We start from the raw sequence: 72,089 nt of genomic DNA, 5'->3' as shown, positions 1-72,089 counted from the left end.
AAAAATGTTTGTTTTTAGGCCTGGAGAGATGGGTTAGCAGTTAAGTTATTTGCCTACAAAACCTAAGGGCCCTGGTTCAATTCCCCAGGATCCACGTACAAGGGGGTGCATGTGTCTAGAGTTTGTTTGCAGTGGCTACAGGCCCTAGTACACCCACTCTCTCTCTCTCTCTATCTGCCTCTCTCTCTCAAATAAATAAATAAATAAAATATTTACCCCCAAAAGGCTGTTTTTTTTTTTTTAAAATACTCAACTGGAGGACTGGCTTAGCAGTTAAGGTGCTAGCCTGCAAAGCCAAAAAACCAAAGTTCAATTCCCCAGGACCCACATAAGCCATATATACATGTTGGTGCATGCTTCTGGAGTTTGTTTGAATGGCTGAAGGCCCTTGCACACCTATTCTCTCTGTGTGTCTGCCTCTCTCTCTCTCTAATAAATTAAAAATATTTATTTATTTATTTGCAAGCAAAGAGAGATTGATAGAAGAGAAAGAAGAATGGATGCACCAGGGCCATCTGCCACTGTACACCAATTCCAGATGCATATACCACCTTTGCATCAGACTTTACATGGGCACTAGGGAATCAAACTTGGGTCAGGTCATTAGGCTTTGCAAGTAAGCACCTTGACTGGCTAGCCATCTCTTCAGCCCCAAATGTTGTTGGTTTATTTTTTTCAATCATACATTTTATTTGCAAGCATAGAGAAACAGAGAGAAGAGAAACAGACTTAGAAAGAGAAAGAGAAAGATAAAGAGAAAGAGAAAGGACATACCAGGGCCTTTAGCCACTGCAAACAAACTCCAGATGTGTGTGCCACTTCATGCACCTGGATTTACATGGATACTCAGAAATTGAACACAGGTCATTAGGCTTTGCAGGCAAGTGTCTTAACTGCTGAGCCATCTCTCCAGCCCAACAACTAAAAATTGTTTTAATAAAGAACTTCCCATTCCTGTGAGGAGAATAAGCATAGTTGTTTGAATGCAAAATATCCTCCCACAACCTCAAGTGTTTGTGATTAAGCCTCCTATTTAGTTCTCAGCTGGTGGAGCCTTTGGAAGGTAAAGTGTGGTTTTGAAGGTATGTCACTGTGGGCAAGCCTTGACTTATAAACATAAGTCCAACCCTACTGAGGGTTGAGAGTTGGCTCCATCTTACTGCTTTTCTCCTGCTGCTGTGTATGAAGATGGGAGTCTGATATTTGCTCTGCATGCTTTCCCCCCCATGGAAGCCTCCCGTTGACACTGTAAGCCTCAACAAACCCTTTCCTTCCATAAACTGCTTCTTGTCTGCAGTTTTGTCCCATCAATGAGAAGGTGATTGCTACAGAAATTTGGCACTTAGAAGTGAGGTCACTGCTGTAGTAAGCCTCACTCTGTGGTTTTCAGTCCTCAGGTTTTGGTCCTGAGAGATGGGGGCAAGATACCTAGACCTGGGGCATTGTTAGGCAAGAAAGGGATGATGGCTCGGTGGTTCCTTGAAGAATGTGGATGACCCACTTCCTTGTGTCTCTGTTGCCCTCCTGCTGTCCTCAGGGGATGCCATTTTGTCCTAACCTAACACCTAGTACCTAGACACCTAAAGTGGCACATGCATCTGGAGTTCATCTGCAGTGGCAAGATGTCCTGGTGCACCTATTCTCTCAATTTCTTTAATATATAAATAAATAAAATATTTTTTCAAAAATAGAAGTCAGGGGCTGGAGAGATGGCATAGCGGTTAAGCGCTTGCCTGTGAAGCCTAAGGACCCCGGTTCGAGGCTCGGTTCTCCAGGTCCCACGTTAGCCAGATGCACAAGGGAGCGCACGTGTCTGGAGTTCGTTTGCAGAGGCTGGAAGCCCTGGCGCTCCCATTCTCTCTCTCTTCCTCTATCTGTCTTTCTCTCTGTGTCTGTCGCTCTCAAATAAATAAATAAAAAATAAAAAAAAAAAAAGAAGTCAGTAAGTATCTTTATGAAAAAGCCAGTCTTCCATCAGTTTTCTTTCACTTATATCTGAAGACAGCCAACCAATTTTGGGCAATGTGAAGGTGCCTTGTTTCTTGACAATCTTGGAGTGCTTCCTGTTTGGCCACAATGTAATCTAGGCATTATGCCTTTTATTGCAAAGAACAATAACTTTCCTAGAACACATAAGTAAAAGTTTCAAACCAAGGGGTCTGTGCTCTTGTAGATTCTATTGAGGGTCACATGCTGCCTCTCACCTCCCCCTGCCATCAAAAGACAACACCTAGCATTGCATGTCATCTTTAACCCAGTGCTATCTAGCCATCCCATCTCTCTAGGTGTTTTGAGAGATGTTTTTAGCCCTCCTACATTGCTGAGTCCTCACCTATGCATTTTCTGGAAGAATAAAGATTTCCATCTGAAGACTCTTGCCCTTGGTTTCCATTCTTCTTAACAGGAGTTCCTGACTTGGTGCAGGCCCCGCCCAGAGGCCTATGGACTCACCTCTGCTCATGCACCAAGCCTTACAACTCTTTCTAGGCCAGGCATCACACCATGGAGCTAAATGCACAAGAAGAAGCTGAGGCCTCATCGGCTGAGGTTTCCTTTCCTCTTTTCTCATTGACATCTACATAGTCCCCATTCTCTTCCCTTAAGCTGCTTCTGTCAAATAGTTGGTCAGGGACACACCCTCCTGTTGCTGTAGTCCACCTTATGTTGGCCAGGGGGTGATGTCCACCCTCTGCTCATGCCATCGTTTTCCCCTGCCATCGTGGGGCTTCCCCTCAAGCCTGTAAGCCAAAATAAATCTCTTTTTCCTAGAAAAAAAAAAAAATAGTTGGTCAGAGAAGTAAAACTAATACACAAGATTTCAGACCTGGTACACGACACCCCAAGCATAAAATATCTGATGCATAATTTTGATATCAATTACATGCTACTCAATATATTTTTATTTTTGTTTTTTTAAGGTAGGGTCTTGCTCTAGTCTAGGCTGACCCAGAATTCACTATTAGTCTCTGGGTGGTCTTCAGCTCACAGTGATGCTCCAACCTCTGCCTCTGAGTGTTGGGATTATAGGTGTGCACCACCACACTTGACTCAATCAATATTTTATTTTTAAGTTAAATATATTGATCTAACTTCACCCATCTCTCTTTTTAAAATATTTTTATTTATTTACTTGAGAGAGTGAGTATGGGTGTACCAGGGCCTCCTGCCACTACAAATGAACTCCAAATGTATGCCCTCTTGTGCATCTGGCTTTATGTGGGTACTGGTAAATTGACCTTAGGCTGTTATGCTTTGCAAGCAAGTGCCTTTAACCACTGAGCCATCTCTCTACTCCATCACCTATCTATTTTTTTTTTATTTGAGAGCGACAGACACAGAGAGAAAGACAGATAGAGAGAGAGAGAGAGAATGGGTGCGCCAGGGCTTCCAGCCACTGCAAACGAACTCCAGACGCGTGCGCCCCCTTGTGCATCTGGCTAACGTGGGACCTGGGGAACCGAGCCTCGAACCGGGGTCCTTAGGCTTCACAGGCAAGCGCTTAACCGCTAAGCCATCTCTCCAGCCCTCTATTTTTTTTTTTTTTTAACATGGTGAGTGGTACTAAAATTTTAAATTGCACCTGTGGCTCATATAATCCTGCTCCTTGGCTGTAGCGTTCTTGAATGTTAAGGGCTGACTATAAGCTCCATCTCTTTTAATTCATTTCTGAGGTCTTCATTTTCTAGAACTAAAAGACTAGCTCTCATAGTTGAACTCCAGGCCCCAGGTAGACTTTTCTAAAGTAATCATAGAAGTGGCCTGTGTCTTAAAGATTGTTTGCAAACCCACCTAAACATCTTTAAGCAATAAGAAGTGCTGTTTAGGGCTTGGTAGATTGCTCAGTGGTTAAAGGCACTTGCTTGCAAAGCTTTTAGGCCCAGGTTCAATACCTCAGTACTCACATAAAGCCACATTCATTTAGTTAGTGCATGTGTCTAGAGCTCATTTGTAGTAGCAAGAGGCTCGGGAATGCTCTGTCTGCTTCTTTCTCAAATAAATAAACAAAAATATTTAAAAGAAAGAACAAAGTAATATATATTAGACAGATACAAGTATCTCTCAAAGGTGACAACCCAGGCTCTTCTCAACATGTACCTGTGCAAAGGGGCTGATTACATTGTGTTTTGGTATGTGTTCATCCCATTCCATGCCCTGAACCCTAACATCTTTCTGCTTCATCTGAGTTGACCAACATCCAAACACTGAAGTCCCCAGGACAGAGAACAGAAGCAGGGTGACCTCCTCACCAGACAATTCATCATGTATTTTATCTCTAGTCCTGCCAGACATTGCTTCTTATAGTGGAGTCTCCTGGCTGTAGGCTATGATTTATTTATTAGGTTTGACACTGAGAACTGTCTGCCCTGAATAGGCAGAGGAAATTTCAGTCTGATTCTAAAAGTGGAAGGAGGTGCAGCCAAGTATATCTATTGATTTAATGGTGTTGGGGTGGGGGAAAGACTTGCCACTCATGGAACTTGTGCCTTAGCTTGCAAAATTAGGTCACAATTTGGAACATTGTTTTGCATGTGTATATGTGTGGGAGGTGTCTATGTACATGTGCGTAGAAATGCACCTGCCATGGCCCATGTATGGAGGTCAGAGGGCAACTTTTGGGCATCAGTCCTCACTGTCCACCTGGTTTGAGGCAGAGTCATCATTCATGTTCACTGCTGTGATCATCTAACTAGCTCACCTGTGGGCTTCTGAGAAATTTTCCTATTTCCACCTCAAAATTTCACTGTAGGTGTGCTGGGATTACAGATGTCCAGTCACACCATCCAGCCATGCATTGTGTGTGTGTGTGTGTGTGTGTGTGTGTGTGTGTGGTGTGTTATGTGTATAGTATGATGTGTAGTGTATGCATGTGGGGTGTATAGAGGTATACACCCATGCTCCATTCCTGTGAAGGCCAGAGGAGAACATTAGGTATCTTCTTATTGCTCATGTACATCTTTCTTTCCTTGAGATGGAATCTTTCCCTCAACCTGGAGCTGCTGTCCATCAGCGAATCCCAGAACTTCTCTAGTCTCTGCTCCATGAAGACTGAAGTTACAGATGTGCATCGCCATGCCCAGATTTTGCATGGGTTCTGGGGAGTCATGCATAAGTAAGTGGCTGAGACCTTTCCCCAGCCTAGCTTTTCACTTTATATAGGGTCCAGGAAGTACTCTCCCTCAAGTCTCAACCCCCTGCAACATTTTTATGATAACTCATAATAATGAAAAGCTGCATATTTCATCTTTTTTTTTGAGGTAGGGTTTCACTCTAGCCCAGGATGACCTGGAATACACTTGGGAGTATCAGTGTGGCCTCCAACTCATGGTGATCCTCCTACCTCTGCCTCCCAAGTGTTGGGATTAAAGGCATGTGCCACCACACCCAGAAAAAAATTCATCCTTTAAAGACCTAATGGTCTTGGTCACACAGCCTGGGCTACACTTCTGGTGAGAGTGGCAGATGTCCACCATATGCAGTGATCAAAGCTCTCTAAAGATCCCTTAAATACTCCTCCTACCGGAGTCTGTCTAGGGTACCAGCATCTCCTATCACACTGTTTTACTGAAATCACATATAATTACCTAAAAGGGACAACACGTTTCACTAGCATGAATTCTCTGCGCAGCTCAGCTAGATTCAGAGCAAGCTGGGAGAGAAAGAGAAAGTGTTCTTGGCAGGACATGTGGGAGCTTATAACAGCCCTCTAAGGAGTAGAAATGGTGACCTGGTCGAAAGATTGTTCAAGGAAGGAACCAGGAGTTGAACTGGTTTGAAAATGAAGGGTGAATTTCTGTAAGAAAATGCCTCTGGGAAGAGTTGTGTTTTTCCCCCAGGGCAGAGAATTGGTCATCTCTCCTGATGGAGGGAGAGCTAGGTTAGGCCAGAAACGAGCTGCCCTGGGGAGGCAGAATGTGCAAGAAGCTGAGCCTAAGGAGGGCTGCAGATGGGGAGGAAGAATCTGGCTGACTCATGCCTCAGCTGGACCATGACTAATGGAGAATGCTCACTTTCAAATTTTACCTCTCTAGGTTAGCCTGACTAATCAAAAGTTCTTTGTGGATCCGCATTGGTAGTAAAGCCTGAGTTGATTACTTTTCCTTTTCTTTAAATATATTTTATTTGTTTGAGAAGAGAAAAAGAGGATGGTAGAGAGAATGGACATGCCAGGGCCTTAGCCACTGCATACAAACTCCAGACATATGTACCACCTTGTGCATCTGGCTTTATGTGGGTACTAAGGAATCAAACCTGGGTCCTTTGACTTTGCAAACAAGTGCCTCAACCAGTGAGCCATCTCTCCAGCTTGATTATTTTTCCTTTTAAAAGCCATATTACTGTAGTTCCCAAGCCTACCAGACAGAGCAGGGCCCCGTGGGGTCCCACTAGCAATATGGGGCTGGAGAGATGGTTCAGTGGACAAAGCACTTGCTGGGCAAACCTGATGACCTGAACTTAATTCCCCAGAAGCCATGTAAGGCCACATGTGATAGCACAAACACCCATAATCCCCACCCACCTATAGTGAGACAGGCAGTAGAAACAGGAGTCCTATAGTGAATAACAAGAGAGATCCTGCCCCAAACAAGGTGAGAGACAAGGACTGACATCTAAGAATGGACATTTGTCCTCTGATCTCAACATGCACTCTGTGGCAAGCACATGCCCACACTCACACATGAATACATACGTATATAGATACATACATGAACACACACATGAACATATATACGCATGCACTCACATACACACACACATGGACACATATACACACATGAACACATACAGATAATCACATGTTAACACACACAGACAATGAAAGAAAGAACAATGGGGGTGGAGAGATGGCTTAGCAGTAAGCACTTGCCTGTGAAGCCTAAGGACCCCAGTTTGAGACTCGATTCCCCAGTACCCATATAAGCAAGATGCACAAGGTGGCACTTGCATCTGGAGGTCGTTTGCAGTGGCTGGAGGCCTTGGCATGCCCATTCTCTCTCTCTTGCTGCCTCCTTCTCTTTCTGACTATGTGTTGCTCTCAATAAATAAATAAAAATAAACAAAAATAATTTTTTAAAAAAGAGCAATGCAAATAGTATGTCTATGGCTGTTCTCAGTCTGAGTTAAATTGTTTTGTTTTTTTTCAATTGGAAAGCCATGAAGCTGAGTCACTTCCAGAACCTTAGGTTCCTTTACAAGCAAACTGAAGGCCAAAATAAATGGTAAAATGAAACATGAGCTTAAATTATAAAAAACTGTCAACTCAGGCTAGAGAGATGTCTTAACAGCTAAGGTGCTTGCCTGCAAAGCCAAAGGACCCAAGTTCAATTTCCCAGGACCCACATAAGACAGATACACAAAGTGGCACATGTGTCTGGAGTTCATTTGCAGTAGCTGCAGACCCTGATGTGACCCCTCAAAAAAAAAAAAAAAAAAAGACTGCCAACTCACACCTAACTGACTGGGAACTTTATATGGTATCACCCCCGCATGAGGCAAATGTCCAGCAGTAGCAACCAAATATTTCCTGGACTTTGCTTCTGTGTTCTGCCTATAAAAGCCCCATGCTGGGCTAGAGAGATGCCTTATCAGTTAAGGTGCTTGCCTGTGAAGCCTAAGAACCTATGTTCAACTATCCAGATCCCACGAAAACCAGACACAAAAAAAGTGAGGCAAGCACAAGGTCACACATGCCCACTATGTAGTGCAAGCATCTGGAATTCTATTTTAGTGACTGAGGCCCTAATTCTCTCTTTCTCTCTCTAAAATAAAATCAAATAAAAAAAAGTCCCCTCCTCATCCCTCTAAAGTTGACCTCTCAGAAGCTTGTTTGCGTCCAAGTGCTGCCCACTTCCTGAGCTGTCCTTTGTGCAATCAAACTCTACTGAGCGTACCTGTAGTGTTTCCTCTTGCTTTCTGCTAAAGCTTGGACCTTGTGCGTCCTACAGAGGCCATGGTGGTGAAGATTTCCCCAGAGTGGTGCTACCAGGATGGGGAGGAGCCTTGAGAAGGTGGGGCTTCCTGGAAGACTCTGTGGTCTTGAGGAAGTGAACTCTTAAAAGAGGATCTTAGGACCCCAGCCCTTTCCTCTCTCTCTCTCTCTTTCTCTCTCTCACACACAGAAACACACTTTTTTTTTCTGGCCTTGCAGAATGGTTTTGATTTTGCTCCAACTTGCATTCCTGCCATAGTATACCACCTTACCACAGGCCCCAAAATAATCTGGCCCAGTAATCATGGACTGACATCTCTATAACTATAAATTCATTACCTCAGATATTTGTTTCAGCACCAGAAATCTGATTGTGGTGGTTTATATTTATTGTCAATTTGACAGGACCTAGAATCACCTAGGAACAGAGCCTTTGAGAGTGTCTGTGGTGGATTATCTAGATTAGGTTAGCCTCTGGGCATACTTGTGAGGAATTATAGTTTAGTTAAGGTGTGAAGACTTGCTTAAATGTGGGAAGCACCATTCCCTGGGCTTGGGACCAAGACTAGACAGAAAGGAGGGAGCTGACTGAGCACCAGCATTCCAGCATTCATCACTCATGGTGTGACCAGCTGTGCTTCACACATCTGCCACCATGCCCTCCCCTATGGACTGTAACCTCAAGCTGTGAGCTGAGATAAACCTTTCCTCTCTTAAGCTAATTTTTTCTATGAGAGAGAGGGAGTGAGAATGAGAGAAAGCAAGAGCGTGTGCACCAGAGTCTCCAGCCACTGCAATCAAACTCCAGACACATGTGCTACCTTAAGCACATACACAATCTTGCACATGTGTCACCTTGTACACATGGCTTTCATGGGATCTGGGGAGTTGCACAGGGGTCCTTAGGTTTTGCAGGCAAGTGCCTTAACCACTAAGCCATTTTTCCAGCCCTCTTAAGTTAATTTATGTGAGGCATTTTGTTCTGGCAATGATAAAGGTAACCAAAATACCACCCTCATCTAGTGATTCTTGAAGTCACACAAGAGTACCTCACTGTGCCCCAAAGAAGCCATCTTGGCCATAATGTACCTTTCCCCTTTTTTGTGGGTCTTTTTTTTTTTTTTTTTTTTTGAGGCAGGGTCTCACTGTAGCCACAACTGACCTGGAATTCACTACATAGTCTCAGGCTGGCTTTGAAATCACAGTGATCCTGCTTCTGCCTCCCCAGTGCTGGGATTAAAGGCATGCGCCACCACACCTGGCTCTTCCCTCTTTTGCTAGGCTCTGAAAGGGCATGTTTGCTGAAGAGGCTATGGGGACCAGATGTCCAGGTAGAAAGGGCTGGGCTTCATGGCTACATTGGCTGCAGGGACTTGATGATGACACCCTGTCAAGCTCCTTCCTGTGGCTGCCCAAGGCCTCATAAATTATATAGCCATTTTTCTACTGCTTCGTCCTACAACTTCAAGGATTTCTTCCCTTAGACACAAGGTGGAGGGGTTCCATCTTTTCAGTCAAGTAGGTTCCCAATGGGGCATTTCTTTTAAAAAATATTTTTTGGTGTATTTTTATTTATTTATTTATTTGAAAGTGACAGACAGAGAAAGAAAGAGGCAGATAGATAGAGAGAGAGAGAGAGAGAATGGGTGTGTTAGGGCTTCCAGCCAATGCAAATGAACTCCAGAATCATGTGTCCCCTTGTACATCTGGTTAACGTGGGTATTGGGGAATTGAGCCTTGAACCAGGATCCTTAGGCTTCACAGCAAGCGCTTAACTGCTAAGCCATTTCTCCAGCCCAGATGGGCATTCCCTAGCAGGCCTGCAAGCAAGCTCGGGCCTCCTTCTCTATACCAGGATGCCTGCTGGGCAGGTAGGTTTCTCTTTGGCTTTTCAGAGAGAAAGTCTGTTGACTGAAGAGAGGAAGGCAGAGGCTTGCACAGGCTGGAGGGTTATGCTCTGTGAAGCCTCTGTGAACGTTTTGTGAAGGGAGCCTGGCTGTGAGGGTGCCTGCCTGCAACCCACCAGCTGTTCTGCCCACTTCGGCTGGCTTGAACACTGCTCAGCTTTCAAAAGTAACACATGGCCAGAGCAGAAGCTAGGTAGAGACACCCACTGTTCACACCTCTGGCCACTTGCTGGGAGGACTTCCATGTTGGTTTGTGTAATTTTTGTTTTCCCTTCTCTTTTTATATCCCTCTGTACTGGCCACTGGCTAAAAACAATCACCTCCCTGTCTTCCAAGGCAGGTTCTCTCACCTGCTTCAGCCCAGCCTGAGAGCAGACATTTTATTGGTGCAAAACAGCAGGATGACAGATCCAGCTATTAGTATTTGTGGCTTGAAACCCAGGAATTGACTTTTAGATAGGAGTGTGAGGGCTGTGATGATGTCAGATCAAAGCTCTGAATTCTCTACTCTTGGTACCGGCTCTGTCCCATTTTCTGTCAAATCAGTCTCAGCCATACCTGTGAATCTTGACTGGAGTGCAGATGCTTACCTGAGAGGCAAGACTTCACCCTCTGGTGTAAGGACAGTCTACTAACAAGATAAAGCACCAAGAAGGATTAGCATCAGCACAGTGGTGTGTGTCAAGATCCAGGTCAGAGCCCAGGACCATGCAGGGATTTCCATGGGAGGGCATTTGTTTGACAGGTAGCTAGCCATCCCTCCAGTGCTCTGAAATGACCCTGTGAGAAAGTCAACACCATTGCTCTGCCTCCTTTGCCCTGTGGAGAGTCTCATTTGGACATTTCCCCTCGCTCACCCTCTACACTAAAGGCAAGAGGGATGGCAACAGAGAGAAAAGATAGGAACCAGAGATACCCTCTGCTCCTGCCCATCACACTTCCCCCACATCACCACTGCTCCACACATGTGCAGCCAGCCTCTGACACCCCTGCAGTGTCTGATGCTTGGTTTTCACTGCCTGTTGACCTTGCTTGCAGTACGACAGGTTTAATGAGAACCAAACATGGTGAGTCAAAAACAGGTCAGATGCCTTGGTTTACATACCTGTCCTGTTTCCAGAGATCTAGGCCAGACTTTGTGGAGAACCAACAAGCCAGGTTCAGCCACTCACCCCTAAATCCAAACAGAAAAGAAAATAGTTAAAGCAGGAATGTATTCAGTATAGCATGCAGAGAAGACATGGAAAGACCTAGCTTCCTCTGCCCTGTCTTCAGGAATACTGACCAGGGCTCTGGGACTATACAGCTTTTTCTGTTTGGGGCAAACTGTGAGACACTTTGAGAACCCTCTATGTTCATTATCTTAGATCTGATTCTATGAGATCCTGCTGTCTCCAGAAAGGTCACTCTTGTGGGGGCAAGTCACTTCCCAACATGCAACGATTCCCTCTGCTTAGAAAGGCAGTCCTATCATGGAGTGACCTGTTGGCAAGCTTGCTGTTCCTGGAATCTTGGGAACGTCTGACTCTTTGTGGTGTCTTTAGCCCTTAAAGGGAGGATTAACAGCTTTAAATACTCCTTAAATAAGTAATATGTCTCCGATGTGACCCAAACTTTTAAGATACTAAAGGAGACAGATCAGACACAAAATGAACTGAGCATGTGCAGATCCAAGTGAAGAGTCCATGTTTTACCCAGCTTTGTCACACTTCCAGTTTGGAAAGACTTTAACAATGCTACTGAATGTGAAAGGCGTGTGTGAGCATTACAAAGCAGAAAGTTTCTTTGCATTGTATCTATACGTTCACCTCTATCTGCCAAACATCCTGGGGGCAGAGATAATGAGCAAGGGTGAGGTGGAGGTCCCTAGAGAGGGGGCCAGTTAGATAGCAAAACCAGGTAGACAGCAAGGGGCAGGGTCCTCAGTCCCCTGGTCCTGCCCCCCTCAGACCACCCCTCCTACTTCAGTTACAGGACTCAGCATCTGGTCATCTCACTCAACCTGATCTCTCTCTCCAGCGGGCACACCACCCAGGACTCCTTCTCTGAGCCCAAGCTAATAGGCTTTTCAGACATGACACAGGTGTGCCATCTCCTTCTGGAGCCTGGTCTCCAAATCTCTTTCCTAAGCTCAGGGAAGGAGAACTTCCTTTCTGGCTCTTTGGCCCCTCACACCTCCACGCCTGGATCTTCCAGCCAGAAAGACTATGTCCTTCACACTCTGGTAGTTTGACTGACAGCGTGCGAAGAGCTATTTACTTGTTACTGTTTTTATGGCCTCTTGATTTCTTTGAAAGCACACTCCTTTTTAGAAAAACCCCCTTTCTCCCATGTTCTCTCATAAGGGCTCTTACACCACATGGGTGGTACCTATTTTCCCTTCCTCCGTTAGCAGACCCTCTCTCTCCCTCATACATTCCTGAATAAAATGTAACATTTTATAAGTTATGCTTCTCAGTCTGCTTTATCTAGTTCTTTGGTTAAAAAAAAGACACAAACTCAAGGCTTAGAGTTTAAAAACTTGTCCTTAACCCCCCAAACCGTTACACCTCCAGGTAAGTGGAGGAGCTCTGGCAGCTATGGCCAGGATCCAGGCTGGTGTTGCCACTGCCCTGCATTACATCATGGCACAGAGCTGAGACAGTTTTCAGCCAGCCATCCCAGGGAGAAGCAGCCCCACAGAGACAGGACATGTCAGTACAAATTTCCACCCAAGCACCTTGTGCCTGTGCTTCAACGGTCCCAAATGGCCCTGGACTCTGTGTATCACCTCCCAGCTCCCAGCTTCCTATTGTTGGACAAGGGAAGAGAGAAAAAAGGATGAGAATTTTTGAAAGCACCTCTAGCCTCCTGGCAACATAAAGGTAACTACAATACAGTGGGAGGAGGTGCTTGGATCCCTCAAGAAACAGAGGCTGCTGGAAAATAGCCACGGAGCCACCACACAGAAGGTGTCATGGTTTGTTTTGATTGCCAACCTTACAGGATTTGGAATCGCCTAGGAAGGGAGTATGTGGATTAAGTTAGCCTCTGTGGACATCAGTGAGGCATGGCCATGGCTAGGTTAATTGAGGTAGAAAGGCCATCTTAACTGTGGACAGCACCATTCCACGCATCGGGGTTGTGAGCTGGAGAAGAAGAGCGCTGGCTGAGCAGCCACATTTGTCGCTCTGCCCTCTCGTTGTGCTCAGTGTGACAGCTGCCTGGAGCTCCTGCCACCAGGCCTTCCCTGCTATGATGGATTGTAACCCGGGACTGTGAGCAGAAGGAAACCCTCGCTTCCTTAAACTGATTTTTGTGAAGTATTTCATCCCAGCAACAAGAATCCAGGAGGTGAGGAGTACAGAAGGGGGCTGATGTTCTGGAGGAGACCAGGAAATGGCTTCTCCTCTGTCACAGAAAGGCAGACACTGAAACCAGCTAGGTTTCAAGGCTGACATCTAAAGGGTCCTGGCCAACCCCTGTGGGACCCAGAGCACTGGGAAAGCAAAGCAAGTGACTGGTGTCTGGTCTGAAGTTCAGGACTAGCCTGAAAAGCCCACTGTGGGATAAGAGAAAAGGAAAGGAGCAAGGATCCTCTCCCCTGGTTAGGTGACTATAAGGAAGAAGGTGGCTATGGCCTGAACGTCTGTGTCCTCAAAAACATGGGCTGGAGAGATGGCTTAGCGGTTAAGCGCTTGCCTGTGAAGCCTAAGGACCCCGGTTCGAGGCTCGGTTCCCCAGATCCCATGTTAGCCAGATGCACAAGGGGGCGCATGCGTCTGGAGTTCGTTTGCAGAGGCTGGAAGCCCTGGCGCGCCCATTCTCTCTCTCTCCCTCTATCTGTCTTTCTCTCTGTGTCTGTCGCTCTCAAATAAATAAATAAATAATTTTAAAAAAAGATTCACCTTACCCTCATGAATATTCCACCTACTACATAAATATTTATGAATACTTATTAGAACTCCACAACCCAGAATGCAATTCATTGCATCTCCCTCCCCTACTTCTCACCCTTTTCTGGTCAGTCTATTCTGGAATGTACTACTCCCTTTGCTTTGCTAAATATACATCAGTTTAAACTATGTCTCTTGGATGAATTCTTTGAGAAGATTCAGAACAATGGAGAGATCTTTACTCAGTAACAAAAGAAATCTTTCTTCCTGGGAAAGTTAGCTGAGTTATTAAGGGCAGGTATCCACATTTGCTACTTCTGGCTTTATTTTGTTTTAGCTGTAAGGTCTCCTAAAGCAGTAAGTGGAAATATTTCCCTGTGATAAGATTTCTAAGTGGTGGCTCATGCCTCTAATCCCAGCACTCAGGAGGCAGAGGTAGAAGGATTGCCTTAAATTCGAGGCTACGCTGAGGCTACATAGTAAATTGCAAGTCAGCCTGGACTAGAGTGAGACTGTGCCTCAAAAAAAAAAAAAATTTCCAAGCTGCCAGGTCTAGGCTCTGTCTGTGGACTTACCCCACCTGATGTCCTGGGAACCAGTATCCCGGGTAGTGATGGCCTGGCAGAAGTGGCTTTTGGAGTTTGGCTGGCTTCAGATCCTGGTTTTGCTGAGTTAGCCTCTTCTTCTTCTTCTGTTTTTTCTTTTTCTTTTTCAAGGTAAGGTCTCACTCTAGCCCAGGCTGGCCTGGAATTCACTCTGTAGTCTCAGGGTGTCCTTGAACTCACAGCAATCCTCCTACCTCTGCCTTCCCAGTGCTGGGACCACAGGTGTGTGCTACCACAACTGGCTCTTAAGATTTATTTTGTTTATTTATTTATTAGCGACAGAGAGAGGGGTTGGGAGGGTGGAGAGAGAGAAAGTGAAAATGGGTATGTCAGGGCCTCTAGCCACTGCAAATGAACTCCAGACACACGTGCCACTGAATACATCTGGCTTACGTGGGATCTAGAGAATCAAACCTGGGTCCTTAGTCTTCACAGGCATGTGCATTAACTGCTAAGCCATCTCTCCAGCCCTCAACTTTTGATGACATCCATTCCTCATTGTAAAATGGGCATTTTGTTATTTCTTGTTCCATGGGATTTTGTTTTGTTTTGTTTTTGTTTTTGAATGAAAACAGGCTTACTGAGTACACTGGAATGTGAAGCAGGGTGGGCAGTAATAAGAATACTGCATTCAGTCTTGTAATTTTTTTTTTTTTTGAAGCAGGGTCTTAATCCTAGGCCAAGCTGACCTGGAACTCACTCTGTAGCCCAGGCTAGCCTCAAACTCATGGAAATTCTCCTGCCTCAGCACCTTAAGTGCTAGGTTTGAAGGCATGTGCCTCCATGCCAGGCCTAAAAGGTGAATTAAAACAATACACATTCATATATATTTATTTATGAGTGAGCTATTATGGGTGTGCTAGACTCCATGTAGCTTTACCTGGGAACGGGGGAATCAAATAGGGATCAGAAGGCTTTGCCAGCAAGTGACTTTAACTGCTGAGTCACCTTTGTAGTTCAAGCTACACTGATTTTTGGTGGTGACAATTCAGGGCCATTAGGTCCATATCTTTTTTTTTTTGCTTTTTGAGGTAGGATTTCACTCTAGCTCAGGCTGACTTGGAATTTACTACGTAATCTCAGGGTGGCCTCGAAGTCATGGAGATCCTTCTACCTCTGCCTCCCAAGTGCTGGGATTAAAGGCGTGTGTCACCATGCCTGGCTGGTCAACATCTTAATACAGTTCATGTTGTAATCAGCTTCTGAGAAGTAAAGTGACTTTCCCAAGACAGGGTCACTGAGTGTCCAACTTCCAGTATGTCCAACTTCCAAGCATGGCTTGTTAGATTTTTTTTTTTCCATAAAGCTAAATGTCTTCAATTAAAATGATTATCGTTGCCTGCCAGGCACAGTGGTGCATGTCTTTAATCCCAGCACTTGGGAGGCAGAGGTAGGAGGACAGCGGTGAGTTCAAGACCACCCTGAGACGACATAGTGAATTCCAGGTCAGCCTGAGCTGCAGTAAAACCTTATCTTGAAAAACGAAAACAAACAAACAAACAAACAAACAAACAAAAACCAACTATCCTTTATTCTGAAATTATATTGTTAATCTTTTATTTATTTTTTAGTGGTAGAGTCTTGCTCTAGCCAAGGCTGACCTGGAATTCATTATGTCGTCTCAGGTTGGCCTTGAACTCACAGCAATCCTCCTACCCCTGCCTCCCAAGTGCTGGTATTAAACAAGGGCATGCGCCACTAACACGTGACTCTTAATTTTCCTAAAAAATATGTATTTTAATTCATTTTAGAGGGAGGGAGAGAGGAAAAGAGGCAGCTAGAGAATGGGTGCACCAAGGCCTCAAGCCACTGCAAAGCAGCTCTAGACGCATGCGCTACCTGGTGTCTCTGGCTTACGTGGGTGCTGGAGAGTCGAAACCGGGGCCCCAGGCTTCACAACCAAGCGCTTGACCAAAGCCAGCTCCTCAGCCCCTAATTTTTTTTTTTTTTTTTTTTTGAAAATCATCCCGAATTGTATCACAGTTGGGCCCGGGACCCGGGACGAAGCAGCGGTCCGCCCGCCCCACAGGCGGCGCTGACGCGCTCCCCGGCGGCGGAGTGCGGCCGCGGGAGGGGCGGGGCTGCGGGCCGAGGCCTCGCCCCGACTGTCACCCGCGGGGATTTGAAATGGCTGACGAGACGCTGGCCCGTGCGGGTCTGGAGCCCGAGGCCATGGCTCCGGAGAGCACCGACTGGGCGGCGCAGGAGGGACCGGCGCCCCTGGAGAAAGGTGAGCCCCCGCCCCGCAGGTCGGCGGTCGCGGCGGCGGCCGGGGGCGCGGGAGGCGGGCAGCGCGCCCGAGGCGCCCGTTCCCGGCGGGCATGGCGGCGAGCCTCCGCCCGCGCCCGCGCCCCTGTGGGCTGGCACACGCCCGGACGCTGCCCCGAGCTGGACTGGCGCGAGGTTCCCTGTGTGATGGGCCCCGTCCTTGAGCCAGGACCCATCTTTACCACCTGCGGCTCGGCAGGCCCGGCGCCACCCTTCCCCTTCCCGAAGCTCGAACTTGGCCCGGGACCCGCCCAGAGTCACCGCAGCCGACTTGAAGGGACTAGAAGGCGGCTCGCCCAACTTCGAGCCCTCTGCACCGCGTGACGGTTCCGTTCCAGTTTTTTATCTTCTGTTTCTAAACCTCGGGCCTTGCTTCTGCTAGGCGCTCTGCCGCCAAGCCACATCCTCAGACTTCCGTTCCCCCTTCCCCCACAAGGACGTTTTAAGCTGGTTTACGTTGACATCTGTAGTTGTAATGTGTACTGGAAAAACGTCTTTTACCGCGAGAAAAGAGGTGTGACTTAATGCCTTCACAAATTTAATCTTATGAACTGCCCCAGTTTGCTCACGTTCAGTTTTTCCCATTGGGAAACAGTGAGCGGTGCTGTTTGTGATGAAAATGAACCGAAATTTGAAAAGAGTCAGCCTTCCAGTGGCTGTAAAGAAAGACAATTTGGGGTTGGAGAGATCGCTCAGTGGTTAAGGGTGTTTGCTTGCAAAACCTGATAGTCCTGGTTTGATTCCCCAGTACCCACCCAAAGCCATATGCACAAACTGGGGCATGGGTCTGGAGTTTGTTTGCTGTGGCTGGAGACCCTGGCCAGCCCATTCTCTCTCCCTCTCTTTCTCTCTCTCTGAAATAACTTTTTTAAAATAAGAATTGTATGACTATGGTATCACTTACAGGTGGAATCTAAAGAAGCTAAATTTAGATGCCACCATACTGGCACAAGCCATTTCTGACCATTTGTGAGGTGGAGGCAGGAGGAATGAGTTCAGGGTCACCCTCAGGTACATACCAGTCTAGGTTACGTAAGGTCTTCTCTTAAAAAAACAAAACAAAACATAAAATAAAATAAAATAAAATAAATGCTTAACTTAGATAAACAGAGTTTACTCTGTGGAATGGGGAGATGTTTGAAAGATTACAAAGTTTTACTTATTAAGATGAGTAAGTTCTGGATGAATAACAGTACAGTGACTATAGAGTAGATCATATATTTTTACTATAAGCAATGAAAATGCCTTCTTGTAATTATTTCCTAATGTCTGCATATATTAAAATCTCATGTGCAATTTAATTTAAATAGATACAATTTATTTTATTTTTATATATTTTATTTATTTGCAAGCCAATTGAGAGAAATAGAGTGGAGATAGACACAGAGAGAATGGGCGCACCAGGGCCTCTAGCCACTGCAAACAAACTCCAGATGCATTTGCCCTCTTGTGCATCTGGCTAATGGGGGTACTGGGGAAGTGAACCTGGGTCCTTTGTCTTTACAGGTAAGTGCCTTAACTGCTAAGCCATCTCTCCAGCCCTATATTATTACTATTATTTTTTGTTTATTTTTATTTATTTGAGAGTGACAGAGACAAAGAGGCGGGGGTTGGGGAGAGAGGGAAAGAATATGGATGCATCAGGGCCTCTAGCCACTGCAAACAAACTCTAGATGCATGCACTACCTTGTGCATCTGGCTTATGTGGATACTGGGGAGTTGAACCTGGGTTCTTTGGCTTTCCAGGCAAGTGCGTTAACCGCTAGGTCATCTCTCCAGCCCTACATTATTATCATTAATTTATTTGTTTATTTTTATATATTTTTTTGAGAGCAACAGACAGAGAGAAAGAGGAAGAGAGAGAGAGAATGGGCGCACCAAGGCCTCCAGCCACAGTGAACGAACTCCAGATGTATGTGCTACCTTGTACATCTGGCTTACATGGGTTCAGGGGAATGGAGCCTTGAACCAGGGTCCTTAGGCTTCACAGGCAAACAATTACTAAGCGTCTCTCCAGCCTGTATATATATATATATATATATTTTTTTTTTTTAATTTATTTATTTATTTGAGAAACAGACAGAGGCAGATAGAGAATGGGTGAGCCAGGGCCTCCACCTTGTATATCTGGCTTACTTGGGTACTGGGGAACCTGGGTTCTTAAGTTACACAGGCAAGTGCCCTAACAGCTAAACCATCTCTCCAGCCTTTTATTTCTTTTTAAAAATTACTTAGTTGTGTATGTGTATATATGTGTCTGCCATGATCTCTTGCCACTGCAAATAAATGCCAGACATTTGTACTACTTTTTACATCTTGTGTATGTGGATGGCTTGGGAGTTGGTAGGCTTTGCAATTGCAAGCAAGCACCTTTAATCACTGAGCCATTTTCCCAGCACTACTTTATTTCTTTATTAAAAGCAATAATTTTAAAATTTGTTTCATGGATTGGGAAGATGGCTCAGTGGCTAATGGCACTTGCTAGCAAAGCCATCAGCTTGGGTTTGATTCCCTACTATACTCACATATAGCCAAACACACAAAATGGCATGTCTAGAGTGTTTGTAATGGCAAGAGGCCCTGGCATGCACATTCTTTCTCTGTCTCAATTAAATAAAAATGTAACAAAAAGGAAATAAAAAAGTTATTTCGCAGAGGACAAATACTTGGTTAATATTCAGATAATCCAGTCTTTCATATCTTCCTCATAGTAGGAAGGCATGCAAAGCTCTTGCCCATAGAGGGGTTAAGAGGGGGTTTCCAGAAAAATAGGAAAGCTCATCTAAAGAATTAGGTCGGGTGTTCTATGGATAGGATGGGGGTTGAAGTAACAGGACCCGATACCAGGTTTCTAAATAGGGCATCTGGTTTTCTGGGATAGGGATAATCTTCCCAGGAGTACAGACAGGGGATGGGTATCTCTTCTAGAAAAGGGGCACTGTTTTAGGGAAGAAAAAATAAAGAACTGTCAACCCTTCTGATCTTTCTTTCTTCTTTTTGTTTTTTGAGGTAGTGTCTCACTCTGGCCCAGGCTGACCTGGAATTCACTATGTAATCTCAGGGTGGCCTTGAACTCACGGTGATCCTCCTCCTTCTGCCTCCCGAGTGCTGGGATTAAAGGTGTGATTAAAGGTGTGTGCCACCATGCCCGGCTCCCCTTCTGATATTTCCTTTTTTTTTAAATTAAATTTTAATTTATTATTTATTTATTTGAGAGTGAGAGAGAGAGATTGTGAGAGAGAGAGAGAATGGGCGTGCCAGGGCTTCCAGCCGCTGCAAACGAACTCCAGATGCGTGCACCCCTTTGTGCATCTGGCTAACATGGGTCCTGGGGAATCAAGCCTCGAACCGGGGTCTTTAGGCTTCACAGGCAAGCACTTAACCACTAAGCCATCTCTCCAGCCCCCCCACCTTCTGATATTTCTGACCTCTATTCCACTAAGGAGAAGGAGATAAGGATGACCTAGATTCTCACTCTATAGGCTAAGGACATTCATCTCTTGCTTTCAGGGCCCTGTCACCCTAAACCGTCTCACTTGTTTATTAAAATTTGATAGGTCTAGTGTCTGAATTGTGCCTTATGAAGCATAATTACATACAACTTAGATGTAAGATGATTTTCATTTTCTATTTTCTTTGGGCATAATAATTGACATTAGGAGAAATCAACCCTAGTAGTCTTAGCGAGGTATACATTATTGAGAATTGCATTTCTTTTGTTGAAGTGAAGTATACCTTATGACCTCATGCATTATTGAGAATTGCATTCCTTTTTTTTTTTGAGGTGCTATTGACAGACTCATAATGGGAAAATAGAGGCTTCATTTTCTTTGAGAAGGACTATAGTAATGCAGTTTTTTTAAAATTAGTTTGATTTGATTTTTCTGTGTGTATTGTATTCATGTATGCATGAGTGTTTGTGTGTGTTGGGAGGTATAGGTAGATGCACTCTGATAGCCTCAGGAATGGCATCCACCTATTTGTTATTTGTGTGTGTATGCATGTGCGTGCGTGTGTGTGCACGCACACACACACACACACACACAGAGGTAGAAATTGATGTTGGATGTCCTCTGTAGTCACTTTCCACCTTATTTTTTGAGACAAGATCTTGATGACCAATTTGGCTACACTAGCTAGCCAGTAAATCCTATGGCCTGTTCCTAATTCCCTAGAACTGGGATTATAAGCATGTACCACCACATTCTGGACTTCTACATGGGTTCTCGGGTTTGAACTCTAGTCTACATGCTTTTGATGTAGGTACTTTACAGATCAAGCTATTGCCCTAGCCTACAGTTCATTTATTTATTTATTTATTTATTTATTTATAAGACTGAGAGAGAGAGAGATTGAGATTGATTGGGCATGCCAGGACCTCTAGCCACTGCAAACAAACTCCAGACACATGCACCACTATGTGAATCTGGCTTATGTGGGTCCTGGGGAGTTGAACCTCGGTGCTTAAACATCACAAGCAAGAACCTTAACCATTAAGCCATCTCTTCAGTCCCAGTCCCTGGCCTCCCCCCCACTTTTTTTTTTGATTTTTCAAGGTAGGGTTTCACTCTAGCCCAGGCTGACCTGGAATTCAGTATGGAGTCTCAGGTGGCCTCAAACTCATGGTGATCTTTGTACCTCTCAAGTGCTGGGATTAAAGGCATGCACCACCATGCCTGGCCTTCAGTTCCCTTTTTTAAAAATATATATTGGCTGAATTATTTGGAGGGAAAAATAGCTATATGATGTTTGGCCTTTAACTGGATAATTGAAGTAAAAATAACATTGATAACTATTACCTTTGAAGGAGAATTTGGGTGATATGGTGGTTTAAATATAATTGTCCCTATAGCCTCAAGTGTTTGTGTTTAAGCTTCCTACTTAGTCCATTTCAGGTGGAGCCCTGCTGGAGGAAGTTTGTCACAGGACGTGGGCCAGGAGTCCAGTCCTACTGATTGTTTAGAGCTAACTGGCTCTTTCTACTCTCTCTCCTGCTATGGATGTGTGATGAAGTGAGCCAGCTTCCTCTGCCAAGATGAAACTCCCCAGAAATTATAGGCCTGAAATAAATCCTTGCCTCCCATAAGCTAACTCTTGGTCAAGTATTTTGGCCCTACAGTGAGATGCCAATTGCTATAAGTGGCTTCCATAATCCTTAGACTAACAATAAAAGTCTGAAAAATCTTATGTGATTATTGTTTAAATTAGAATGATATTTTTTGAGATATTTTTAATCTTTGAAAACTTTTCAGTGTCATAGTGATGGAAGTAAATAGAGTATTAATATTCTCTATTCATATTTTGTCTAAGATTTCTAAACAGGGATTTGAGATTAGCAGTTTTAAGCACTTGTTTTTGTTATTTTTTAGGTTTGTTCCAGGATAAAGATTCATGCATTGATTGTAGCTTTCATGATAAATCAGGTACTACTTTACAGACTTTTGTGCCAGAAGGAAAAAAACTTTTTCCACAGATTATCCAAACAAACCAACTTTTGTTTTATGAACGATTCAGAGCCTATCAAGATTACATTTTAGGTGAGTGATTACTCTCTTTTGTTTCTTTTTATTGTTTTAAAAGTAAATTCTCCGAGTCTCTCTCAGACTGCCAGTTGATAGTTTTGAGAAAGTGGATTTATTGATTGTTCTGTTTTATGTGTTTTAAATTATTTAATTTGTAGCGGACTGCAAGGCTTCTGAAGTTAAGGAATTCACAGTAACTTTCTTGGAGAAGGTCCTTGAACCATCTGGATGGTTGGCAGTTTGGCACACTAATGTGTTTAAGGTGCTGGTTGAGGTAAGTTTAATTCTGTTGTGATGACATTGCCTCTAGCTATAAGTAGTTTACTTTGGACTGTTATATTCAAAGTGCTCATTTTAAACTAAATTGTGAGCTGATTGAAAATAGCATGTTTCTTACATCTAATTGCCACACATTTATAGTCCACAAATTTTAAAGTCAACTGGAGGAACTAACAGAAAATTAATGTGGTTGAAATGTCATTATCCTTTGATAAAGGAAAATAGATTTTACACTTATGAAGAGGCATTTGAGATCATTTAAAAACTGAGGAAGATCTTATTATGGAATCAGTAAAGTTTCAAGTAATTTTCAGTTTCTTAGCCCATTAAATAGCCCAAACTGAAGAGGTATTTTAAAACTACCCCAATTTTTGCCTAATACACCTGTGCATATGTTTTATTGCTTGATAATATATCCTTTGATAGGATATAAAGACAATTTTTACTTTTCAACTGATTGGTTGGGGCCATTTACATTAAATTTGGACTCTAATTATAGCTATGAAATTTTTTTTGCATTAAATTGGTCAGAAAGTACCTTGTTATACTAAAATGTTAAACCTGGGAGTGTGAATACAAGTTATTGCTGTAGCTCCTTTATAAAATGACATCACAACTTCTTTTTTTATAAAATTATTATTGACAATTTCCATAATTATAGGTAATAAACCATGATAATTCCCTCCCCCTCCCCACTTCACAACTCCACTTTCTATCATATCCCCTCCCCCTCTCAATCAGTCTCTCTTATTTTGATGTCATCATCTTTTCCTCCTATTAAAGTGATCTTGTGTAGGTAGTGCTAGGTACTGCATGTTCATGGGTATCTAGGCCATTTTGTGTCTGGCGGAGTGCATTGTAGGGAGTCCTATCCTTCCTTTGTCTCTTCCTGCTACCACTTCCACAATGGGCCCTGAGCCTTGGAAGGTGGACATCACAACTTCTTAGCACAATGGCACATACCTGTAATCCCAGGACTTGAACTTGGGAGGTTGAGGCAGGATTGAGTTTGAGGCCATACTGAGTTATGTATATCAAGAACCTGTCTCAAAAGAATGAATTAAAAAAAAAAAAAAAGAAGGTGACATTACTTACTTTGATTATGTATGAAGCAGTGGGCTGGAACTGTTTCTTGTTACTTTATTTTTGAGTGTGTGTAGTGTGTGTGTGTGTTTAGATGCATGGAAATACACAGTGGTGGTGGGGGGAACAGGGAGAGAAGAGAGGGAGAGAATGAAAATGAATGAGAGGGATTGGGCATGCTAGATCTCTTGCCATTGCAAATGTACTCCAGATGCATGTGCCACTTTATGTATCTGGCTTTATGTGTGTACTAGAGAATCAAACTTGGGCTGTTGTAAGCAGTGCCTTTAAACCGCTGACCCATCTCTCCAGCTCCAACATCTGTTTTATTCACAAGGACGTTTTATACCTTCTTTGCTCTTAAGAGGGCTGCTGCTTTTTTGTTCTTGATTCAGAGATGACTTATCCTGCCCAGATCTACACAAACATCACCACATGTTATTCTATCACATAGTCATCACCGTTTTTTTCTTTCATTTATTTATTTAATTGACATTTTAATCGATTAATTTTGAGTTAGTGTTTTATGTAACCCAGGCTGTCCTCAAACTTGCAATACAGCCAAGCATCTCATGAGTGCTAGAATTATAGATGTGTGTTATCACACCTGATTCATGCAGTGCTGGGGCCTGAACCCAGAGCTTCATGCAGGCTAAGCCAGAAGTCTGCCATCTGAGTCACAGACTCAGCCCCTCCTTTTGATTTTCAGTGTTTAAGTTTTTCATTAGTATATTATATCAATAATTTTCTCATTGCTGGAACATAAAACCTGGGGAGGAAGGATTTATTTCAGCCTCCAGTTCCAGTCTGTCATGGCAGGGAAGGCATGGTGACAGGAGCTTTGAGGCAGCTGGTCACACTCAGTCCACACCAAAGAAGCAGAAAGTGATAACGTGCTCATGCTCAGCCAGCTCTCAGTTTTATACAGTCCAGACCCTAGCCCATGAAATGGTGCCACCCTCAGTTTAGGTGACTCTTTGTACCTTAATCAACATAAACCCTCATAGATGAATAGAGGCTCAAGTGATTCTAGGACCTGTAAAGTTGACAGTCAGTATAAACTATCACAAGTCTACCCCTTGTTAACATGACACCCAAACATACCGCATGTAAATCATAACCTTCCATACCTTGTCTATAGGTTCATGGCCATGTCATAATACAAAATATATTCAGTCTGGTGGCTTGAATGTAAAATGTCCCCCATGGTCTCAGGCGTTTGCACTTATACCTCCTACTTAGTTCCAAGATGGTGGTGCTGTTTGGGAAGTTAGTGGAACTTTTTGAAGTGGAGCCTTGATGGAGGAGACCTGTCACTGTGAACAGGCCTTGGGGTGTTATATCTCAATCGAGTTGCTTCAGTAGCTCACTTCTTCCTCCTTGCTGATGTGGAGATAAGATGCCCAATTGTTTGCTTCTTCCATGCTTTCCCTACCATGTTGAAGCATCGCCTTGAAACTATACCTTGGAAATAAACCTTTCCTTTCTATAAGCTTCTCTAGTTGGGTGTTTTGTACCAGCAATGAGAAAGGTAACTGCTATATAGTCCAGCTTCAAAAGTCCTCAGTCTTTAATAGTTCCAACACTACTCATATATCCAAAGACTTCATCTGAGACTCAAGCATACCTGTGAGCCCTGTAAAATCTGACTGATTTTATAAGTTACATACTTTTTCAACATATATGGGCACAGAATAAACATTCTCATTCCAAAATGGAGTCATGAGGGCATAGCAAGGAAAGACTTGGCCAAAGCAAGACTGACCCCCAGCAGGGCAAACACCAAGGCCTGTAACGCCAAGTTCAGTATCTGGGACTGGTGATGCAAACCTCTGGGCTTCAAAAGGCTTGTGTAACTGAGACTACATAGTGAATTCCAGAGCCCGGGCTAGAGCAAAACCCTGCCTTGCAAAAAAAAAAAAAAAAAAAAAGATTGTTGATGAGATGACTTTTTTCCCCTAGCAGCGTAAGCAAGCGTATGGTATCTTCAGCAACAGGGTCTTTCCATCTTGTTTTGGTGGGCAAACAAGAACATTGGTAATAGCCTGTATTGTTTTGGGGGGTCTTAGGGTCTTTCTGTGTCTCAGTTTTGCTTTCCATGTGCTTTTGTTTTGAATTTCAGGTTGTAGACATGGACTTTTCAGCATTGAAGGCAATAGTAAGGCTTGCTGAACCACATGTTTGTGAATTTAAATTAAACACCTTTACCTTGGAGAGAGTTAAGGAGCTCCTGGATCTGAAAGAGTACCGGCTGCCCCTGCAGGAGTTATGGGTGGTATCTGATGACTCTGGAGTATTTGAGCAGACGGCCCTGGCGATTGAGCATGTCAGGTGGGAAGAGTGTAAACTTATTAAAATAATTCTGGCATTTGTTAGACTTGGAATTAAAACTCAAAACATATACTTTGTCATCTTGTAATATTTAAAAATATTCAAAGATTATAGTAGTTGGATATGGAATAAAGAAGCAGAGAGAAGGAGGAGAAGAGAAGGAATAAGAGAAGAGGATGGAGAAAGGAGGGGGAGGGGAGAGGGAGAAGACAGAGGAGTTTGGTAGTGTACTGGTGAGTATATTTGAGCTGGTTCTGAATTTTAATTAAAAAAAATTTTTTTTTGAGGTAGGGTCTCACTTTAGCCTAGGCTGACCTGGAACTCACTGTGTAGTTCCAGGCTGGCCTTGAACTCATGGCAATCCCACCTCAGCCTCCCAAATGCTGGGATTAAAGTGTGTGCCACCACACCTGGCTTGAGTTTTAAATATGTTTACCTAGTGGAGAAGGTGGGAGGCTAGCCTGCTACATAAGAGTTTAAAAGATCCTCTGAAAGTTCATATGCAAGAGTTGTGAGGCAGAAGTGCTTTAAATCACTAACCATGCTCCTACTCATTAAAACACTTCTGCTGAGTCAGTTGTTGTGAACACTTGTAATTCCAGCACTTGGAAGGTGGAGCAGAAGGGATCAGGAGTTCAAGGCTACATAGTTTGAGGCCAGCTTGGACTACAGGAGTCCCTGTTTTTGTGGATCCCCAGTGACCATGTAAAAGTGGTGGGCATGACGGCACATGCCTGTAACTCCAGCACTGGGGAAACAGACAGAACTGTATAGCTTGTGTAGCCCACTTAGTGAGCTTCAGGTTCAGTGAGACACCCTATCTCAATAGGAAGGTGAGTGATCAGAGAAGACATCTGACATTGCTCTCTGGTCTCTGTGCTCATGTGTACATACATATGCATGCATGTACTCCTGCACACACATGACATACATGTACACATATACAGCGTATTTTCACATGTACAAAAACCCTCAGTAGATGAGATGGTCTGGGGACTTTATATAAAGCATAATTTGATGTAATATAATCAAACTCTTTGAACCTCAACTGTAAAAAATAAAAGGATACTAAAAATGAAACCATCTGTTTATTTTTGTAGTTTGGGTGGTCAGTCTCTTAATCTAGAAAGAGGCATTCAGGGAAATTTGAACACTGACTAGAAAATTTTGCTGTTTTTGTATTTTATTCTATCTATCTATCTATCTATCTATCTATCTATCTATCTATCTATCAATCATCTATCTATCTATCTATCTATCTATCTATCTATCTATCTATCTATCTATCTACCTATCTATCTATCTATCTGAGATAGAGTCTCCCTCTAGCTGACCTCAAACTCACAGTGATCCTCCTACCTCTGCCTCTCAAGTGCTTGGATTAAAGGCATATGCCATTGCTCCTGTTCTGATTTTTTTTTTCTAATAAGACTAAATTTATTCAATACCCTAGTAAAAGTTTTGATTATAAGTATCCAACAGTATAAAAAGTACAAAAACAGATCTGTAGGTCTCTAATATATTAATACAAAGTGCATGACTACGTAGAGCACGTCCTACAGGCAGGGAGGTAGAGGGGAGAAGGCTGGTTGAGAACTAGTAATAAATAAATAAATACAGAAGTAGAGATGATCCATCATAGCATATTCTACCACCGATGCTGCAGCCAAAATGTACAAAAAAATCCCATTTCAAATTAACGCAGGAGGATGACGACTGAACTCTTGTGCTCCATCCTCCAGGGCTATGGGCAAGCCGACTGACACGTGCACATGGTGGCTTCAACTAGGTAGGCTGTTTCTTAGAAGAAATATAAATGTTTAGACTAAGAACTAGAAAACAATAGGATGCCCATAGAAAGTGGCTCACTCCTTACACAATTTCAACTTTACAAATCCAGTTTTCAAAGTGAGCATGAGTCGTGGTTTCTTAAGGCAGGCACATGCTCCTCCCTCGTCATGACAAGTCTGAAGAGGCACTATTGTACTTCCTGCTGTTTTGATTTTTTAAAAATATATATTTATTTTATTTTATTTATTTATTAGGAGAGAGAGAGAGAGAATAAGAGAATGAATATGGGCATGCCAGGGCCTCTAGCCACTGCAAACAAACTCCAGGTGCATGTGCCACCTTGTGCATCTGGCTCATGTGGGTCCTGGTGGATTGAACCTGACTCCTTTGGCTTTGCAGGCAAACACCTTAACTGCTAAGACATCCCTTCAGCCCTAGAAATTTAATAATATTAAGGAATTAACACTATTTTGGTATAAAGGTTGATTTTAGGGATGAATGCTAAAAATTTATGAATGATATATCTGAGATTTGCTTCAAAATCATTCAGTGTTAGGATGGTGGGTTGGACAGAGATAAAAAAAAAAAAAGACTAACATGTGTCTTGATAATTGCTGAAGTTGCAATTGAGATAATATTAAATGCCCTCTTAAGATATGTTTGAAAATTTCCATAATGTGTTATAGCATCTTGAAGTTTTAAGCACAAAATGGATATTGACTCCTTCCTGAAGAGTCTGATTTATTGGTGTAGGTTAGGAAATCCATTTTCCAATGTATCTCAGGGGACTCTAATCTGTATCCAAGGTTAAGATCATCCCAGTTATTTTTATTTTTATTTTTTGAGGTAGGGTCTTGCTATAGCCCAGGCTGACCTGGAATTCTCTATGTAGTCTTAGGGTGGCCTTGAACTCACAATGATCCTCCTACCTCTGCCTCCTGAGTGCTGGGATTAAAGATGTGTGCCACCATGCCTAGCTTTAGCTACTGTTGTAATACCATTCATAAATCCGAGTAGTAAATCCCAGATTGTTATCTCTTTCTGATCTTTTGCTTGAGCCCACTGAACATTATTATACAGAGGTCAAATTAGCATCTAATTCATTTAAAACAAAACTTCCAACCTGTTTCTCCCCAGTCTTTTCTATCTCAACAGATGACACTATCATCTACCAAGTTACTGATGATCAATAAATAGTTTAAGAAAACCCTGCCAAGGGTGGTGGCACACATCTGTAATCCCAGTACTTGGGAGTCTGAGGCAGGAGGATCAGGAATTCAAGGCTAGCCTGTGCTACATAACATGAGCCTGTCTCAGGAAACTAACCACATAGACAAGCTTAGTTTATAAACTGCAGGGCATAGTGTGTTTTATGTAATGCATTAGTTTGGTGTAATATCACCAAACTGTACCTTTCAAGAACTTTGAAGCCTGAAAGTAAAGCATTAGTTTGATCTAAATACACCCCTTCAACAAAAAATTCTAACAAAACCTGTAGTTTACAAAAGCTTCTTTAGCTAATGTCAAAGTTTATTTTGTAGGACATCAGTGTCAACTATAGAAAATATACAACACTGACATGTCTTAGAGAATAGTGTATATTTGCTATGTTGATTGGATTATTTTGATTTGTACTTTTGATCTTAACCCTTGCAAAATTACAACCTCTGAGCCAGTGATTGAATATCATTAATACTTTTTAGGTTTTTCTATGAAAAGATTTGGAGGAGTTGGGATGAAGAGGAGGAGGATGAGTATGATTATTTTGTCAGATGTGTTGAACCTCGATTGAGATTGTAAGTATTTATTACTGAATTGTATGTGTTGGAAAAGTGGCTATCCATGCATTAATTTACCTGTATAATAGGTATACACTGGAGTTTCAGGGGCCAGTAATAGAGTAAAATAAAAATAATAAAATCTTGTGACAGGTTATTAAATGAAATTTGTATAAAATTAGACAGGGGCTGGAGAGATGGCTTAGTGGTCAAGGCGTTTGCCTGCAGAGTCAAAGAACCCAGGTTCCATTCCCCATGACCCACATAAGCGAGATGCACAAGGTGTTGCAAGCATCTGGAGTTCGTCTGCAGTGGCTAGAGGCCCTGGTATGCCCATTCTGTTTCTCTACTTGCCTCTTTCTGTCTCCCCCATTCTCTCAAATAAATAAAATAAAATCAGACCAACACCTATTTTGTGTGTGTGTGCGGTTTTGAGACAGAATCTCACTATATAGTCCTGTCTTACCTAGAGCTCACTCATCCTGGCTTAGTTTCCTGAGTGTTAGGCTAACAGACCCATGCCTGGCTGTGTTTATAAATTAAGTTTAAAAGCAGAGAATTTTAGAACATCTGTGTTGCTGGGGATGGTGTTGCATGCCTTTAGTCCCAGCACTTAGAAGGCAGAAGATGAAGGATCACTGTGAGTTTGAGGCCAGCTTGGGACTACAGAGTGAGTTCCAGGTCAGACTGGGTTAGACTGAGACCCTACCTTAACAATAACAATCTATGTTAAAAGCTGTTGTTTATAGGGCTGGAGAGATGGCTTAGCGGTTAAGCGCTTGCCTGTGAAGCCTAAGGACCCCGGTTCGAGGCTCGGTTCCCCAGGTCCCACGTTAACCAGATGCACAAGGGGGCGCACGCGTCTGGAGTTCGTTTGCAGAGGCTGGAAGCCCTGGCGCGCCCATTCTCTCTCTCTCCCTCTATCTGTCTCTCTGTGTCTCTCGCTCTCAAATAAATAAATTAAAAAAAATTAAAAAAAAAGCTGTTGTTTATAAATCTTAACAAAATTCAGTTGAGTTACTGTGTTAAGAAACCTTTGTTAATTCAAAGATAATTGTTTGAATAACTGAAATAATTTGAGTTATAGAATATGCTTTGTTTTTTCCGGTTGTGGTGGTGCATGCCTTTAATCCCAGCATTCCAGAAGCAGAGGTAGGAGGATTGCTGTGTTAAAAGCAGAGAGTTCCAGAACATCTATGTTGTTGGGGTGGTGGTGCACACTTTTAATCCCAGCACTTTGAGGGCAGAAATAGGATTGCTGTGAGTTTGAGGCCAGACTGGGACTACAAAGTGAGTTCCAGGTCAGCCTGAGCTAGAGTAAGACTCTACCTTGAGAAACCAAAATCAAAGAAAAAAAAAAAAAAAAAGAAAAAAAGAAGAGTATGCCTTGGTTTTAACTGTGTATATATTTACTCTATATTCCTATAGTAAAAACTAAACTAATAGATTTACTTCAGGATGTTTTGTCAAGCCTTATTGACAAAAGTTAAATAGGTAATATTGTTGGTGAACAAAAATTTTCAAAATACCAAAAATTTTTTTCTGATTTACTGTATTTTGATAGGGTTCAAGAACCTTTCCATAACAAAATTAACTATGGCCATTCTACATTTAGATTATTAAATGTGGCATTTATTTATGTTTATGCTAGATGGTAATTTAGCACCAGCAATTTTATGTTCATGAAAAGTAGCTAAATAGTATTACAATAACAGTTCTGTAGAAAGTAATTATTTTCTGGGCTCGAGAGATGGCTTAGTAGTTAAGGAGCTTGCCTGCAATGTCTAACAACCTGGGTTCAGTTCCCCAGTGCTCATGTAAAGTGGTGCATGCATCTAGAGTTCATTTGCAGTGGCTAGAGGCCCTGGTACTATCATTCTCATTCATTGCAGGCTCTCCCTATACCCTTGCAAATAATATATGTGTGTGTGTGTGTGTGTGTGTGTGTGTGTGTGTGTGTGTGTGTGTGTGTTTGTGTGTGTGTGTGTGTGTTTTAAGAAAAGAAAATATTTTCTGTGTGAAAGATGATTTGACAGTTCTACCTGTTTAGAATTATGTTTGACTTTAGCTCTTCATGAACTGGCTCTCATTTCTGTTTAGTTCTCCAGATTTTTCCATTGTGTTTTATTTTCCTCTACTGTATTCAATCAAATGCCAGAATTTCAACAAGCCTGGATATTTTCTAGATTTGTCATACTTAACTCTTTTGGAGGGGGGCAGCATTTCTAGGTAGGGTCTTCTCTAGCTCATGCTGATCTGGAATTCACTATGTAGTCTCAGGGTAGCCTTGAATTCAAGGCAATCCTCCTACCTCTGTCTCCTGAGTGCTGGGATTAAAAGTGTGAGCCACCACACCTGGCTGTTATACTTAACTCTTAAATAACAGTGATAGCTTTTTAATGATGAGAAATGTAATGGTAGATGAATATTAATGTATGGCTATCTGGCAAATTTGATGTTTACCTGAAGAAAAATTGTATTGTGACTTGACAACTTTGCATATGCTAACAAGAAATGATTGATGTAACCATATGTCACTGACAGGTGGGAACACATAAGGAAGGGAATGTTATTTAGTTATGGGGAAGAGTAAAGTACATCACTGAGAAACTATAATCGTAGCAAATGTTGGCAGATCTGAAAAGGTCCTCGGGATAAGATAGGAGTAGAACTGTTAGCAGGCAAGATTGAAAGGAAATCAAACCATACTTCACACTGTAAGGAAAGTGTAGGAGAAAAGCAGAAGAGAACACCGGACATGGTCTCTACAGACAGACTGTTTATTGAGAGAAACAGTGAGGGGCAGCAACCTTCCGGCAGAATGAAGGCTGAAGCACTGGGCCAGGCTGGGGTGTAAGCTTATAAGGAGGATCCTAAGAAAAACAGACTAGACCAGCTACAGGTCCAAGGAAGTACATAAGGAACTATAGTTATTGGTGTCTTCACTCAGAATAAGCTTTTTTAGCAAAATTGTCTAGGGAGGATATTCCACCAGGTGGGTTCTGTTCCCTCAAGGTTTTCTGACTAAGGGAAGTTTATCAATTCAGGGTAGATGAACCTGTCAAGCACGCATGTTTCTGAGGTTTCTTTATTGCCTGCTGGTCTTAGGGACAGTTATCAACTCTTTAGTTCTCTGTAGTTCTCAGGGAAGGCTATTAACCCTTCATATAGTAATCATTTTCCCCTCATAATTCAAAACATACCAGGGTAACACTTTGGGATATGGGATATGAATATTGGTGTATTGGTTCTAGACTATGAAGTATTGATATGAGAAGAAGTAAACTGACTAGTCTGGGTACTAGAAATGCTAAGAAACTTCTTATAAAATGCAGTCTTAATCTTCCCAGCTTAATTAATCTGATCAGACAGTCAGAGATGGCCCATAATTTCTTGTTTAAAAGTAGATTTCCAGATGACCTTTTAAAAATACTTAAAATTTTTAATTTATTTATTAGAGAGAGAGAGAAAATGGGCTGCTAGCCACTGCAAATGAACTCCAGATGTGTGTGCTACCTTATGCATCTGGCTTACATGTGTCCTGAAGAATTGAACCTGGGTTCTTAGGCTTGACAAGTAAGCACCTTAACTACTAAACCATCTCTCCAGCCCCAGAACATATTTTTTATATTTTAAGAATATGATTAGAATGTTCTCAATAGTTTGATATGTTTGTTTAGGATGTGGTTCTGTTTCTTTTGGCCATTATACTCAGGGCATCACTAGATAAAAGCAAAACAACTAATTTCTCCCCCTTCCAGAAACGTCAGCGTATAAGTCAGTAGGTCTCAACAGCTACATATTAGTATGCCTAGGCAACTTTTCAGAGTACTTCTGTGTTTCAGAGACCAATTTACTTGATCTGGTTGGGAGCCTAAATATTTGTGTTTTTAAACCCCCCCCCCCCCAAGTGAGTCTAATATTAAGTCATAGTTGTAAAGCTCTGGACCGAGGCTTAGCTAGTCACTGTATATTTTAAACTGAGCATAAAGCAACTGTTTTATTTTAATTAAAATTTTTTTGTGTGTGTTTATTTTTTTAATTTCTTTATTTGAGAGCAACAGACAGAGAGAGAAAGAGGCAGAGAGAGAGAGAATGGGTACGCCAGGGCTTCCAGCCACTGCAAATGAACTCCAGACACGTGTGTCCCCTTGTGCATCTGGCTAACGTGGGTCCTGGGGAAGTGAGCCTCGAACCGGGGTCCTTAGGCTTCACAGGCAAGTGCTGAACTACTAAGCCATCTCTCTAGCCCATAAAGCAACTATTTAAAAGCTATATATCATGACAGGGACATTGTGACATTGTACTTTATTTTGAATGTTTTTTTTTTTTTTTTTTTTTTGAGGCAAGGTTTCACTCTAGCTCAGGCTAACCTGGAATTCACTATGTACTGACAAGGTGGCCTTGAACTCACAGTGATTCTCCTACCTTTGCCTCCCAAGTGCTGGGGTTAAAGGCATGCACCACCACACCTGGCCATTTTCTTTTATGTTTTTTGTTCATTAGTTTTCTTTTTCTTAACAACTTTCATGATTATAAACAATATCCCATGGTAATGCCCTCCCTCCCCCAACTTTTGCCTTGGAAACTCTATTCTCCATTATATCTCCTCATCCTTTCAATCAGTCTCTCTTTTATTTTGATGTCATCATCTTTTCCTCCTATTATGATGGTCTTGTGTAGGTAGTGTCAGGCACTGTGAGGTCATGGATATCCAGGCCATTTTGTGTCTGGGGGGAGCACATTGTAAGGACCCTACCCTTCCTTTGGCTTCTACATTCTTTCTGCCACCTCTTCCACGATGGACCCTGAGCCTTGGAAGATGTGATAGAGATATTGCACTACTGAGCACTCCTGTCACTTCTTTCCACCTCCATGATGCCTTCTGAGTTATCCCAAGGTCACTGCCATCTGAAAAGAGAAGATTCTCTACCAAAAGTGAGAGTAGCAGTAATATAAGGGTACGAACATTAAGAGAATTGTCTACTGAGCAGTTGGATAGGCATAGTATGTACATTTAGCCAGACAGCAGCAGATGTTACAGCCCTAGGGCTCATGATTACCCCTGTTTTAAGTTGTCAGTATCAGGGATGTATTCCCTCCCATGGAGTGGGCCTCCAGTCCAATTAGAGAACAGTTGGTTTCCATGACAACAGATATGCCACTATTGCACCTGTTGGCACACTTGGCCGGGCTGGCTGAATATAAGGCTTCCAGCGTCCACTGTTGAGTATCTTCACTGGTGATTTCTTTCTCCCATTGAACTGCATGCAGAATGGCTTCTTCCAGTTTTCTGTCAGCTGGTCTACATGGAGAAGGTTATCAGCTCAGTGGCCTTGCAGCCCAAGTATGTGGAGTCTTTAGCAATAGAGTCTTACCATCTATTACTGGTGGGAAACCAAGGGTCTTGGCAATGGCCTGTAATGTTTTAGGGGCATCAGGACCTCCCTGGCCAACACCTCACTGGAAGGTATCCCATCCCTGGCACTGAAAATTTTCTAGCAACAATCTATGGCTCCTCGGTGTTCCATTGTCTAAAAAAGTAGGTTTCCATATGATTTATTTATATTCTCTTAAATTTTGATTAGCCCTCCCTCCACCTTTCCTTTACTCTATTTCTTCCCTTGACCTTATTTGGGCCTTTTCACCCCAGTAATCTGTTCTATTTACAAATATACATTACCATCCTATTAAGTACCCCCCCTTCCTTTTTCTTCCCTTTATATCTCTTTTCTAGCTTACTGACATTTGCTACTGAGCTTTCTTCCAACTCACACAAAAGTCCAATCATCTATAGCTAAGATCCACATATGAAGAGAAAATGTGACACTTGGCTCTCTGGGCCTGGGTTACCTCAGTATCATCCTTTCTAGATCCATCCATTTTCCTGCAAATTTCATAACTTCATTTTTCTTTACTGCCTAGTAGAACTCCATTGTATAAATGTGCCACATCTTCATTATCCACTCATCACTTAAGTGATATCTAGGCTGGTTCCATTTCCTGGCTGTTGTGAATTGGGCGGCGATAAATGTGGTTGAGCAAGTATCTCTAAGGTAATGAGATGAGTCCTTAGGATATATGCCTAGGTGTGCTATAGCTGGGTCATACGGTAGATCTATTTTTTGCTGTCTTAGGAACCTCCACACTGATTTCCACAATGGCTGGACCATATTGCATTCCCAGCAGCAGTGTAGAAGGGTTCCTCTTTTTCCACATCCTTGCCAGCATTTATGGTCATTTGTTTTCATGATGGTAGCCAATCTGACAGGAGTGAGATGGAATCTCAATGTAGTTTTAATCTGCATTTCCCTGATGACTAGTGACGTAGAACATTTTTTTAGATGCTTATATGCCATTCGTATTTCTTCCTTTGAGAACTCTCTATTTAGCTCCATAGCCCATTTTTTGATTGGCTTGTTTGATTCCTTATTATTTAACTTTTTGAGTTCTTTGTATATCCTAGATCTTAATCCTCTATCAGATGTATAGCTGGCAAAGATTTTTTTCCCATTCTTTTTTTTTTTTTTTTAAACTTAAGCTTCTGGCAGATTATTGGAAATTTATTTTATTTTATTTTTAATTTTATTTATTTATTTATTTGAGAGCGACAGACACAGAGAGAAAGACAGATAGAGGGAGAGAGAGAGAATGGGTGCGCCAGGGCTTCCAGCCTCTGCAAACGAACTCCAGACGCGTGCGCCCCCTTGTGCATCTGGCTAACGTGGGACCTGGGGAACCGAGCCTCGAACCGGGGTCCTTAGCCTTCACAGGCAAGCGCTTAACCACTAAGCAATCTCTCCAGCCCTTTCTTCCCATTCTTTAGGTTGCCTATTTGCTTTATTTGCTGTGTCCTTTGCCATTTAATTTTTGTAATTTCATGAGGTCCCAGTGATTAATCTGTGGTTTTTATTGCCTGAGCAGTTGGGGTTGTATTCAGAAAGTCTTTGCCAAGACCAATATGTTGAAGGGTTTCCCCTACTTTTTCCTCTAGCAGTTTCAGACTTTCAGGTCTGATGTTAAGGTCTTTAATCCATTTGGACTTAATTCTTGTGCATGGAGAGAGAGAAGGATCTATTTTAATCCTTCTACAGGTACATATCCAGTTTTCCCAGCACCATTTGCTGAAGAGGCTGTCTTTTCTCCAATGAGTATTTTTGGCATTTTTATTGAATATCAGGTGGTTATAACTACCTGGACTTAGATCTTGGTCCTCTATTCTGTTGCACTGATCTACATGTCTGTTTTTGTACCAGTACCATGCTGTTTTTGTTACTATGGTTCTGTAGTATAGGTTAAAATCAGGTATGGGGATACCACCAGCCTTGTTTTTGTTGCTTAGTATTGTTTTAGATATTTGAGATTTTTTTGTGATTCCAAATAGATTTTTTGATTTTTTTTTCATTTCTATGAACAATCCCATTGGAATTTTGATGGGTATTGCATTAAATGTGTAGACTGCTTTTGGTAAGATTGCCATTTTTACAATATTGATTCTTCCGATCCAGGAACAGGGATGTTTTTTCCATTTCCTAGTGTCTTTTGCAATTTCTTGCTTGAGTGTTTTAAAGTTTTCATTGTAGAGATCCTTTCCTTCCGTGGTTAGGTTTATTCCAAGGTACTTTATTATTATTATTATTATTATTATTATTATTATTTTGATGCACTTGTGAATGGGAATGATTCTCTGATTTTATCCTTTGTGTGTTTGTTATATATAGGAAGGCTACTGATTTCTGTGTATTTAGTTTGTATTCTGCTACATGGCTGTAGGTGTTTATTAGCTCTAACAGTTTGCTGGTAGAGTCTTTAAGTTCATTTAGGTATAGTTCATGACATCTGCAAATAATGATAACTTGATCTCTTTTTAATTTGTATCCCTTTTATGTATGTCTCTTGCCTTATTGCTATGGCTAAGACTTCCAGTACTATATTAAGTAAAAGTGGGGACAGTGGACACCCTTGTCTTGTTCCTGATTTTAGTGGAAAAGTTTCCAGTTTTTCCCCATTTAATAATATGTTGACTGTAGGCTTGTCATAAATAGCCTTAATTATGTTGAGATATGTTCCTTCCATTCCCAGTCTCTGTAGGACTTTTATCATGAAGGGATGTTGTATTTTGTTAAATGCTTTCTCTGCATCTAATGAGATGATTGTGTGATTTTTGTCCTTCAGTCCAGTTATATAATATATTGCATTTGTATATGTTGAACCATCCTTACATCTCTGGGATAAAGCCAACTTGGTTGGGGTGAATGATCTTTCTGATATATATTCTGATGTATATTCTGTTTGCTAATATTTTGTTGAGAATTTTTGCATCTATGTTCATGAGGGAGATTGGTCTGTAATTTTCTTTTTTTGTTCTATTTTTGCCTGGTTTTGGTATCAGGGTGATGTTGGCTTCGTAGAAGGAGTTTTGTAGGATTCCTTCTTTTTCTCTTTTATGGCAAAACTTAAGGAGCAATGTTCTTACCTGAAGGTATGGTAAAATTCCCCAGTGAATCCATCTGGGTCTGGGCATTTTTTAGTTGGGAGATTTTTGATAACTGCTTAGATTACCATACTTGTTATAGGGAAATTTAAGTGTTTAATCTCATCTTGATTTAATTTAGGTAGGTCATATAAATGAAGGAAATCATCCATTTCTTTCAGATTTTCGTACTTAGTGGAGTGTATGTTCTTACAATATGTCCCTATAATTTTTTGAATTTTTCTGGTATCTGTTGTGATGCTGCCTTTTTCATCTTTAATTTTATTGATTTGTGTCTCTTCTCTCTTTTGGTCAGATTTGCCAAGGGGTTATCAATCTTGTTTATCCTTTCAAAGAACCAACTCTTTGTTTCAGTGATTCTTTGGATTTTTTTTTTTTTTGTTTCTGTTTCATTAATTTCTGCACTAATCTTTATTATTTCTTTCTGTCTACTTATTTTTGGTTTGCCTTGTTCTTCTTTTTCCAAGGCTTTAAGGTGAAGCATTAAGTTGTTTACTTGCGACCTTTCTAATTTGTTAATGTAGGCACTTAAAGCTATAAATTTACCTCTTAGGACTGCTTTCATTGTGTCCCAAAGGTTTTGGTATGCTGTGTTCTCATTATCTTTTTGACTCTATGAATTTTTTGATTCCTTCTTGATTTCTTCATTGACCCATTTATCATTTAGTAGTGTATTGTTTAGTTTACATGATTTTGTGTATGCTCTATAGCTTTTCTTGCTATTGATTTGTCCTTTGATTCCATTGTGGTCAGATAGAATGCAAGGAATTATTTTAATTTTCCTGTAGTTGTTAAGATTTGCTTTGTGTCCCAATATATGGTTTATATTAGAGAATGCTCCATGTGCTGCCGAAAAGAATGTGTATTCTGCAGCATTTGGATGAAATGTCCTGTATATATTAGTTAGGTCTATTTGTTCTATGACCTCATTTAATCCAGATGCCTCTCTGTTTATTTTTTGCTGGGATTACCTGTCAGTTGATGAGAGGGGAGTGTTGAAGTCACCCACTACAACTTTATTTGGTATTATCTGTGACCTTAGTTCTAATAGCATTTGTTTGATGAATTTGGGAGTCGCCATGTTAGGTGCATATATGTTTAGGATTGTAATTTCCTCCTGTGGGAGTGTGCCTTCAGTCAATATCAAGTGACCTTCCTTATATCTCCTAACTAATGTTAGACTGAAGTCTACCCTGTCAGATGTAAGGATAAGCAACCCCTGCTTGTTTTCTAGCCTCATTTGCTTGAAACACTGTTTTCCAACCTTTCATCCTAAGATAGTGTCCATCCTTTGTAGAAAGATGAGTTTCTTGAAGGCAACAAATTGAAGGATCCTGCTTTTTAACCCAGTCTTTAAACCTATGTCTTTTGGTTGGGGCATTGAGGCCATTGATAGTAAGAGATATTATTGAAAGGTGTGTATTTATGTATGCCATTTTTTTTTTTTTTTTTTGTGGTTCCAGTTCTACCTGTGCTCTCTTGTGTTAACTAGTATTTGAGTATTGCTTATTTTTTCTAGGTTCCTTATATGTGTGCTTTTCCTTTTCTTCAGCATGGAGGATTCTATCAAGTATTTTCTGTAGAGCTGGTTTTGTCTTCAAATACTTCTTTAACCTGCTTTTGTCATGGATTGTCCTTATTTCTCCATCTATTTGAATGGATAACTTTGCAGGATAAAATAACCTTCGTTGATAGTTGTTATCTTTCAGAACTTGGAATACATCTCTCCAAGCCCTTGTGGCTTTTGAAGTTTGTGTTGAGTAATCTCCTGTGATCCTGATGGGCTTGCCTTGATTTTTCTCTCTAACTGCTTTCAATCTTTTTTCTTAACAACTGGTCCTCTTGCCTGCACTTCTGAAATGCTTGGATCATAGGTAGTACTTATAATTTTTTATTTTTTATCTTTTCAGTTTTATGAGGTAGGGTCTCACTGTAGCTCATTCTGACCCGAGATTCACTATGTCGTCTCAGGGTTGCCTTGAACTCACAGTGATCCTCTTATTTCTGCCTCCCCAGTGCTGGGATTAAAGGCGTGCACCACCACACCCAGCAGTACTTACTATTTTTTTTTAAATTTTATTTATTTATTTATTTGAGAGCGACAGACACAGAGAGAAAGACAGACAGAGGGAGAGAGAGAATGGGCGCGCCAGGGCTTCCAGCCTCTGCAAACGAACTCCAGACGCGTGCGCCCCCTTGTGCATCTGGCTAACGTGGGACCTGGGGAAGTGAGCCTCGAACCGGGGTCCTTAGGCTTCACAGGCAAGCGCTTAACCGCTAAGCCATCTCTCCAGCCCAGTACTTATTATTTTTGATACCATAAATGATCATCTTAAGCATTACTGTGAAAGAATATGAGATCCTTCCTTCTCTTTCCACTGCTCTCAAAGAGCCCCTGCTACCTAATGATTATTAAGGTTTTTGAATCTAATATGTGAAAAGAAAATAATATAAATTATTACTGGTGTGCAACATTAACTTTTTATTTATTTATTTATTTATTTGGTTTTTCAAGGTAGGGTCTCACTCTGGTCCAGGATGACCTGTAATTAACTCTGTAGTCTCAGGGTGGCCTTGAACTCATGGCGATTCTCCTACCTCTGCCTCCCGAGTGCTGGGATTAAAGGTGTGCGCCACTACGCCCGGCCAACATTAACTTTTTAAAGCATAAATGCTGATTTAAATTAGAAAAGACTTTAAAGAAGTTAGTGACTTTTTAAAAATACTTTATTAAGCCGGGCGTGATGGCGCATGCCTTTAATCCCAGTACTCAGGAGGCAGAGGTAGGAGGATTGCCATGAGTTCAAGGCCACCCTGAGACTACAGAGTTAATTCCAGGTCATCCTGGACCAGAGTGAGACCCTACCTTGAAAAACCAAATAAATAAATAAATAAATAAATAAAATAAAAATACTTTATTTATTTATTTGAGAGAGAGAGGAAGAGGCAGAGAGAAAGAGAGAATGGGCACGCCAGGGCCACTAGTTACTGCAAATGAACTCCAGACTTATGTGCTGCCTTGTGCATCTGGCTTATGTGGGTCCTGGGGAATCGAGCCAATCCTTAGGCTTCGCAGGCAAACGCCTTAAACACTAAGCCATTTCCCCAGCTCTTTTTTAAAAAAAATATTTTATTTCTTTATTTATTTGAGAGAGAGAGAGAGAGAGAGGAAGAGGCAGAGGCAGAGAGTAAGAGAGAATTAAGTCAGTGACTTTTATGGGAAGCAGTGCTTCAAACTTCCTGATACCTTCCATGTATAATTAGAATGCTATTCAGGATGATCTGACTTATATCAGAATTATATGTTATAAAACTTTTCAGTTTTAAAAACTCCCAGTTTTTTTTATTTCACTCATTCACTCCCTCACAACCCTACTGCCTTCTGTAATACTTTTTATTAATATTTTTATTTGTGTGTGTGTGTGTTTGTGTGTGTGTGTGAGGGAGGGAGGGGAGGGGAGAAAGAGAGAGAGAGAGAGAGAGAGAGAGAGAGAGAGAGAGAGAGAAAATAGTTGTGCCAGGGCCTTATAGCCACTGCAAACAAACTCCATATGCATGCACCAGCATGTGCATCTGGCTTCTGTGGGTACTGGAGTATAGAACCTGAGTCCTTAGGCTTTGCAGGCAAGCGTCTTAACCTCTAAGCCATTTCTGCAGCTCTGTAATACTTATCTTGTTGGATCTTTGAGAACTAATGGACTGTCTCTATGATAGGAAAATGTACCAGATAAGGGAGTGGATTTCATTTTGCTTTTAAACTTTCAGGCATTATGACATTCTTGAAGACCGAGTTCCTTCAGGACTTATTGTTGACTACTGCAACCTGTTGACTCAGTGTGAAGAGAGCTATAGGAAATTTTTAAATCTGAGAAGCAGTTTGTCAAATTGTAACTCTGATTCTGAGCAGGAAAATATCTCCATGGTGGAAGGATTAAAATTATATTCAGAGATTGAACAGTTAAAACAAAAGCTAAAACTCATTGAGAATCCTTTGTTGAGGTATGTGTCTCTTGCTTTTCCTAACTAGTTAGCATCTTTTCTTAGTATTTTACTGAGAAATGATGGTCTATTTGGTTTCTTTAAGATATGTATTTGGTTACCAGAAGAACTCTAATATACAAGCAAAAGGTGCCCGTCCAGATGGCCAGAAGATCACCCATGTAGTTTCCTCCACCATGAATACTAGTCTGTTGCGGTCTCTATTCCGGGACAGGTTTTGTGAGGAAACTTATAGGGAAGAAACAGAGATTCAGGTAAAAGACAGATTTCTTGAAGTGACTTATTTTGATTCATTCTAGGTTTTCATGAGTTCTATAAAGTTGAAAGGAGCTTTATATATCTGCTTTTCTGTGAAATAGGGAGTAGGGGAATGTTGTCCTTCATCAGTGATTGTAATCTTACCAATAACTCATTGAATTCAGAGCACTATAAAGTTGGGGTACATTTTCAAGTTAGATATGATAGCACCTGGAATACTCAAATTGCTTTTGGAGGATGTATATATGTTTGTCATATGTTGTTTTCTAGTTCCATAGTGATCTATTGTCTGCTATAAATGCCTGCTATGAGGGTGACACTGTAATTATTTGTCCTGGTCATTATGTGGTAAATGGCACATTCTCCATAGCTGACTCCATTGAGTTGGAAGGTGAGTATTCAAATGAACTCTCATTTATGCTATGTTAAGTAAAAAGTAAATTACTGCTCCTGTTTTAAGCTCCAAAATGATTTTAACTCATTTGATTTTTAGTGAGTTGCTTTGATACATTAAGGCTATTTAAATCAGCTATGAGGTTTTTTTTTTTTTTTTTTTTTTTCTTTGTGGTAGGGTCTCATTCTAGCTCAGTCTAACCTGAAATTCACTATATAGTCTAGGGTGGTCTCAAACTCATAGCAATCCTCCTACTTCTGCTACCCAAGTGCTGGGATTAAAGGAATGCACCACCACACCTGTCCCTGTTTTTTTTTTTTTTGTTTTGTTTTGTTTTTTGTTTTTTTTTTGAGCCAGGGTCTCACTGTAGCCCAAGCTGGCCTCACACTCATAGTGATCCAACTATCCTAGCCTTTCAAGTGTTGGGATTAAAGGCATGAGCTACCATGCCAGGGCTGAGATCAATCCAGTATTTGGGTAATAGACCTTTGTGGCAGTTTGTAGATTGTTAAAATGCTTATAGGCATGTGTTTGACAAGAAAGACCTTTAATAAGAGGGATACTTTATAGATATAGGTGGTTTATGGAAAAGAAATGTTATTTCGAGAGTAGAAAAATATTCTTACCAATGATTTTAAAGTATCTTTTAGTTTATAACTTGCCCATATCACATGTATTTGTTGTAAATCTTGTCTTATGGTCCTTTTCTGTTTTTTGTTATTTAAAATTTAGCTTGTTTTTATGAAGTGCATTTTAATTTTAATTTTAAAACTTACTTATTTGAGAGAGAGAAAGAATATGTGTGTCAGGACCTCTCGTCACTGCAAACCAACTCAAGATGCATGTGCCACCTTGTGCATCTGGCTAACATGGGATCTGGAGGTGAACATGGGTCCTTAGGCTTTGTAGGCAAGCGCCTTCACCGCTGAGCTGTCTCCCCAGCATTAATTTGAATTTATTTTTTATTTTTTTGTTTTTTTGAGGTAAGGTTTCACTCTAGTTCAGGCTGACCTGGAATTTACTATGTAGTCTCAGGGTAGCCTCGAACTCATGGCAATTCTCCTGCCTCTGCCTCCTGAGTGCTGGGGTTAAAGGCATGCACCACCACACCTGGCTCATAATTTGAATTTTCACAAAAAATTGTTTTAATTCTTTAAAAGCTTATTTAATATCATAGGTGCCACATTTTGTATCTTGGTCCACGTAAAGTTAGAGAACAACATTGGAAGAGTGTATTGAAAATAATTTTGAGGGCTGGAGAGACGGCTTAGCGGTTAAGGCGCTTGCCTACAAAGCCTAAGGACCCATGTTCACCTCCAGATCCCATGTTAGCCAGATGCACAAGGTGGCACATGAAAGGGTGTACATGCCTACTAGGTAGTGCAAGTGTCTGGAGTTCAATTGCAGTGGCTGAGGCCCTGGTGTGCCAATATTCTCTCTTTGTCTCTCTCTCTCTGTCTCTTGCTCTCTAAAATAAAAAGTAATTACAAATGTGCTTTCTTAATAAAAGTAATTTTGGGGTTGGAGACTTGGCTTAATGGTTAAGGCACTTGCCTGCAAAGCCTAAGACATGTTCAAATTTCCAGGTCCCACATAGCCAGATGCACAGTAACACAAGCAGGCAATGTCACACATATGCCACAAGGAGGCTCGTGTTTGCAGTTTGTTCACAGTGGCTGAAAGGCCCCGGTACACCCATTCTCTTTCTCTGTTTCTGCCTCTTTTTCTCTTTCTGTCTCTCACTCTAAAATAATAATTTTGTGGGGGCTGGAGAGATGGCTCAGTGGTTATGGTGCTTGCCTGCGAAGCATAAGGACTCAGGTTTGATTTCCTAGTATCCATGTAAGCTAGATGCACAAGATGGCACATGTCTGGGGTTTGTTTGTAGTGACTAGAGGCCCTGATGCACCCATTCTCTTCCTGCCTTTTTTTCTATCTCTCTCTCTCAAATATATAAATAAAAGTATTTTTTTAGTTGTAGTCTTATTGTTCATTTTGAAAGATTTCTAAATTTATATCACTTTACAACTTTCATTCATTCATACACACATACACACACACACACACACACACACACACAATGATTAAATTTAGATATACCTATTTAACTTTTTTCCAGAACAGTTTCAAGTTAGCAATAAAGTTTATGATATTTATATGTATGTGTTTGTGTATGTATTTGTTTGTGTGTGTGTGTGTGTGTGTGTGTGTGTGTGTGTGTGTGTGTGTATACATACATATATATATATATATTGGACCTTATTTAAAAAAATTCCCAGAGATCCTTTTGTTTTTGGTTTTTCGAGGTAGGGTCTCGCTCTTCACTGTAGCCCAGGCTGACCTGGAATTCATTATGTAGTGTAAGGGTGGCCTTGAATCATGGCAATCCTACCTCTGCCTCCCGAGTGCTAGGATTAAAGGTGTGCACCACTGCTCCTGGTTCCAATGTTTTTTATTGGTTATAAAAGTAGACCTTTTTGGGCTAGAGAGATGGCTTAGCCATTCAGCACTTGCCTGTGAAGCCAACGGACCCTGGTTCAAGGCTCGATTTCCCAGGACCCATGTAAGCTGGATGCACAAGGTAGTGCATGCATCTGGAGTTCATTTGCAGTGGCTGCAGGTCCTGGTGCACCCATTCTCTCTATCTGCCTCTTTCTCTGTCTGTCTGTCACTCTCAAATAAATAAAAATGAACAAATTTTAAAAAAAGTAGACCTTTTTTTTTTAGTAGATAAAACTGAAGTTGTTTTGTCATATTTGAAGCCAGTCTATTTACCAGAGTATTGATGTTAGATTCTTAACATTATAAGGGATGAAATCTTCAAAACCCTTCAATCTAGTTACAAGCCCTTAGGATTAGTTTCAATGCTCAGCTGGTCTTATGATGGTTGATAAGAAGGTTTTCCTGGCATGGGGACAAAGTGGGGAGTTGTTATTGTTAAAAATGGGATAGTCTAGCTTAAGCTAAACAAGGTTTGTGGTGAGAGAGATTTTATCTAAATGCAGATCAGTTGACTGGTTAATCATTTGAACTAGAGAAATCTATTCCAGCCTTTTTGTGTGTAAACATTTCTCCTCACTGCTCTTACTCTCTTCCTTAGGATATGGTTTTCCAGATGATATTGTGGTAGAAAAGAGGGGCAAAGGAGATACTTTTGTGGATTGCATAGGTGTGGACATTAAAATCTCAAGCATAAAATTCATTCAGCATGACTCTGTAGAAGGAATCTTAAGTAAGTATTTGAATGCTTGATGTGTCATCTATTTTAGACTTTGAAAGAAAACTTTTGCTTTTTATGAAAGATAGAATTTAGTGAAATTTTGCTTGAATATATGGAAGGATGCTTATTTGTTTGTATACAAGTCATGATGACTTGGAAATCTCATTACAAAGTGAAAAAATTACTAGTTTATTCTTGAAAACTTGATAGCTTAATATTGGTTTATATTCTGTGAAGCCATTTTAAAAATATTCCAATATTGTGGATTGTGTTCTTTGTATTCAGTTTAGCACTAAACAGAAAGTAGCCAACTTTCCTTTCTGCTAAGGTATGGATATGGTCTGCCTTCCAAAGGTTCATGTTGGTCCCCACTGTGTATTTTTTTTTTTTGTTTGTTTTGTTTTTTTATACAAAGTTTTATTTTGTGGCCTAGGCTGCTGCCTTGTAGCCTAGGGCAATCTTCCTGCCTCAGCATTCTGAGTACTATGATTATAGGCATGTCCTACTACATCTTTCTCCCAGTGTGGTAGTGTTGAAGTGGGGAAACCTTTAAGAGGTTGGTGTCCTAGCTGGAGTTAATTACATTACAGGGTTCTAGCCTCAGAAATGGATTAATACCAGTCTCACAGAAGCAGGTTTGCTCTCTCCCCCTCTTGCTTCCTTGCTAGTACATGTGCCACTTTGGTATGCTATTGTTTCCCTTTCTGTCTCTCCATGTTGTAATGCAGCTGGGGAATGTTGTCATTCACCATGCTCTTTGGGCTACAGACACTCAGAATCATTATCCAAATTAACCTCTTTGCTTATACATTAGCCCAGGGTTAGGTATTGTATAGCACACAAAACAGACAAACATACACTACTGTAGTATCTGCTCTTACGGTCTGTATCCGTTATCTTTCAGGAGCCTTTTTTCCCCCTAGATAAGCCAGCAAAGTGTTCATCAGTTATATATCAACAATACTATGATAATATTAAAAGCATAGAACTTTTAAATTTTATTTATTTATGAGAGAGAGAGAGAGAGAAAGAGAGAGAGAGAAAGTGTGTGTGTGTGTGTGTGTGTGTGTGTGTGTGTGTGTGTGTGAGAGAGAGAGAGAGAGAGGCAGATAGAGAATGGGCATGCCAGGGCCTCTGGCCATTGCAAACGAACTTTAGATGCATGTGCCATGTTTTGCATCTGCCTTACATGGATACTGGGGAACTGGACCTGGGTCCTTAGGGTTCATAGTCAAATGTCATAACTGCTAAGTCATTTCTCCAGCCCCAAAGCATAACATTTTTATAGAGAAGCTTTTTGTTGTTGTTGTTTTTCAAGGTCTGGTCTTATTCTAGCCCAGGGTGACCTGGATCCCACTCTGTAGTCTAAGGCTGGCTTCTAATTCATAGTGATTCTCCTACCTCTGCCTCCCAACTGCTGGATTAAAGACTTGTGAAAATCATAGGCTTTTTTTTAACTGTCTTTGAATTTCTGAGGTTAAATCATTATTTAATTTTCATTATTTTATATGTGTGTGTTTGGAGGCCCATGTTCCTAAAACAAACAAGATATTTGCACTATTTTTAAACAAAAATATTTTTATTTATTTATTAGAGAGAAAGAGAGGGGGAGAGAGAGAATGGGTGCACCAGGGCCTTTAGCCACTGCAAATGAACTCCAGATACATGTACCACCTTGTGCATCTGGCTTATGTGGGTACTGTGGAACTGAACCTGGGTCCTTAGGCTTCTCAGGCAAGTGCCTTGAAAAAATTTTTTTAAACATAATTTTAAAATTTTTCTTTCTTTATTTATTTGAGAGAGAGAGTCAGATATTTGCACTACCTTTTAACACAAATATTTTATTTTTATTTATTTATTTATTAGAGAGAGAGAAAGAGAGAGGGGGGGAGGGAGAGAGAGAGAGACAATGGGCGCACCAAGGCCTCCAGCCACGGCAAAGGAACTCTAGACGTATACATCACCTTGTGCATTTGGCTTACGTGGGCCCTGGGGAATTGAACTGAGGTTCTTTGCCTTTGCCTGTGCAGGCAAACACCTTAAATGCTAAGCCATCTCTCCAGCCCCCTCAAAATAGTGTCTATAGGGCTGGAGAGGTGGGTTAGTGGTTAAGGTACTTGCCTGTGAAGCCAAAGGACCCAGGTTTGATTCCCCAGTACTCATATAAGCCAGATGCACAAGGTGATGCATACGTCTGGAGTTCATTTGCAGTGGCTCAAGGCCTTGATATGCCCATTCTCTCTCAAATAAATAAATAAATACATAAATAAAAATATTTTTTAAAATAGCTTTTATAGTTTATGAATTTTTAATGTTGGTAATAAAGTTTAGTATTTTTTGGGAAATACTTAGACTCTCTAATGTCAGTTCTAAGCCAGTTCTGATATGGAAGCAGACATATTACTTAAAGCAGTTAGTTGACTTCTGTTTTTTTTTTTTTTTTTTAATTTTTTGGTTTTTTTTATTTATTTGAGAGCAACAGACAGAGAGAGAGGAAGGGAGAGAGAGAGAGAGGGAGAGAATGGGCACGCCAGGGCCTCCAGCCACTGCAAACGAACTCCAGACGCGTGCGCCCCCTTGTGCATCTGGCTAACATGGGTCCTGGGGAATTGAGCCTCGAACTGGGGTCCTTAGGCTTCACAGGCAAGCGCTTAACCGCTAAGCCATCTCTCCAGCCCTTGACTTCTGTTTTTATTGCAGTCATTCACCATGGCAAGACTACATTGGAAAACTGTGTACTGCAGTGTGAAACAACGGGAATCACAGTACGAACATCAGCAGAACTTGTAATGAAGAACTCAGATATATATGGTGCCAAGGTGTGGTAATGTGTTTTATCTTTTGAGGGAAGTAGTTATTGGATCTAAGTTGTAAATATGCACATCAAATATAGCACTAAAATATAAACACATATTTCTGTTCTCTTTATTTATTTATTTTAATTTATTTATTTGAGAGAGAGAGAGAGAGAGAGAGAGAATGGGCATACCAGGGCTTCCAGCCACTGCAAACAAATTCCAGGTGCATGGGCTACCTTGTGCATCTGGTTTGCTTGGGTCCTGGGGAATCAAACTGCAGTCCTTTGGCTTTGCAGGCATGCACCTTAACTGCTAAGCCATCTCTCCTGCCCCTAATCTCTTTTTTAAAAGAAGTTCAGATACTTTTACTTGTTAGTCAGCCAAAGTCTTCTTATGTAGCTGTTAAACATGAGAGTACTATAATTTAAAAACAATAGGGAGAGAGGGGCTGGAGAGATGGCTTAGTGGTTAAGACATTTTCCTGTGAAGCCAAAGGACCCAGGCTCAATTCCCCAGGACCCACATAAGCTAGATGCACAAGGAACACATGCATCTGGAGTTTGTTTGCAGTGGCTAGAGGCCCTGGCATGCTCTCTCTTTCTCTCTGTCTCTCTCTACATGCAAATAAATAAATAAAATTAAAAACAATAGGGAGAAAAACAAAAATCTCAATTTTCTCTGGTAACTTTAAGAGGTATAGACCTTTAAAATTTTAATTTCATAAGCAAGTTTGTAAGAATTGAAGATAAATTGCTTTTTAAAACATTTATTTGCAAGCAAAGAGAGAGAGAGAATGGTGCGCCAGAGCCTTTTGCCACTGCAAATAAACTCCAGATATGTGCACCACTTTGTGCATCTGACTTTACATGGGTCCTGGGGATCAAACCCAGGCCATTAGACTTTGCAAGCAAGTACCTTTAACCACTGAGCCATTTCTCTAGTCTCCCTAAGTTGCTTTTTGAAAAAACATTTTTTTAGTATATATTATTTATTTATTTGCAAGGGGAGAGAGAGAGAGAGAGAAGAAAGACAAAAAGAGAATGGGTGTGCTAGGGCTTCTAGCTGCTGCAAAATAACTCCAGATGCATGTGCCACTTTGTGCATCTGACTTTACATGTATACTGGAAAATCAAACCCAGGTTGTTAGGCTTTGCTGGAAAGCACATTAATAGCAAGCCATCTGTCCAGCCCTGAAAAAGTGTTTAAATTTGAGATGATTACAGATTTATATAGAGTAATAAGAAATACAGAGAGATCCTTACATGAACTGACTGGTATATTCATGACCCCACAGTGATTACAAATATCCCCACAAGACCTACAGTGTTCTGAGCCCATACACATTTTGACATAGAGGAAGGAGGTGAACAAAAGGAATGATACCACAAAACAGTGGAAGGAATACCTTGAAAGGAGGGGTTCCTCAATGTGTATGGGGGGAAGGGACAAAAGAGGAAAATGTGATGGGAACATGACCAAATCACAGTATGTTCATATAATAAAGTTCCCAATAAAAGTAAAATAAAAGAAAAAGAAATACAGAGAGATATTGTATATGTATCCTTTGTCACCTCTTCCAAATAGTATTGTTTTATAAAATTGTACTACAGTATCACAACCAGTATACCGACATTGATTAATTCCAGGTAAAGAATATTTTGACCACACAGATCTTTTATGTTGTCAAGCCCACTTCCATCACCCTCTTCCATAACTGTTGGCTGACTTTCATTTCTTCTTGGTTTCCATTATTTTATCACTTCACAATGTTATGTACATGGAATTACACTATTTGTAGCCTTTTGTGATTGAGTTTTTAAAAACTATTTTATTTTTATTTATTTGAGAGAGAGAGAGAGAGAGAAAGAGAGAGAGAGAGAGAGAGAGAGAGAGAGAATGGGCTCACCAGGGCCTCTAGCCACTGCCAATGAACTCCAGAAGCATGTACCACCATGTGCATGTGGCTTTAGGTGGGTTCTGGGGAATTGAAGTTGGGTCCTTAGGCTTCACACCAAGCTGCTAAGCCATCTCTCCAGCCTGTGATTGACTTTTTTTTTCACTGAACACAATCCTGTGGAGCTTGTTATACATAGCAGTCGTGAGTTCTCTTGTATTGCCCAATGTGTAGTTGTTCTGCAGTTGTTTATTCAGCTATGAAGAATATCTTTTTTTTTCTAGTTTTTATCTATTGTGAGCATCATAAACATGATAAAGAATATCTACAAAACACAGTTAACCTTGCATTTAATGGTAACATATTAAATAGATCCTCCTAGTTACAAAAGTAGGATCATTCAACCCAGTGCAGTAAGACAAAGAAAGGAAACAAAGGCTATGAGAATAGAAAGGAGAAGATAAGAATGTTCCCACTTGTAAATGAATGATTATATACTCAGAAAATCCCCCAGTATATTAAAAAATACTCATAGCTCTAAAGTTTTTATTTAGTTACTCATGTCTTCTTTTCTGAGACTTTAATATTTGAAAAAATTAGTTATTTGTTTGCATATGTGTTTAGGGAGGGCTGTGTGTATGCATATACTAGGGTCTTACTAGGGTCTCTTGCTCTTGCTACTATAAATGAATGTCCCTCTGGCTTTACATAGGTGGCTGGATATTTGAACCTGGGCCGGCAGGTTTTGTAAGTAAGAACCGTTAACCACTGAGCCATCTCCCCAGACCCCTGAGAATTTCATTTTCACTTGTTTAAGTATGTTCATCATAATAATTTTAAATATTTTTATTTATTTATTTGAGAGACAGAGAGAGGGAGAGAGAGAGAGAGAGAGAGAGAGAGAGAGAGAGGGGAAGGGAGGGAGGGAGGGAGGAAGGGGTTGGGTGCACCAGGGCCTCCAGCTCTTGCAAATGAACTCCAGAGGCATATGCCACCTTATGCATCTGGCTTATGTGAGTCCTGGGGAATTGAACTGAGGTCCTTTGGCTTTGCAGGCAAATTCCTTAACTGCTAAGCCATCTCTCTAGCCCATTTTAAAAATATTTTATTTATTTATTTGAGAGAGAAAGAAAGAAAGAATGGACAGAACAATTTTATTAATGATTATTTTGAAATTATTGTCAGTTAATTCTAACATCTTAGAAATCTTTCTTCATTTGTATTTATTAGGCATGTGTATGTATATTTGTGAGTTCAGGAGCCTCAGCACACCTGTGAAGGTCAGAGAACACCTAGGTTAGTCCTTGTCTTCTACCATGTTTTTTTTTTTTTTTTTTTTTTTTGAGGTAGGGTCTCACTCTAGCCCAGGCTGACCTGGAATTTACTCTGTATTCTCAGGGTGGCCTTGAACTCATGGCAGTCCTCCTACCTCTGCCTCCCAAGTGCTGGGATTAAAGGCATGTGCCACCATGCCCGACTTCCACCATGTTTAAGACAGGGCTTCTCATTGTTCACATATGTTCCGTTTGCATGCTTCTGGGAAATTTCCTATTTCCATCCCCATTTTAATCCTAGATGCACTGAGATTACAGAAGCCCACCACAGCTTCTGGTGTTTATATGGGTTCTGGGGATCTGAACTGAGGTACTCAGAGTTGCACAGCAAACACTTTATCCAGTGAGCTATCTACTTAGTCCACATCTTAGAAATATTAGTACTGGCATTTATTGTCTTATTTAGTTTGGCATCTTCTTCGGTTTTGTGTGATAACTGATTTTCTGTTAAACCTAGACATTTCTTTACTTTGCTATGAGAGTTTGGATCTTCAGTTTTATGTAAACTTCTCTGATAATCCTATAGGCTGGGATAGACTCAGATGGAGTATCATCATGTTCCTACTGAGTGGAGTGAAGATAAAAGTTAGTCATTAGCCTTTATTAGCACTCAAGTTGGTTCTTCCTTCAGCAGTATCCTACTGGCATGCACCACCACAACCAGCTTAAGTTGGTTCCTTCTTAATGCTGGAGAGTGGGGGAAATTCTGGCTTCTGTCTTGGTCTCTACTTGTTACCACTCAAGAATGATGAAAGCTCAAATTATCTACTGGGCTCCTCTGATACTCCGGTAGGAAAGAGGCAGACCCTTTGTCACTGTGTTACTGACTGTCCGGTACAAAAGATCCTGGCTCTCTGCTCCATACCAGCCCAGGGGCTGTTTGTAAACTTGCTTACAACCTTAAGAAGGTGGATGTCTAATATCTTTTCCTGATGTGATATGACAGAGGTCTGGGACATCTTCTCCCCCCCTCCCTATGTTTGGCTGAAATAGAGTCTAAGTTGACAACTATGGTCTTTCAGGAGTTGAAATACATCTCTTTACAACCTTCTGACTTTTAATTTTTTCACTGGATGATCAGCTGATATGCTAATGGGCTTGCCTTTATATGTGAGTTGTTTTTCTTTCTTGCAGCTCTCATTACTCTGTTTTATATATTCAGTGTTATAACTATAACACAGTGTGAGGAGTTTCTTTTCTGGTCCTGTGTATTTGGTTTTCTATATACCTCTTGTTGCTTGGTGGTCACCTCTTTACATAGAATTTTCAAATTTTCCATTATACACTGGAAATATTTTCTATTTTTTTGGCATGGAGTCCTCCTTTTATTTTTATACCTACAATTCATAGATTTGGTCTTCTCTTGATATCCCAAAGATTTTGCTTGTTCCATTTACACAATAAAATAAAATTATCATTGTCTTTGATTGAATATACCAATTCTTCTTTCTTGTCACCAAGCCCTGATACTCTGTTTTCCCATAATCTATTATATTTTTGAGACTTTCTACTGAATTATTTGAATTATTCTTATAATTAATTGTTATTATTATTAATTATTTGAATTATTGTGTTCTTTCTTTTTTTTTTTCTTTTTTGAGGTAGAGTCTCACTCTAGTTCAGGCTGACCTGGAATTCACTATGTAGTCTTAGGCTGGCCTTGAACTCATAGTAATCTTCCTACCTCTGCCTCCCAAATGCTGGGATTAAAGGTGTGCACCACCACGCCTGGCTAATTATTGTATTTTTTTCATTTCCAGCATCATTTGTTTGTTTTACGAGTATTTCTTTCACCTTATTGAATTTCATTTTCATATTGCTTATTGACTTTCTAATTTCATTTAGATGATTATTTGTGTTCTCTCTGAATTCTTTTATTTCTTTGAAAATATAACCATGCTTTTGGATTCTCTGTGTAGTATTTCATCTAGTTCTCTTTCATCAAAGACCATTATTATTCTGAGATTGCCAGATGGGAGGGGTGTGGAGACATGTCTTGATTTTTAAAATATTTTCTTTATTACTTATTTGCAAGGAGAGAGAGGGGGAAATGGAATGGGCATGTTAGGGTCTCTTGACACTGAAAACTCCAGATGCATGCACCACTTTGTTCATCTGGCTTTATGGGGTTCTTGGCAATTGAACCCAGTCTGTCTGGCTTTGCAAGCGAACTCTTTTAACTATTTAGCCATCTCCCCAGCCCCATGTCTTGATTTTTTATCTTTTACCCCCTTGGGAAAAAGGGGTTTGATTATAGTTGAATTTTCTTATGTATTTATTTATTTAAGTTTAGGTCACTTTTCTTTCCATTGAGTACTTGCAGAGGAGGGACTAACTTGTAGGGTTAAGGATTGTTTTCTTCTGTTTGATTAATGTTTAGGGCAGCAGGCTCTGTCTCCAGTCCTCTCCTTCAAGTTGAGTCCTGTCAGAGCAGTTACTATCTAGGGATAGTCTACTGTAAAAGCACTTACTTCTTGAACACTTACCATTGTAGGGAGTTAAAGGTTATTGATAGTACTGCTTATACTGATTTGATACTGTGGGTATGGTACGGGTGAAACAAAAACTCCATCAGGCAACTGATGTAGAGAACTATAGGAGTTAAAAATAGAAGTTTGATGATGAAGAAATTTTGGCTCAAGGTAGACAGGAGAGAGAAAGGTAAAAATATAACCTATTAGATAATATAGAAGAGCCCTGTCTCTGAGGAAGCTAAGGCTCAGAAACCCTACAAACCAGACCAGAGTGTGTTCTGTGGGAGAAGAAAATGTAAAAAGAAAGAGTAAGGAGGAAAAAAGAAAAAAACAAAATGACACAAAACTTAACAAACTAACAAGCAATGAAGCAATATAGGGCAAGTGCAGAGAAGGGCTGAAATGGCCTGCTAAAATGATCCTGCTTGTTAAAGGTGTAGTAGGTGGAGAGGGAGAGAGATCTGGCTGGAAATAGGTATGGGGCATGAAAACTGACTGTCTTGATTGTTCTTATCTGAACTGTCTGGAGTTCCTTCCTGAGTTCCTGGAATTCTCTCTCCTCCTCTGGGATGATCGGGTCCGCTCTTACTTCCATGTCTTCTTTTGGATTACCAGGTCATCAGTGATGTCCAGGTCTTTGGGTAGTGCTTCAGAGGTGGAGTCTTATATCTGGCTACTCCTCTGTGAACTCCTTCAGGATCTTTAGGGAATACTGCCCTGGTCATTAGCTCTTACCATTGCCTTGAGTGTTGCTTAGTGTCTGTGTTGAATGCTGTAGGGCTGATTCCAACTTTATTTTCTTTAGTCTCAGTATTTTTTTTTGTTTATTTTTATTTATTTATTTGAGAACAACAGACAGAGAGAGAAAAAGGCAGAGAGAAAGAGAGAGAATGGGCGCACCAGGGCCTCCAGCCACTGCAAACAAACTCCAGATGCAGGCACTCCCTTGTGCATCTGGCTTACGTGGGTCCTGGGGAATAGAGCCTTGAACTGGGGTCCTTAGGCTTCAGAGGCAAGTGCTTAACTGCTAAGCCTTATCTCCAGCTCTTTTTTTTTTTGAGGTAGGGTCTTACTCTAGCCCAGGCTGACCTAGAGCTCCCTATACCCATAGCTCAGGCTGGCCTCAAACTCACAAAGATCCTTCTATGTCTGTTTCCCAGATGCTGGGATTAAAGGCATGCACCATCATACATGGCTTACACAGTAATTTTTGTCAGCTTTCAGTGTATAGTCCTATGATACTTGGTCCAAGTTTTATGAGAGTTGCAGTTCACAAGGGGTCTTAGGTTGCCTGAGCCACTGATGAAGCAGACATCTTTTAAAAATTTTCTCCTGAGCTGGGCATGATGATGCACGCCTTTAATCCCAGCACTCAGGAGACAGAGGTAGGAGGATTGCCGTGAGTTCGAGGCCACCCTGAGAATACAGAGTGAATTCCAGGACAGCCTGGGTTAGAGTGAGACCCTACCTCCAAAAACAAAAACAAAAAATGTCCTCTGGGGCTGGGAAGATGGCTCAGTGGTAGGAACTGCTTTCTTACAAAGCTTGCTGGCCCAGTTTTCAATTCCCACGCCACCAACATAAGCTAGACACCGAAAGTGTTGTAATGTTCTGGTGTTTGTTTGCTATTGCAAGACACCTTGTTGCATCTTTCCATACACATATACCCACATGTGCAAATAAATAAATAAAAATTTTAAATAAAAAATAACTGGTTTTGGCTGGAGAGATGGCTTTTAGAGATTATGACACTTGCCTACAAAGCCTAAGGACCCAGGTTCAATCCCTAGGACTCACATAAGCCAGATGCAGAAAGTGGCGCATGCGTCTGGAGTTGTTTGCAGTGCTGGAGGCCCTAGCATGCCCATTCTCTGTCTGTCTTTCTCTCTTTCAAATAAATAAAACTGAAAAAAAAAATACTATATCTTATTTCTGTAGTGTTGCCAGTGTCAAGAGCCATGAGCTTCTCATCAAGGGGAGAATTCCTATCAGCAGATATTTAATAAACCTTTTTAATTTAATTTTATTTTTTTGTTTTGTTTTTTTTTGAAGTAGGGTCTTGCTCCAGCTCAGGATGACCTGGAATTCACTATGTAGTCTCAGGGTGTCCTTGACTCACAGCAATCCTCCTACCTCTGCCTTTCAAGTGCTGGGATTAAAGGTGTGTACCACCATGCCTGGTTTAAATAAACCTTTTTATAGACAAATTAGTTTAGTGTATACATGTGGTCCAGCCTTATGTAATGAAGTAATATTTTCTTATAATATACTACTACTCATAGAAAAACACCACAGCATACATGTAGCAGATGTGTCATAGTGATTATAGCAACCCTGACAGGCACGTCCCACCTGTGGGCCACATTGGTGCACGTGGCTGAGGATAACTTTGAATGTGACCCAACTCAGAATCATAAATTTACTTAAAGTGATAAACATTGTAATTTTTAAATGTTTTTGTAACTTGATTGTGTGGTTCTTGAGTATGAAATTTATATATGACAATGTCATGTTACAATTTCAAAAGATTAGGCACACCTGTACCTATGATACTGTGAACTTCATTATTTCAAGATATTTTTTTCAAATAACTAGAAAGATGTGAGTGAACCATTTATGTTTTCCACAGTGCCCAGCATAACATTAGGCAACAAATTATTCCCATTATTGTTAGTTTTTCATTTCTACCATGTGGTAATATGGCACAGGGTAAGAGAATTTGATCATTTGTGTGCCTTTCTGTTTATTTATATAACATTTAACATTATAGCATATTACAATTGAGTTAGGTGCTACCATTAAAATGTGTGGCAGTGGAGCCTATTGCAACTGCAGTATTTTATTTGACTCATTCTACTTGCAAACTAATTTAGTCTAAGACAGTAGCCATTTTGTATAAGTATGTTAAGTGGCTATATTGGTACAATCAGAAAAGTTATTAGATTGAAAGTGTGTAACATGACTCAAATATAATGCTGTTAGATATTCTATGGGAATATGTCTTTATGGTTTTTTAAAAATTATTTATTTATTTGAGAGCGACAGACACAGAGAGAAAGACAGATAGAGGGAGAGAGAGAGAATGGGCACGCCAGGGCTTCCAGCCTCTGCAAATGAACTCCAGACGCGTGCGCCCCCTTGTGCATCTGGCTAACGTGGGACCTGGGAACTGAGCCTCAAACCGGGTTCCCTAGGCTTCACAGGCAAGCGCTTAACCACTAAGCCATCTCTCCAGCCCATCTTTATGGTTTTTGAAAGTAATAAATGACTTAACTATTGGAACATTGCTTGGAGAAAATGAAAACACTGATTAGAAATATGTAATAAAAGTTCCTTGTAAAATACTTTATACATATGTACTACTTTAAAGGTTAAGATGTAATAAAATTTGTAATAAAGTCTTGCTTAAAGACCAGTATCCCCAATTGCATCTTATAGGGTGCTGGCATAGAAATATATCCAGGGAGCAAGTGTACCCTCAATGACAATGGGATCCATCACTGCAAAGAAGGTATTCTCATTAAGGTGAGCATGGATTTAAACAGTTTTTCCAATTAGAATGGTTTTACCTAAAATGTTATGTTCTATTAAATTCTCATACTTGATTCTCTTGTTTCTTATTTTGAAAAATACAGTGTATGCATTTTAGTAACACCAGTAGTTGGTGACTGCAAGTCTCTTCTGAGAATACTTTTCTACCTGTAAAACTTCAGAAATGACAGGAATATCATAGCATGCTGAGTTCACAGCTACAACATACTAATAATCTTAGATTTCCTGCTTTATTATTTTCTTTTTGAGGCAAGCCCATCAGACTGGACTTATTTATTTATTTTGTTTTTATTTTAGAGAAAGAGAGTCAGAGAGAGAGAATTAGCACACCAGGGCCTCAGCCACTGTAATCAAATGCCAGATGCTTGTGCCACCTAGTGGGCATGTGTGACCTTACACTTGCCTCACCTTTGTGTATCTGGTTTTCATGGGATCTGGAGAGTTGTACATGGGTCCTTTGGCTTCACAGGCAAGTGCCTTAACTGCTAAGCCAATCTCTCCAGCCCCCCCCCCCGCCCCTTTTTAATGTCACAGAGAGATAGAGAGGGAGGGAGACTGGGCCTCCAGCCATTGCAATTGAACTCCAGATGTGTGACCCTCTTGTGTGCATGTGTGACAGTGCACACTTGTATTATTGCATCTGGCTTATGTGGGACCTGGAGAGTCAAACATGAGTTCTTGGGCTTCGTAGGCAAGCACCTTAACCACTAAGGCATCTCCATCCCTTGCTTTAGTTTTAGAAATAGTATGGTAGCTGGGTGTGGTGGCACATGCCTTTAATCCCAGCACTTGGGAGGCAGAGGTAGGAGTATTGCTTTGAGTTTGAAGCCACCCTGAGACTACATAGTGAACAGGTCAGCCTGAGCTATAGTGAGACCCTACCTCAGAAAACAACAACAACAAAAAAAAGCAAACAAAAAAAAAAAAAAAAAAAGAAAAGAAGAAGTAGTATGAGAAAAGGCAGAAAATGTTTAAAGTACCTAATGTTGAATGTGACAGTTACTTAAGATATTTGTTTTCCATGTCACAGGACTTCTTAGATGAACATTATGACATCCCCAAAATATCCATGATAAATAATATCATACATAATAATGAAGGTTATGGTGTTGTTTTGGTGAAACCTATGATTTTCTCTGATCTACAAGAAAATGTCAAAGGTGAAACTGAAGGTATGCATTATTTAATAAGTTTAAGATATAAAGCTAGATTTGATTTATTTTAGCACTAAACTGAGGAGGGCCTGAGTCTTCCTCTCTGTTTCCATTTCCCTCTAGGAGGGTTTCAGGCTAGCAGTAGGAGCAGCACTAACATTTAATCTACCATTTTCTCTGTGATGTTTCCTGGGCCCTGGCAGTTCACTTTCTAGTCATTCTGATGGATCTTTAGTCTTCTTGGTATTCACTGCTGTCTGTATAAAGCAGATTCTCTAACCAAGACTGAGACAGCATGGATCAAAGGAAATAAACATAGCCTTCTCAAAGACTTTTAGCAAGAGAACAGTGGAGACTTCTCTCTAGGGTCTATGACCTTCCAAGTCTTAGGCTCCTGCCTTGTTTCTTAGTACCATGTATGAATTCCTTCCCACTAAGCAAGTCTCATATCCAATTGGAAAGCAGTTGATTACTCCCATAGCCTATGCACCACTATTGTACCCGTGTGTACATCTTGCCTGGCTACTTGATTTTGTAGCTTGTAAAATCCACTGGTAATCATTATTTCCCAGCAGCTCACATAGCACTCTCCACCACTATAGGAGCTAGCCAGTAGGGAGATAGCCTCTGTCTCTGTTCCAGCATGAACTCTATGTTTTGTGACTGCAACCTGTGGTGTCTTCAGCAATAGAGTCTTACCATTTAGATCTGGTGAATAACCAAGTGCTTTGGTAATGACCTGCATTGTTTGGGGGCCTCATGGCCCTTCTTGACCAATAGCTCACTGTGGGAAACTACCCAATTCTGGTGCTAAGAACTTACCATCAACAGCCTATTGTTTTAGGGGAAAGCGTTCTTCATCTCCACAGGGTCCTCTTAGTAAGAGAGTCTTGTCTTTTAATTAGGTAACCAGGAAGAAGGTTTCTATGACAACTAATTCTTGCCATCTTTAGTTTTGTGTATCTACCTCCTCTCCAACCTACCTTAGCTTGGTCTCTCACAGACTTTCTTTCTTTCTTTTTTTTTTTTTTTTAGTGCTTTACTTATTTATGAGAGAGAGAGAGAAAGAGAGAGGAAGGTAGAGGGAGAGGGAGGGAGAGAATGGGCTTGTCAGGGCTTCCAGATATATGCACCACCTCGTGCATCTGGCTTACATGGATCCTGGGGAATTGAACATGGTTCCTTTGGCTTTGCAGGCAACCACCTTAACTGCTAAGTCATTTCTCTAGCCCTCTTACAGACTTTCCACCCCCTGTAATCTGTCCCTTTACTTGCCTTTCAAGTATGCCCTTCTCTCATTCTCAAGTATGCCCTGCTTCATCTCTCTCCAAGCCTCATTCTAGCTTCCTTATCAATACTACTGATGCTTATTACTTATAAACAAATCAAAGTTTACATGTTAGGATCTTCATATGAGAGAGAACATGTACTATTTGTCTTACTGTGGCTCTTACTTTCTTTCTATCATCTCTTTGTAGTGTTCCCTGACCCTTGGCAGGTGTGACAGAGATGTCTCATCTAGTGATGAGCATTTAACTTGAGTCTTCTTATGAAGCCCCTCACAGAAAATATTTTCTGTCCTATTGCTTTGAACCTTTTTCTTTTGTATATGCCCATAATTTGGGGATTTGGTCTTTTCATGGTGTTTCACATTTCTGTCGCATTCCACTCAGACATGTTTTTGAACTTCTCATTTGTTTGCACCAATGAATCTACTTCCTCTTTCTCTTCTAGGCTTTATATTCTTGGTCCATTCAATTGGCTAACTTTTTGTTTTACTTGTTGTATTCTCATTTTCAGCTGTATTTCAATTTTGTTTTTCTTCATAATATCTACTTCTTTAATTGCATTCTATCTTCACAGCCTAGTTTAGACTTCCTCATTTTTTTTTTTAGTTGTTTGTGTACTCTTTGATCTTACTCAGCATTTATCTGTGTCTTAGAGTTCTTTGTACATATTTATTATCATTGTTTTAAGCTGTTTGTCTGGAGTTTTTCTTTGGGCACCTCTCATGGTTGTCTTCTGATATGGGCTTTGCATTTCTTGGGGGAGACATAACTGGCTTGGTTTTTCCTGTTACACTGAGACTTTCCCATTTAAGATATTTGTTTTCAATGTCACAGGACTTATCCATCTTCATTTCTTTGCTGTACTTTGTGGTGTTTAAGGTTCTGTTTTGGAGGTACTTGGTACTGCTTCATGGGTGGAGTAGGTGAAGTGGTCTCAATTTGGTTTCTGCTGTGATTGTTCATATCCTTGGGACACTGCCAAAGTAGGAGATCCTTGGTGATTCTGTGTGTGTTGGTGATTCTGTGTGTGTGCATGTGCATGTGGAGGCAGGGTTGTTACAGAAAATCTAGATGCTGAATCTCAGCTCAGGTCCTAGCTCCAGTGGCCAGTGGCACCTATATCATGGAGTTAAGAGGATTCCTGAGGAGATTCCAAGTGCTATAACTGAAGGCTGGGCCCAATCACAATGTCACATTTTGTGGTACCTCACCTGGTATGGAGAAAGAGGATTTGCACAGATCCCAGTCAGGTCTTGATCGCAATGGCAGGTGTAGATGTGGGTGCTTACAGTACTCAACACTGCAACAGCAGTAATGAAGATGCATATGGGTGCAGGAGTAGAGTGGGGAGATTCGTGGTCTTTACCATCCTGTCTGTTCCCAGCATTGCAGTGGTGGTGGCCAGGGTATGCATGGGTTCAGGGGTAGGGCGGAGAGTATTTATGCCCTTCACATATCTGTCTGTTCCTCAGTATAACAATAGCTGTGATGAGGGTCTGGCTGACTTTCTTTCTTTTTTTTTTTTTAAACATAAGAAAAGGTTTTTAATTTCATTTGGCACCTGAAGAAATGAAGAGTATTAAAAGCTAAATGTCTTTTTCTTTCAACACTGGGAAAGATTTTTTTTCCCTAAGTACCATTACAATCATCTCATGCTTGGGAAGTCTTAGGAAAACATATGCCCTTTAGTATCACTGTGTGAGGTGAAAATTGACACTTTTCCTTCCTGGAGGGTGGCTGGCTTTTTATAAATGTGAAAAATTAGAAAACACTTGTGAAGGATGGAGACAGAAAATTAATGTGTCATGGAACTTGCCTCTGTTTTTCATTAGTAGAATTAAATGCTTTTCTTGGTAGCAAAGTTGAGTTTACTAATTAGAAGTTGGTAAATTTTGGGCTGGAGAGATGGCTTAGCGGTGAAGCGCTTGCCTGTGAAGCCTAACAACCCCTGTTCAAGGCTTGATTCTCCAGGTCCCACGTTAGCCAGATGCACAAGGGGCGCATGCCGTCTGGATTTCGTTTGCAGTGGCTAGAGGCCCTGGCGTGCCCATTCTCTTTCTCTCTCTCTCTCTCTACCTCTTTCTGTCTGCCTCTTTCTCTCTCTATCACTCTCAAATAAATAAATAAAAAATTAACAAAAAAATTAAAAAAAAAAAGTTGGTAAATTTTAAGCATGACATGAGAGCGTTATTACAGTCATATAGAAATATGAAACATTAATGAGGGTATGGGAGTCTGAAGCACTCTAAGGAATAGTCCTTGTCATCCTTCATGATCCATTCTTATCTGTATGTCTAGAAGTTTTCTTTTTATTTCAGAGATCTCATAAAGTAAAATTGAAGTATCAGGTGGGCGCTATACTTATGTGAAAACTGTGGTGGAAGAATCTACTTTCAAGCTCATTCGTGTCATTTACTGGCAGAATCCATGTCAGAATTCGTATCAGAATGAAGTTGCTGTTTCCTTCCGGGTAGTTGGGGGAATCATGCTTAGCTCCTTGTGGCTCCATTCATCTCACTATAAGAGAACCTCCCTTGCTGCTTTGAATCTGACTTCCTCTTAAGGGACTAGAGAGAAAACTGTTTATGTAGTCTTGGTTATATTGAAAAATCCTTTTTATATTTAATAATTATGAAAGTAACATCCAAGAATGGGAATTAGGTGATGAGTCAAGAATTAGCTCCTAGATTGGGGATTTATTGAAGAAATGTAGCACTCTTCACGTTAATCTTTCCATCCTATCTCCTAATGCAGAGATTATAGATAGTAAATATCCAGGAAATGTCTGTTGGGTGATTGAGGTTTTAGGATGAAGATGGTAAAGTTCAAAATTATTGAGCTCATATGAACACCAGGAAACCTTGCACGAAGAGCCAAACAACGGCTTATTAAGATTCTTACAGTAAGGAATTTATAAAATAGAGACATAGGGTAGAAATCATTGGGAGAAAAACTTGAAATCTCTAACAGACTGATATGTCTTAGTTGGTTAGTCTTTATATTTAACTTTGTTGTAATTTGTTTCTTCAGACAATAAAGCACTTACAGTTCAGACAAGTGGAGAGGCTGATTCTGCTGAAAGAGTGGATCTAGAAGAGCTGATTCAGTGCGCAGCTGGCAAAATGGAGCTTTGTGCAAGAGCTGGCCAGTCTGAGCAAGCTGAAGGAAACTGTGAAATTGTAAATGAACTAGTGGCTGCTTCTATACAGAAAGGCCAGATGAAGAAAAGATTGAGTGAACTTGGGATCATACAAGCTGATGACAACATAATGTCACAGGAAATGTTTGTTACAATTGTGGGAAACCAATTTAAGTGGAATGGCAAAGGGAGTTTTGGCACATTTCTTTACTGACTAGAGTGATGCAAGCTGATAAAATACTGGATTTTGCACATGATGCCTTAAGAATCACTGCTGCTGATATTGTTGTCTTATGACTATAGTTGATATTTGACATAGTTGTGCTTCAGTGCAATTAAGATTTATTTCTGTCTGCATGCATTGCATACAAAATACTCCTTTATAACAGACCTTATAACATATATTATAGAAAATAAGATTTCTTAACTTGAAAATCTTACTTTCATAAATGCATAGCTGAGTCATATAAAGCCTTGTAGTGACCATTTTGTATGAATATACTTGAGCACTCAAAGAGGAGGAGGAAAGACTGAATGCAATGGAGAGCACGTGTAGTGTCTACGGTTGTCCTTTGATCCCACTTATAATGTGTCTGATTGTCATATGATATTTGTATAATACTTGTCTTTAAATAAAAGCTATGACTGAGAAGTTATCTGCCTGATAAGACTTGAAAATCTGGGTGAAATGCTTTTTTGTTGAACTATGTGGCCATGAAAGCATCAAAGGAGACAGCGCACTGCAGGTTTATAATCACCAGTGAAGATACTCAACGGTGGTTTATCAAAGGAGACAGCGCACTGCAGGTTGAAACAGTGAAGATTTGCATAGAGCATTTTCACTATTGGATATGAACTATTAAAAGAAAATATTTTTTTTCTTTCCTTGTTACCCTATTCTGATTATATGTATGATTTTTGTATGTAAGACAAGATTTTGTATGTAGCCTTGATTGGCCTTAAACTCACTGCATAGCCAAGAATAATCTTGAACATCTATCTGATCCTCTTGTCTTCTGAGTGTTGGGATTATAAACATGCACAACCATGCCTCAAAACCAGGACTTTGTACATTACAGGCAAACACTTCATCAGATGAACTATGTCCCCAGTCTTCTTTAAAAATTTTTTTTTTTAGAATTTTAATATATAAACATACTGAAGTTTATTCATGTACCCATCTTTTTGTCCCCTCTACTCTTACCTGATCCACTGAGGATTCTCCTCTCCCCACCCCCAACCTCAGGAGGGAATCTTTCAATTGCTACATAACACTGGTCAAAGTCTTAGCACACCTATAACCTTGGGGAGTGGTCATATGACCTTTAAGTTTCAGTTCTCCCAGACTTGGACTTCTGAATCTCCAGAGTCTCCCCCTCTTTTTAGGAAAGCTATTTCAATTTGGAGGAATTTGCTATTCAACAGTTTTCCATGTCAAGATGTTCATGGACTCATGGGTCTCTGTAACACCATACTTCGTGTGTGTGTGTGTGTGTGTGTGTGTGTGTGTGTGTGTGTGTGTGTATGTGTATGTGTGCAGGAAGGCCCATGTCTAGCACTGGGATTGGCCTCCAATACCTCTAGGTTTTCTCTGTGTCTCTGTCTGTCACTTCAAAAATTATACCTTTTAATTAGCTTACAAAGAAGTAGGTTCCTATAGTATTTATTCATACAGGTTTGTTTTCTTCCCTGTCCTCTCTTAGACCTTTGCACCCCTGTCTTCTGTCCCAGTGACCTGTCTGCTATCCCCTCCCCTGATCCCTGCTTGCTTCATTTCTATCCTAGCCTCATTCTAGCTTCCTGACCACTACTACTGACACTTGTTATAACTTAAAAAAATCTGACTGCTCCAAGCTAGGATCTGCATACTTGAGCCTGTGTCATTTTGCTTAGTATGATTTTTTTTTTTCCAGATCCATCCATTTTCCTGCCAATTTGGTAATTTCATTTTTCTTTGCAGCTGAATTATTCACTTAATCAGTTGATGAACAACTTGGCTGATTCCATTTCCTAGCTATTGTGAACAGAAGAGCAAGAAACATGAATGAGTAAGTATCTTGGTAGTAAAGTGTAGAGTCTAGGATATAGCCTATGAGTGGAATAACTGGGTTAGAGGGTAGATATACTTTTAGGTTTTTGAGGAACCTCAATACGGATTTCCATAGTTGCTGTACCAGTTTATATTGCCACCAACAGTGAATGAGGGTTCTTTCTCCACACCCTTGCCAGCATTTGATTTTTTAAAAGAGTTATTCTATTATTTTTATTAATTTGAGAGAGGGAGTGAGAGTGTGCCATGGTCTCTAGCTACTGCAAATGAACTCCAGATTCATGCACCACCATGTGCTTCTGGCTTTATGTGGGTACTGGGGAATAAAACCTGTGTCCTTAGACTTTGCAGGCAAGCACCTTAACCATTAAGCAATCTCTCTAGCCCTGTCATTTGATTTTTTTGATGATAGTCATTCTGACCAGAGTAAGATGGAATATCAAAGTAATTTTAATTTGTATTTCCTTGCTGGCTAAAAATATTGAACATTGTTTTAGATGTTATTGGTCATTTTTATGTCTTGCTTTGAGAACTCTGTTTAGTTCCTCTATCTCAGATTTTTTTCATTTATTTTTTAATTGACTACTTCCATAATTGTAGACAATAACCCATGGTAATTCACTCCCCCCCCCCACTTTCCCCTTTGCAACTCCACTCTCCATCAGTCTCTTTTATTTTGATGTCATCATCTTTTCCTCCTATTATGATGGTCTTGTGTATGTTCTCTTAGGCACTGCAAAGTGATGGATATCCAGGCCATTTTGTGTCTGGAGGATTGCATTGTAAGTAGTCCTATCCTTCCTTTGGCTCTTACATTCTTTCTGCCACCTCTTCAACAATGGACCCTGAGTCTTGGAAGGTGTGACAGAGATGTTTCAGTGCTGAGCACTCCTCTGTCACTTCTTCTTAGCACTATGGTGCCTTTTGAGTCATCTCAGAGGTCACTGCCATCTGACAAGAGAAGGTTCTCTAACCAAAAGTGAGAGTAGCATTAATATATGGGTATGAACATTAAGAGAAGTGCTTACTGGGCAGTCTGATGAGCATAGTATGTCCACTTAGCCAGATACCAGTAGACGTTACACACCTAGGGCTCATGACTACCCCTGTTATAGGTTTTCAGTATCAGGCATATATTCCCTCCCATGGAACAGGCTTCCATTGCAATTAGAGAGCAGTTGGTTTTCCCCATAACAGACATGCCACTATTGCACCTATTGGCTCATTTGGCCTGGCTGGCCAAATTTAAGGCTTGCAGTTTCCACCGTTGAGTATCTTCACTGGTGATTTCTCTCTCTCCCATTGAACTGCATGCAGCATAGCTTTTTCCAGCTTTCTGTCAGCTGATATATGGGGAGGAGGTTTTCAGTTCAGCTCCAGCAGGGTTTCTCAGTGTCTTTGCAGCCCAAGAATGTGGAGTCTTCAATACCATCCATTCCTGATGGGAAACCAACTTGTTCCTTCGAGTTTTTTTTCCGTTTAGTATTATGTTGGCTGGAGGCTTGTCATAAATAGCCTTTATTATGCTGAAATATGTTCCTTCTATTCCCATTTTCTGTAGGACTTTTACCATGAAGGAATGTTGGATTTTGTCAAATGCTTTTTTTGCATCTAATGAGATGATCATGTGATTTTTGTCCTTCAGTCCATTTATATCATGTATTACATCTATCAATTTGCATATGTTGAACCATCCCTGCATCTCTGGGATAAAGCCTTCTTGGTTGGGGTGAATTATCTTTCTGATATATTCTTATATTCTGTTTGTCAATATTTTGTTGAGAATTTTTGAATCTATGTTCATGAGGGAGATTGGTCTGTAATTTTCTTTCTTTCTTTTTTTTTTTTTTTGTTCTATCTTTGTCTTGTCTTAGTATCAGGGTGATGCTGGCTTCATAGAAGTAGTTCAGTCATATTCCTTCCTTTTTTATTTTTTGGAAAAGTTTGAGAAGCATGGGTGTTAGTTCTTCCCTGAAAGGCTGGTAAAATTCACCAGTGAATCCATCTGGGCCTGGACAGTTTTTTAGTTGGGAGATTTTTGATAACTGCTTGGATCTACATACTTGTTATAGGTCTATTTAAGTGGTTAGTCTCATCTTGATTTAATATTGGTAGGTCATATAAATCAAGGAAATCATCCATGTATTTCAGATTTTCATACTTAGTGGAGTATATGTTCTTATAGTATGTCCCTGTGCTTTTTTGAATTTCTCTGGTATCTGCTGTGATGGTTCCTTTTTCATCTCTAATTTTATTAATTTGTGTCTCTTCTCTCTTTTGGTCAAATTTGCAAAGGGCTTGTCAATCTTGCTTATCCTTTCAAAGAATCCACTCTTTATTTTATTGATTTTTTTGGATTGTTTCTATTTCATTAATTTATGCCCTAATCTTTATTATTTCTTCCCACCTAGAAATTTTGGTTTGCTTTCTTTTTCTAAGGCCTTAAGGTGAAGTGCTAAATTGTTTACTTGTGGCCTTTCTAATTTCTTCATACAGGCACTTAAAGCTACAAGTTTCCCTCTTAGGACTGCCTTCATTCTGTCCCAAAGGTTTTGGTATGTTGTGTTCTCATTATAATTTGATTCTATGAATTTTTTAATTTCCTTCTTGATTTCTTCATTGACCCATTCATCACTTAGTATTATATTGTTTAATTTCTATGATTTTGTGTATGCTTTTGGTCTACTTTAGAGAATGTTTCATGTGCTGCTGATAGGGTGAAATGTTTTGTAGCTATCTCTTAGGTCCATTTGTATGACCTCATTTCATCCAGATGCAACTGTATTTTGTGTTATCTGTGACCTTAGTTCTAATGGTTTGTTTGATGAAATTGGGAGCCATCATGTTAGGTACATATATGTTTAGTATTATAATGTCCTCCTGTTGGAGTGTTCCTTTAATCAATATAAAATGACCTTCTTTATCTTTCCTAACTAATGTTGGTCTGAAGTCTACCCTGTCAGATACTAGGATAGTGTCACCATTTTGGTGTTTAGGTCCATTTGCTTAAAACATTGTTTTCTAGCCTTACATCCAAAGATAGTGTGAATCTTTTGTAGAAAGATGAGGTTTCTTGGAGGCAACAAATTGAAGCACCCTGCTTTTTAATGCATTCTTCACACCTGTGTCTTTTGGTTGGGGCATTGAGGTTGTTAATATTAAGAGTTATTATTGAAAAGGTATGTATTTATTTTTGCCATTTTTCTTGTTTTGTAGTTCTTCAGGTTTTACTTTTGTTCTCTTTCATTAACTAGTATTTGTGTATGGTTTGTTTTTTTCCGGGTTTCTTATATATGTGCTTTTCTTTCTCTTCAGCATGTTAGATCCTTTCAAGTATTTTCTATAGAGCTGGTTTTGTTTTTCATCTATTCCTTTAGCCTGCTTTGTTGTGGAATGTCCTTATTTCTCTGTCCATTTGGATGGACAGCTTTGTAGGATAAAGTAATCAACCAAGACAGTTGTTATCTTCAGAACTTGGGAATACATCATTCCAAGCTCTTCTGGCTTTTGAAGTTTGTGTTGAGTAATTTGATGTTATCCTGATGCACTTGCCTTTGTATGTAACTTGATTTTTCTTTCTGACTGCTTCCAATATATTTTCTTTGGTTTGTGTGTTTTGTAGTTTAATTTTAATATGATGATGAGAGGTTATTTCCTGATTGTGTCTGTTTGGTGTTCTGTTGCTTCCTGTATCTGTATTGGTATCACTTTCCCTACTTGGGGGAAGTTTCCTTCTATGAGTTTGTTGAAAATACCTGTCATTGACCTGGGCATGGTGGCACACACCTTTAATCCCAGCACTTGGGAGGCAGTGGTAGGAGGATTGCTGTGAGTTCAAGGCTACCCTGAGACTACAGAGTTAATTCCAGGTCAGCCTGGACCAGAGTATCTGTCTTTCTCTCTCTCTCTCTTTCAAATAAATAAATAAAAATAAAAAAAAATATTTTTAAAAAAAACCTTTTTATTGACAGCCTTCATTCATATACACAATGTACCCTGATCATAATCCCTCCCACAGTCCCTTTGCCTTGGTTTCTTCTTTTACTTGTTTTGTGTTGGGTTTTTCCATCTGAAGATGATTCTTTTCTGAGAATGTAGCAACAGAGGCTCAACTGGGTTACAGTTGAGGGTAGTCTGGGACCAAGACTGCTCTTGTAAATATGTCTATTTTGGGGAGAAGGACAAGGTGATAATAAACATATGGGGCCTGGGCTAGGATTTTTCCACTGGCCAACTCAAGTCTGGTTTGTGAGGTAGGGGTGTTGTGAGCAAGCTCATCAGGGCCTTTGTAGGGTAGATCTTAGCCTCCTTCTCAGGGTTATGTGGAGGAGGGCTGATGATGAGCTTACAAGGGACAGCAGCTTGTGCTGTGCAAGCCTGTTCCTCTTGACTCCCAGACAGCATATACCATTGGGATGGGGAGTTTGGGGGGAACCATGGAAAGCTCACTCTGGGCAGCAGCTTGTGCTAGGCATACCTGGTCCTCCTGGCTCCCAGGGGGTCTATACACATCTGGGTTGGTGTGAGGGGAGGCCAAGTGTGAGCTCACAGGGAGGGGGTGAGGCTGGAACTATGAATGGGAATGGGACCATATTTCTTACATAGTCTAAATGATTACCTATAAAGTGTATCACATAACACATTCTTGGTATCTTATATTCTAAACATTCAATCATTCTCTTGGATGTTTAACATAGGTGTGCCTTTTTTTCTGGGAACTGAGTGCACACTAAGTTGGTGAACCAGTGAGTTTAACTGGGCTTACTGATAAGAGTATAGATGGGGCCGGAGAGATGGCTTAGTGGTTAAGCGCTTGCCTATGAAGCCTAAGGACCCCGGTTCGAGGCTTGGTTTCCCAGGTCCCATGTTAGCCAGATGCACAAGGGGGCGCATGCGTCTGGAGTTCATTTGCAGAGGCTGGAAGCCCTGGCGTGCCCATTCTCTCTCTCTCCCTTTATCTGTCTTTCTCTCTGTGTCTGTTGCTCTCAAATTAAAAAAAAAAATTTTTTAAAAAGAGTATAGATGAAGAATTACAGGACCGTGGGTGACTCAAAAGGGCTACCTCATTGCTAAGTCCCACCTCTTGGAAGCTGTGTCATGGAATTTAACCTTGAATTAATCTTCTTTCTCTGTACTCTAATATACCCTGCCCCAAGATCATATGCAGCTGGGACACAAGAGGACTTGGTGGGTGAAATCTTAGGTCTTGTAGTCAGCTATACATAGCTGGGCTGAACCTCCAAACCAGACATGGTTTCTGGGAGGAACGTAACTTATTTTAGGCTTATAGACTCAGGAAGTTCCACTGATGGCAGAGAAAGCTGCCTCTTTCACCAATCCAAGTAAAGAGAAACCCACCCACCCACCAACACTCAAGAAAGAGCAAAACCAGCAGCAAACAGTAGGGACCCAGACAGAACACAAGTATTCTGCACATTTTTAGGCTGGAAATCAGATGCGTCCCCAAACACACCTTTGGGCTGGAACCCAGGATCTGCCCCCAGTACCACCTTTTCCAGCCAGGTGGTTGGAAAACCAAGGTTTGTTTATTCTTCTTTTTTTTTTTTTTTAATAAAAACACTTGAGTATCTTGTGGGATATAGCATTCAAACTACCACACCAGGTGAGAATCTGGTGACCCCCCCCTCTTCTACTAGAGAATGTTAATAGTCTCATTACCATTACCATAGACCTAGCTACCATGGTATTCTGATTATTTCATTGCTAAAGACATCACTGGTCCATGATGGCTGATGGTTTTGTCAGGCCCTTTCATTCTGCTCTTATATTCTTTTTTATTTAAATTTTTTAATTTTTTTGTGGGTGGAGTGGGTTGGTGTTTTTATATTCTTTATACTCTTTCTTTGACGTTGCCTGAGTCTTGAAGTGAACACTATGTATATATTCCCTTTATGAACATTGGTTCTGTTGCTTTAGTAACAGTCAATTTTGCTTGATAGTTTGACTGGTAATAAATCTCTGTGGTAAGCACTGCCCACTTTATGTAGTTTCCCTCCACCGTGAAGGCTGACACCATCAGTAATATTTGGGGATAAACACACATATTTAGGCCATTTGACAGGTTATGTCCATTCAACAAAAGAATAGCAGTTGCTTCCCACTGAGGACTATGGCCTCCCCAGCCACAGTATCCCCCACTTCAGCTTACAATACCAAATATAACCACCTCACTGTGGAGTTGGCCTTACATCCAGTCTTAAAGTTGATTGCACCTATATGAATCATGCCACTAGTGTACCAGTGAGCATACTTTCCTGGCTTTGTAGTGTAGCATTGAAGGTTTACAGCCAAGCAGAGCTATTGAGTAGTACTGTTGGTGATAATTCTCTCCCAGGAGCCTGCATTATGCATTCTAGTGCTGTGAAAGCTGAACAAGAGGAAACTTCCAGCTGAGTCCCAGTAGGTGTCTCCTATGACTTGCAATCAAAGTGTGTGATGTCTTCAGCACTAGTTGCTGCATGCAACCAAGCGGAGTTTGTGGGCTATGGACCCTCCCTTAATACTCCCTGCGAACTGGTATTTTATTCAGTAACCTTATGGCATGCTTTTCTTCATTGCAGGATACTTTTTAAAGCTTTTCAACTATTAGTTTTTACTATTTTCCCAGATGCATTTTCTGTCTGTAAAATACTCAGCATAACATTGTGTCATGA

At 40.7% G+C, this 72,089-nt stretch overlaps 1 protein-coding gene across 1 annotated transcript; it reads left to right on the top strand.

Annotated features, from left to right (window-relative positions):
• The first annotated feature begins 16,391 nt into the window (after positions 1-16,391).
• On the top strand, positions 16,392-64,017 carry Shcbp1 (SHC binding and spindle associated 1). The gene is made up of 13 exons (XM_045144556.1): positions 16,392-16,544; positions 21,952-22,119; positions 22,263-22,378; positions 25,589-25,797; positions 29,292-29,384; positions 41,626-41,859; positions 41,945-42,113; positions 42,388-42,508; positions 45,612-45,743; positions 48,432-48,550; positions 57,670-57,756; positions 58,814-58,955; positions 63,257-64,017. Exons 1-13 carry the CDS (start codon positions 16,442-16,444, stop codon positions 63,577-63,579), a joined length of 2,016 nt encoding a protein of 671 aa, XP_045000491.1. The 5' UTR covers positions 16,392-16,441; the 3' UTR covers positions 63,580-64,017.
• Positions 64,018-72,089: the final 8,072 nt, after the last annotated feature.

Source organism: Jaculus jaculus, chromosome 2 (assembly GCF_020740685.1).
Source record: "Jaculus jaculus isolate mJacJac1 chromosome 2, mJacJac1.mat.Y.cur, whole genome shotgun sequence".
NCBI classification, from domain to species: domain Eukaryota; kingdom Metazoa; phylum Chordata; class Mammalia; order Rodentia; family Dipodidae; genus Jaculus; species Jaculus jaculus.
This window is presented reverse-complemented; position numbering and strand designations above follow the sequence as displayed.

Bases quoted from the DNA above. Each gene is read 5' to 3' on its own strand.
- Shcbp1 (XM_045144556.1), top strand. From the start codon at position 16,442: ATGGCTGACGAGACGCTGGCCCGTGCGGGTCTGGAGCCCGAGGCCATG. The intron at 57,757-58,813 runs GTGAGCATGGAT...TCCATGTCACAG, and splicing joins AAGAAGGTATTCTCATTAAG to GACTTCTTAGATGAACATTA. The intron at 58,956-63,256 runs GTATGCATTATT...TTGTTTCTTCAG, and splicing joins TGTCAAAGGTGAAACTGAAG to ACAATAAAGCACTTACAGTT.